The sequence below is a fragment of the Giraffa tippelskirchi genome, chromosome 3, assembly GCF_054371585.1.
Source record: "Giraffa tippelskirchi isolate mGirTip1 chromosome 3, T2T-mGirTip1v1.2.pri, whole genome shotgun sequence".
Taxonomy (NCBI): Eukaryota; Metazoa; Chordata; class Mammalia; order Artiodactyla; family Giraffidae; genus Giraffa; species Giraffa tippelskirchi.
In genome coordinates, this window is record NC_137277.1 from 165,806,444 (window position 1) to 165,878,532 (window position 72,089).

Consider the following 72,089-nt stretch of genomic DNA (forward strand, 5'->3'; position numbering starts at 1 on the left):
GCTCAGAAAGGTGCTTGACTCACAGTAAGTTCTTTGTAAATGTTTGTCAAGGAAAAGATGAGGTGTAGGAGAAAGGGTGATACAGAACTGAACATGAGAGGAGCCTTGCCTGGATGTGGGAGCACAGGAAGGTAAGTGATTTTACTGATTTGTGTCATTAAACATAGGTGGGGTCCCCTAAACCAATCTTCAGGTCCCATGCTTAGTTTATCTGACTTAAGGCAGGGTTGGCTATTGTAAATCTTAGGTAAATTTTCCAGAAGTTTGTTTTGTTGATTTAAGCTTTTGCTGGCAGTTTGTGCTGTGTCATTCAGCTGTGTCTGACTCTTTGTGACGCCATGGACTGTAGCCCTCCAGGCTCCTCTGTCCATGGGGATTCCCCAGGCAAGAATACTGGAGTGGGTGGCCTTGCCCTCCTCCAGGGAATCTTCCAACCCAGGGATCGAACCAAGGTCTCCTGCATTGCAGGAGGATTCTTTACTGTCTGAGCCACCAGGGAAGCCAAGAATACTGGAGTGGGTAGCCTCTCCCTTTTCCAGGGGATCTTCCCGACCCAGGAATAGAACTGGGGTCTCCTGCATTGCAGGCGGATTCTTTACCAGCCGAGTTACCTTTAGCCAGATGCTTTAATTAAGCTAGAATTTAAAAGAGTAGAGGATTGTGGTAATTTATGGGCTTGGGAGGCCAATAGGAAGTGGTAGGAATGATAAAGGATACTGACTGGTGGTTTACTTAAAATGGTCTTAGGTGCTATCTTTAAATTTATGTGGATTTTGCATTTTATTGATTTAAAGTGGCTTACTTAAAGTGGTCTATGTTCTATCTTTAAATTTATGAGAATTTTGCATTTTATTCTGTAATACATATGAATTTATTTTGGTATGTAAACATGTTTTAAATTACCCATTATTAAGGAAAAAGATGCTTCAGAAAGAGGCTCCATGTTTATTGAGTACCCCTAGCACACTGCTACATACCCCCAGTGGTACACTGATTTGAGCAGCTCTGATTTAACCCAATTATACAGCCCAGTAGGGAAAAAAGAATCAACTCTGTATATGCTTTAGTTCTTTGCAGGAAAAACAATGAATCATAAAGATTAATTGTGTCTTTTCTTGTGAGTTTAATAAATAATATCGGTTTACAGGAAGGATGAAAAGTTGATATATGTAATTAATGCTGAGTGAAAAATGCTACAGTCAAAGATTTGTACAAAATGCTGTCTTTTAAAATATATGGAGGGGGTGCTTTTATTTTAAAATTCATGAAGAGTTGATTTTAAGCTAAGCAACATTTTTTGCAAAGGTAATTGAGACACCCCCTTCCCCAATGCAGTCATTCTCCTTCCAAAAGGAAAGGAATAAAGTTTTACAAATAAATCAGCTTTCTGAATAATGTTCAGTCCCAGGGAAAGGAATTTAAATTGGATTTCAATTATAAATAAATTTTCAAAAATTTGTTTAAATGAGTTTCTGCTAATACAAGGGGGAAAATGCATCAATATATAACAGATCAAGTGGTCAGTCTTGATTATGTGGTTAATAGTGGCACTCCAAATTGTGAAGGTAACGACCTGTGTGCCTTCTGATAGAATGCAGTCAGAGAACACATTTAACCTTAATCTAATCAAACTTTTAAGCCTAACTTCTAGTTTCCAGATATTTGGGAACTAGAGGAACAAGTCAAATGATACCATAAGGAAATAAGCACACAAATCCAGAATATAGAACCTTCTAGAAAACAATTGAATTGGTTCTTCAAAACCTCAATGCAGAAAATTCTAATTGTCTATGTGTGTGTCTGTGTGTACTGGGAAGTGTTTTGAGAATCTTGATTAGATATTAGTTAATAAAAATAAAAGAACTTGAAATGCCGATTGGGGAAACTTGAAGGTGGTCTAGATATTGAAGAAGAGTAGGGAATTATCTGGAGAAGGAAATGGCAACCCACTCCAGTACTCTTGCCTGGAAAATCCCATGGATGGAGGAGCCTGGTAGGCTACAGTCCATGGGGTCGCAAAGGGTCGGACACAACTGAGAGACTTCACTTTCACTTTTCACTTTCATGCATTGGAGAAGGAAATGGCAATCCACTCCAGTGTTCTTGCCTGGAGAATCCCAGGGACAGAGGAGCCTGGTGGGCTGCCGTCTATGGGGTCGCACAGAGTCAGACACGACTGAAGTGACTCAGCAGCAGCAGCAGCAGCAGGGAATTATTGCTCATTTTCTTAGGCTGGCTAATGGTATTAAGATTATACAGGACATATACCTTATTTTTAGGATATGTGTGCTGCAATATTTAAGCAATAAAGTATCGTGAGGTCAACCACTCACTTTCAAATGATTTAGCAATAGAACTAGAGAGATAAATGAAAAAGAAAGAGAGTGAGAGAGAGATCTTTCCAAAAACTGGTAGTAAAAAATAAAAATTGAATTTAGGTAGTATTTATATGGTTGTTTCTAGCACAATTTTTAATTCTTTTGTGTGTTTGGGTTTACCCATCCAATATGTGTTAATCACTGTGTTAAATGTGGGGGGATAATGGTGACAAGAACAAACAGGACCTCCTTGCTCTCATGGAATTTTCAAATTGGTTGAGAACAGTTCAGTAGTGAGATAGGCATGTAAACAACTAATCATGTGTTGCAATATGTTATGAAGAAAAAAAAAAAAGAGTGAAATGTCATGAGAGGGAGTGATAGAGGGACACGAATTGGATAAGGGTGGGGTAAGTGACCAGAAAGGACTTTCTGGGGAATGAGGTTGCTAACAACTTCTCTGACCCACAGGCAACTCTTGTTTCACACTGTCCCTTCACTTCCCTGGGAAGCCTAGTAGCATTTCACTGGCGCTTGCATTAATTTTGGCATCTGAATTAGATGGTAAGCAATTTGAGGGCAAGCATTTGATTTATTCATCTCTAGATTCCTCAAAACCTCATGTGACAGAGAAGTTCAGTATTTATTAAAAAAAAAAAAATAATACTATTTGTGCAGCTCTTTATATATTTGAAACCCCTTTCCTGTGGATGACTTCATTTGATGTGAACTTTAAAGTAGCTCTATGATGGTTAATTTTGGTTACTTATGGTGCCCAATTGTTTAGTCAAACACTAACCCAGATGTTTCTGTGAAAGTATTCATGGATAGGATTGATATATAATCAGTTAGAGCAGATTATTTTCCACAATCTGGGTGGCCCTCATCCAATCAGTTGAAGGGAGCATGTTGGCCTGAGGTTTTCCAAAGAAGTAATTCTGCCTTAAGACTGAAGCATAGACATTCAGCCTGAGTTTCCAGCTTGTTGCACTATGGAATTTGGACTCAATACTGAAACATCAATTCTTACTTGAATTTCTAAATTGCTGACTTGCCGTGCAGACTTGACTTGCCAAGCCCCACAAATGTCAATTCCTTAATCTCTTTCTTTCTCTCTCTCTATAGGTAGATGATAGATCGATAGATAGGTATTATCCTACCAGTTTTATTTTTCTGGAGAACTCTTGCAAACATAAACCTTGAGAAATAAGGACAGCCACTATTCTCACTTTACAGACAGCTAAAGAGAGGCACAGAGAGGTTTGCCTATGATTTCAAGCCCCATAAAGAGTATGTAAGACTAGAAAGAAGCCAAGTCCCAGGGCTTTTAGCTCAAGACTTTTAAAATGGAAGCAGTTTCCTGGTAAACGTCCATTCAACAGTCAAGAGCTCAAACATCCAAGAGTGACATTTTAACATTTCCTCTCTGTGGCACTCTATCAGGTCTGGACGCTAAGCCGGGTGACCCTGAAGCACTGCAGAGATCCACACACATATCTAACAAGCAATGTTTCGATGGACTTGCTTTGGAGGTGATATAAACCTTCACCTGAGCAAAGCAGTCACCTCACTGTAAATGTGTGTGGGCATACCAAGCCATCAGCAAACTGAAAGATTTTTATTGTTTGCAATCAGTAGTGAAAACCTGGAAAGGATTTCTCCTGAGATATTCCATTTTTGATGGATTTTCTTTGTTTACGATGAGCTTAAATTTTGCAGCCTAGCCTTCCTCAACTGAAATAACTGACCCACAGTATCTGTAACAGTAACTTGAGTGTTATTTGAAGTATGTTGGTCTAAACCTTGACTCTGTTCACATGAGGTGAAAAATTAAAGGAGAAACAATTACAGGCTGGTGGCTCCCTTTATGGGAAGGGAGTTGGTATCTAACAGAGACTGGAGGGGTTTTGTTCCACCAAACCCTTGGGTGGGAAAGCCCACTGTTGGTGGTTTGGGGAAAGACTTAGTCTTCTCCTATTTCTCTTTGATGCCTGGGCTGAGCTGTCCCCTCCTGCCAAGGGTAGAGTTAGATCCCATAGGCCAAGAGTAGATTTAGATGTAACTGAATCACTTTTCTGCTCATTTATCCAAAAAATCACAGGAGTCTGAGATTCACTGGAGAAGCTGCTACCTATAAGGGAGATAGTGTGCCAGAAATAGCAAAGCTTATGTGGTCTTGCACAGGCTTCCTTTCAGTCTGTGCTTCATTTTGCCCATCTGTGAAATGATAATAATGCTCTCTTCCCAGGATTATTAAGAAAACTAAAGGACACAATACTATTCATTGACATATACTGAGCATGAAACTTGAGTCAGCACTGGGTCAATCACTTGACATTCCTTATCTTGCTTGTATGTCCCAACAATTCCATACAAGGAAGTGCAGTTTTTGGTCCTGTTTTAAAGATGAGGACTTTAGTGTTCAGCTCAGCTGGTTAAGCCTCTTTCCTTGGTCACTGAATGAGTTGTCATCAGATAGTACCCTACACTCAATCACTGGAGAAGCTTGCCAGCCATTGGGTGCTCAGGACAGGATGGTTTTCTCCTCCTTGCCTTTGGTCCCCACCTTCCTTTTCTTTTTCTTTTTCTTTTGGCTCTTCTTAGTGTCTCTAAAGTGGAATTCCAATCAGGAATAGCTGAAGGGGTGCAGTGATTTGCTCCAGCTAATGGGTCCTTCCTGAGGTTGGATTAAAAGCAACTGAGGACCTTACCATGCCAGATATGGGATGGTGGAAGCTATGTCTAATGCAAAGAGAAATAAAATCTTTGAGTTCTGCAAGTGCCATCCTTGTTCTGTGCTCCTGAGAAACTGTATGTTCTTAAGAAATTATGTATATGCTGGAGGTAAGGAAGCAGGTCTGTTAGCTTGCAGTAGACTCGAAGGTTTCAATGATTTTTGATGAGGAAGTTGCCATTTCCTCTGACAATAATCTGCTCTGTTCATTGCTTGTCTCATTGTCCAACTCAGTTTGTAGAGCTTTGTCAGTCCTCATGACAAGCTTTCTTTCCAGGCAGTGAGAAAGTTGAAGGTCAGAAGGAGGACACAGTGCTGAGAATGTAGAAGCTCACGGGATTTGTTGAGTGATGAGGCCCTCTCTAGCCCAGAGAAAAATGAAAAGCCCTTTCTTGCCATCAAATTTAAAATATTGAGGCAAGTGGAAACAAACACAGGAAAAGTTATTCAGAAAGCATTATGCTTTCAGCCTTCCAATTCCTTTGAAAAAACCTCCATCAGAAGGGGCAGGGGAAGATGAATTCTGCAGCAAATGGGATAGGAAAGAAGGAACCACCCAGCATACATAGGAGAGGATTGAACCAGAATGTAAACTGAAGGCTCTAGGTATTGCTGTTGTCTTTATAAACCCACTGGGTTGAAGAGGTGGTGCTCAAGCTTTCAACCAATGACTAGCGAGTGTCTACATAATGAGCAGCAACCCCTACTCTGTATCTAGAAATCACATATGTGGAGTAACAGCCTCTGCAGGGCATGGCTGGATAATTGCCTGAAGCCTGGATGAAGAGAGAGGATTATATTACATGCTCCAGCATATTACATTAAGCTGAGTCCTGATTCAGAGCCAATATTTTTGTTCAGTGATGCTTGGTGCTTTAGATCTCTCCCTGGTGGAGTTTATTTCCCTGAGGAAAAACAGTGATAGCTGTAAAGAGCAGTCCATAAACTATTTTTTTTTCTTTTTTTTTATTGGAAGATAATTGCTTTACAATATTGTGTTGGCCTATGCCATACATCAACATGCATCAGCCACAGGTGTACATATGTTCCCTCCCTCCGGAACACCCCTCCCCATCTCCCACCTCATCCTACCTCTCTAGGTTGTCATAGAGCAGTGGGTTGAGCTCCCTGTGTCACAGAGAAAATTCCCACTTGCTGTCTATTTTACATATGGTAATGTGTATGTTTCCATGCTATTCTCTCAATTCATTCCCCCTTCTCCTTCCCCCACCTACTGAAATAGGTTAATCAGTACCCTCTCTCTAAATTTCATACTCATGTGTTAATATACAATATTTGTCTTTCTCTTTCTGACTTATTTCACTCTGTATAATAGGCTCTAGGTTCATCCACCTCATTAGGACTGACTTGAATGCATTCTTTTTTTTTTTTTTTTACAGCTGAGTAATATTCCATTGTATATATGTGCCATAATTTCTATATCCATTCATGTATTGATGGACTAGTTGCTTCCATATCTGTTGTAAAAAGTGCTGCAATAAACACTGAGGTACATGCATCTCTTTCAATTACAGTTTTCTCAGGGTATATGCCCTGTAGTGAGACTGTTGGGTCAACCAAAACACTGGAGCACTTTTCTATCTCAGGATAGACACATCTTCTAGAAAAAGGGGTACTGGACTGAGAGTCATTTGTGCTAGGCTGGGATACTCTAGAGCTGGCACTGCCATTAGGCAGGTATTTGACTCAGGGTAAACCAGTTGTTTGGAGAAGGCAATGGCACCCCACTCCAGTACTCTTGCCTGGAAAATCCCATGGACGGAGGAGCCTGGTAGGCTACAGTCCACAGGATCGCTAAGAGTCGGACACGACTGAGTGACTTCACTTTCACTTTTCCCTTTCATGCACTGGAGAAGGAAATGGCAATCCACTCCAGTATTCTTGCCTGGAGAATCCCAGGGACGGCAGAGCCTGATGGGCTGCCGTCTATGGGGTCGCACAGAGTCGGACACGACTGAAGCGACTTAGCAGCAGCAGCAGCAGCAGCAGCAAACCAGTTGTTATCACAGAATTGCCACTTTCTAATCCATAAACTGAGAGAGATTGAGAACTTTCTTCAAATTACAACCAGTCAGAAAACCCAATGTGTACAACAGATAAACTCAGAGAAGCTCTGGTTGGTTAACAGATGAGGAATGAAGAACCTATTGTTTACCTTTCCCCTGCTCCTTCCCACTTTGCCTTCAAGTGGCTTCACCAAACCTTTAGACATCCAGAATTCCCAAAATAGCCTCCCATGCTAATCCCCCTAGAGATCACATAGTAGAAATGTTAGTTTTTTATTACCATGGTTTTAGACTTGTGTGTGTTCTAAAATTTCAGTAGGAGAATCACCCTGAAGGTGATTTTACAAGGAAAACAGAAACATGCAAGAGGATGTCTATGTCCTGCAATTCCCAAGTTTTTTTGTTGTTGTTGTTATTATTTTTTAAGTTCAGTCCTTTTTTACTATGTAGACATCTGTAGGGATTTTGGCTCAAATTAAACTACACTGATACTATGCTACTGTGTGGGTTATGGTTGTATATTGTTGGTTAAAGAAAAATTCTCCATGTTGGTCAGTCTCAAAAGGAACAGTGTGACAACAAAGAGATTCCCAGGTGGCTCAGTGGTAAAAGAATCCTGCCAATGCAGGATATGCAGGAGATGCCAGTTGGATCCCTAGGTCAGGAGGATCCCCTGGAGGAGGAAATGGCAACCCACTCCCATATTCTTGCCTGGAAAATCCTATGGACAGAGGAGCCTGATGGGCTAGTCCATGGAGTTACAAAGGGTCAGACACAACTGAGTGACTAAGTACGCATGCGTGTGAGACAAAAGCTTATCCGTTAGGTGTTTTATCCTGACTAGGAGAAGGAAAGAGGCAGTGGAAACAAACAAACAAACAAACAAACAAATAAACAAATAAAGCAGAGGCTTATGGAAAGAGTTGTGTGATATCTGGCTTTTGAGTTAAAGTTCTCACTAGACCAAACTGTCAGGTTAAAAAAAGAAAAAAACAAAAACAAAAACAGGAAGCAGAGGTAGGCACATTTGAACTGTTGGTTTTTGGTTTAAAGAATGTGTCTAAGGAAGAGATTTTATAGAATCATAAAGCATTGAAAATTTAAAGCTAGAAGAGATCAAAATGATTTTATCCCAAGAGTGGCTTTAGTTTTTGAGAGGAGCTTTTCTTTTTCTTAAAACGAATGTTCATATATAAGCAAAGGATTTTGATCTTTTAACTAGCCACTTAGGGAATGTTCTTCTTTACAATGTGCATGGGCTTTTGGAATGACTGGTAAAGCCTTTCTGGGAAAGAAAATGTAATAATATGTTGGGTAAATTGAGAAACTGAAATAATTACCCTAAGTTTATCAAGGTAATTTCATTAACACTAATATTATCAAATATTGTTGCTGAGATCACTAAAACAGTCATCAGTTGAAATGGAATAACTTATGTGCTTTAGTGATGGTATTTTTATTACACTTTTTAAATTTGAAAAACAGAATGCAATCAATTAAACCACGTCTGCAAAAAAAATATCACATTTTCGCAATTATTTTAACATAAAGAAGTGTTACATATAGAGTCACTGTCAATTACTAGAAATAATTATGTATTTTCTTGGGTAATTTCTTGGTAATTAAAGTGTCAGTGAAGCATAAGATACTTTGTTAATGAAAAGATTAAAAAACCTCACAAGAGTTTATCATATTTTGTTGAAATGTGGTTCAGTGTTTATTATCATAATTTCTGATTGTTATTGCATAACCTTGAATCATATTAATGCACAAATCATGAATGTAAGCCAAATAATAGCTCATGAAGTAAAAAATACATCATATGAGGTGGTGCAATAGCAATCAGAATTATGATAATAAACATTAAACTGTGTTTCAACAAAGAAACAACAACACCCTAAAAATATTTTTTCTTTTGACTTTGAAAGAATCCATGACACTAATTACAAAAAGAATTACTGAAGAGGAAAAAAAGAAAAAACAAATATTGCCCTATTTGTTTCCAAGTATTCTATACTGAATAGTATAAACATACAAAACTGCAAACAGAATTTTTATGAATAAAATAATTTCTAAAATGTTGAAAAAGACATTTTGAGTGAATTTTTCACATTGCATGTTGTATGTTTTTTGAAACTAATAATGCTAACCTATCCTTAGCTAGGCAAGACTTTATTTGTTACTTTAGAAGAAGGAGGTGGATTTAAATTGATTCATTCTTTTATTCCTATCCTTTTTGTGGCCATTAAAGATGTGACATGAGAGAGTACATAGGTCAATGTGCCCTTCTTGTTTCCAGATGTTTCCTGGGAGGAGCAAGAGAACCACAGGAAATCTCATAGAGACATAGGCAAGATTGGGATGCTCCTGGATTCTGAACCTAAGAAGATGGGACATAAAATAGATACATTTCAAAGATGGAAAATTAGGAGCTGTTGTAATGGTGTGCTAGATCTGGCTCTTAGAGTAAATTTTTCGAGAGTAGATTTTGTGCTATTAATGCGTACATGCTCTAGGTGCTCAGTTGGTAAGTCGTTGTCTGACTCCATGCAACCCCACAGACTATAGCTCACCAGGGCCCTTTGTCCATGGGAATTTCCAGGAAAGAACACTGGAGTGGTTTGCCATTTCCTCCTCCAGGGAATCTTCCTGACCCACAGATCAGACCCACATCCGTATCTCCTGCAGCGGGAGGATTCTTTACCACTGTACCACTGGGGAAGCCCAGAAAGGAGAGTTGAAATGAGATTTTGGGCATCTCTTTTCAACTCTCCTTTCAGTGACTTTCCATTTGGAAGATTGCAATCAGTCTTGGTAGGGGTATTTACACAATGGAAATTGGCAAATGCTACCAATCAGAGCATTTTCTTTTCAGAAAGCCAATTTTTTAGCAAACTAGAAATGATGGGAAGAGAAATGGGCTGTGGATTTGAAAGTTACATTGATCAAAGTAGTGACCACTATAGAGCTCAATTAGATCCTCTTCAAATAGAGACAAAGATTTACATTTACTCACCTTGTTAAAAATGACCCCTTGTCTGATCTATAAGCCTGAATAAATTTGGAAAATCTGGTCCAATGCTTTTGGTCTGACTCTTTACCATTCACATAAAGCTTCTAATACTGACATGACCTTTGTTCCCTTCTTCCCCAACAGACTCCCATTAATCTTTTCTTCAAAGAACAAATGAAATGGAGGCTCTACTAAGGGACTTTTGTAGGACAAGACCTGTGCTCCTTGAGACCTGACAGTCCTCTGACTTTCCAAGGAGCTTTCATTTAGTGAAAGCTGAAGCACCTTGTAACATATCAGACATCCCATATCTGGACCCCTAGGTTCTCTTTGCATTCCTATTCCCAAGTATTCATCACACTACTCTCTCATTCTCTTGTGCATTTTGGATGTGTGCCTTTGCCAAGAGTTCTCTTCCTCTTCCTCACCATCTGTCTAATCCCCCAACTCAACTAGAATTATAGAAAAACTGTTGCCTACAAAACCTCATCTTATCCCCAACAGTCATTGCCTGTCATATCTCCAAGAACAGGGGCTCTTTATTTTGCAAATATTTTTGAACAATTTGGAAAGTGCAATTCCAAGCACCTGTACACACTGTAGCCAAGGGTTTCTGTTAACCTTAGAACAGGTCTGGGAGCTACTGTTTGCATAATTGCAGGGATGGGAGCGGGGAGTGAAAAGGAAAAGGTCTCTTTTCAGGATGAGGTTGTACTCGAAGATCCTAGAACTCAAAATTTTGGGATTAATATTTGTGCCTAGAGCTTTGTACTATAGAGATGCGGGTCTAAGGTCATTAACAGATTTTCTGGTTTATGGACAAGAATTGAAACTTGGGGAGCCAGATTAACTTTTTTGTCTAATTGTCATGGGATGGAAGGCTGAAAGGACCAGCTGGGGGAATGCATCAAAAGCGTATAGATATATCCTAGTTCTTTAGTTTCAAGCCTTCCCGTTTTTCACCTTCCTATGACCACATTATGATTTATTAATGAACATTTACATTTTTCAAATGGGGATATTTAAATAAAACTTTCATTGACATGTCATTTTTATAAAATGTTGGACCGAACCCAGGTATCCCACATTGCAGGTGGATTCTTTACCGGCTGAGCCACCAGGGAAGCCCAAGAATACTGGAGTGGGTAGCCTATCCCTTCTACAGAGCATCTTCCCAACCCAGGAATCCAACTGGGGTCTCCTGCATTGCAGGCAGATTTTTTTTACCAGCTGAGCTACTAGGGAAGCCCTTTTCAAATGGTAATATTTAAATAAAACTTTCATTGAAATGTCATTTTTATGAAGCTGTTTTGTTAATTTTTTTTTCTTGAGAAGTTTAAAGTGATTTTTTTTTTATTGTTACTTCAAATTTTAAAATAAAATTATCTAATTCCAGACAGAAGGTTTTAGAGAGATTTACATGGGGTTTTGAAGTTGCTAGGCCCACATCTGAACACCTAATCACTTCCCTCTCATCTCCTTGTGTTGTCAAAAGCCGATTTGTATTCCTAGATAAAGTCTTCTTTTCATTTTGCTGGGGGATGGGTTTGGGGGTAGCATGATTTTAAACATTTCTGTCTCCTCTTTTTGCAAAAGGTGTTTCTCTTGGCAGGAATCCTAACTTGGCTGGATTCACTTTGGTGTGGGTGTGACCCCAGTTTTCCTCCAGCCAATATTTTGTGTGGCCATGCCAGTTGCGAGAGCCAAACTCTCTCTCCTGACCGAAGATCATAAAAAGGCAAAGACAAGCGCTCAAGGCACTTTTCTGAGATGATGATTTAAATTATCATGCTCTCCTGGGGTCCTTGAGAAATAGGCCACTCTCTGATCATTTTTGAGCACTTGCCAGCATGCCTGAAATATGAGGAGAGGGAGAAGATGTGTCTGCTTTTCTAATTAGTTTTTTCCTCCACTAAGTCATATCCCCTTCCTTTTAAGTGACGGAAAACATTAGAGTTCTTAAGAGATGTCTATTTTCCACTGGGGTTTACATCATCGTTTTATCTAATTATTTCCCAATTACGAATAATAATTAAACCAAATGGTGATGCAAACTGGCGTGGTAACAATCTATCTTTTTAGAAGAGCTCCCCAAAGGAGTTATAGAACACCAGGGTTGATCATTCTTTGTTCAGTCTCAAAAGTCAGCCTTGAAGAAAGCAAAAGTTACAAATCTTGATTTTTAAATCATGTCTGATGCCCGTTGTCCCTAATCTGAGACAGAAGACTGATGAATTCAGTCTTCAACTCTTTTTGACACCTCAAGAGTGTTTTAATAGTTGCAATAAACATAGGCGTGCTACAGAAGGAGAATTTGTTGACTGAGTAACTATTAATTAACCTGGAGTCAGGAGACCTGGATCTAGAGTGGCTGCGTGTCTGAGTTTGCCAGAAAGAACCTTGGTGAATGCCTCTTGTTTTGGTATTATTGTGGCTGGTGGCTCCTTCCACTGTCAGAGTGTCCTACTTCAAATTCTTCTATAACTTAATAGATGAACAAGCAAAATGTCGACTTAGACATTATTGATATCTGATTGCAAGACTCTAAGACTTAAATTGTCCAAGTGGTATTTCTCGACCTCAAACACCCTATTTAAGATCAAATAAGAAACTAATAGATGAAAATATACACTTTTCATGACAGCCCTACATATGCAAGCTAAATTTACAAAATTTCTAGAAGAAAATATCTTTAAGATCTTGTATAGACAAAGATTTTTTAAATGAGACTTCATAAAAATTAAAAACTTCCTGCTCTTCAAAGACACAAAAAACTGAAAAGCCACAGATAGGGAGAAAATATTCACAATATATCTAGCTAAGAAAGGACTCTTATTTGAAATATATAAAACCAATGAAACAAAGACAAATCATCATTTTTTTTAAAAAGTGAGCAAAAACTTGAACAAATACTCAAAAATATATTAGAATGGTAATTATGTACATGAAAAGATGTTTAACATCAAAGAAATGAAAATTAAAACCACAAGATGTTTTGAGCCCATTAAAATTTTTAAAATTTAAAACTGACAGCACTAAATGCTAGTGAATGACTGAAAGTTTCAAACTTGGCTAAGTGGGAATATAAAAGGGTAAATTGGTTGACAGTATATTGTAAAGTTAGACATGGGCTTACACTCTAACCTATCTCTTCTACTCAAAGTATTTACCTAGGAGAAAAGAAAACAGATGGCCACAAAGGGACTTGAACAGGAATATTGATAGCATGTTTATTCATAGTAGCTCCAAACTGGAAACAGCTCCTTAGATCGTCAACATGTGAATAGACAAACAAAATGTGACCTGTTTATAATGGAAACCTATGCAACAATGAAAAAAATAATTTTAGTTACATCTAACAACATGGGTGAATCTCATAGATAATATGTTGTGAGGAAGAATCTGGGCACAAAAGAGTATATGCTGGGTGATTCCATTCATATAAAGCTCTAGAATAGGTGAAAGTGATCAATGGTGATAGAAATCCAATCAGCGGTTATCAGAGTGTCTCTATGTGTGTGAAGGGGTAATGCTGAGTGGAAAGTGGACTGAAGGAACTTTCTGAATGATGCTAATTCTCTTTATCTAATTGATATATGCATGAGTGTTTACGCATATTAAAATCATCACTGAATGAACACTTGAGGTATGTCCATGTCCTTTGTGCAAATTATACTCAATATAATACTATAAAATAAGTCATACTATTTCTCAGTTTATCAAGTGCATTCTCACACAATAACGTTTTCCAAATATTTCTAAGCATCACAATTCTTTCTTTAGACAAAATGTTACATGGAATTTCAGTATATAAAATAGCAAAAGCCGAATTTCTGGAGTTGAGATGAGGAAGGGGTTCTGATCAATGGAAAGTATTAATAACTACAAGTGAGAAACCACTACTCATTAGCACACAGGTGACCTTTCTGGTCATTTTAATAGCTCGGGCAACCAGGTGGGTGCTGTCTTTTGCTCTTCTGATGGTTGATTTTTGTATATTCTTAGTAGTGGACGCAAATAGGAGAGAGCTGATCAAGATTATCCTACATTTCTTTTCACTGTCAGGTTTTAGGGAATCATCTACATGAAATTGTAAGTTTTCATTTTGATATGACCATCACTCTCACTGTTGCTTAAAAAAAAATTCCCTTTTCCCCAGAGGGAAAAGATGAGGGCCACATCAAAAACTTGGATGTTTTCAGCTTTTCCAGTTATCACAGCATGAGGAACCATGAGCAGCAAAGTCTCCTGTGACACATGCTATGAAGCGGTGGGGGAAGTCCTGCCTGGGAACCAGCACAAGTGCCTGCAGTGTTTGGAGATGGTGGCACTTCAGGTCAGCCTGAAGGCCTATGATCCTCAGAAGGACAAACACTTCTTGGGCACCATCAGGCTTAAGTCCACTCCCCTCCCCAAATTCTCCTTGTGTGTCCTGTGGGACCAGCTGCATTGTGAAGAAGCCAAGGCTGTGGCTATCCCCCACATGGGTATTGAGGCGTTGAGGAAACTCAACAAGAATAAGGAACTGATCAAGAAGCTGGCCAAGAAGTATGATGCCTTTTTGGCTTCAGAGTCTCTGATCAAGCAGATCCCATGAATCCTGGGCCCAGGTCTGAACAAGGCTGGCAAGTTCCCCTCCTTGCTGACCCACAGTGAGAACATGGTGGCCAAAGTTGATGAAGTGAAATCCACCATCAAGTTCCAGATGAAAAAGGTGCTGTGTCTGGCAGTGGCTGTTGGCCACCTGAGGATGACAGATGATGAGCTTGTGTACAACATCGCCTTAGCTCTCAACTTCTGGTGTCCTTGCTCAGGAAAAATTGGCAGAATGTCAGGGCCTTGTGCCTGAAGAGCACCTGTACTAAAGCACAGCTTAATAAACCATACTCCACTATCAAAAAAAAGGAAAACTTGTATGTTTTTGGATCAGTTGATGCTGAGGGTTTCATTCTCATCAGTGTCCTACTCACACATTTTTGGGTTTCCCATCCTATAGCAGCTAGTTTGATTCATTTATTTATTTTAAAGTTCAATTTGTGATACAGTTAGAAGAGACTGTCAGCAAGGGAGAGTCAAATGAAAAGTTTATTTGTTTTTCTCCAGAGGGTAAAAGGTGGACAAGTAGGGGACGGCTGGCAGGGGGCTTATTGGATTTATTTGGTTTATTTTTTTCTAAAATCCTTCCCTCTAAGACGACAAAGTTCTTCTTTTCTCTTTAAGTGCAAAGCCCAAAGTGGGAAAAATTTGAAATTTGATTTAAATTTTTTTTGATGTGGAACAGACTAAAGAAAACACTGAGGCTGACTGAATTTTCTTTAATTTAAATAGGAGAGAGATTGGAATTCCCACGAGAGGACTGATTGTTGAAATTCATATTTATTTTTTTAAATCTGTCATTGGGGATATGCTGATTTTGAAGGATAAAACAGAGAGTTAGGAGCTCCACAAATATGTGTGAGACTGGGCCATGAAATGATGAGAAGGAGCTGAAGCCAGTGATAGCCGATAGCTCCACTAGTAGAGTGAGACTGGCTTGTGAAGCCACCTGCAAATCCCCTGTCTCAACTATTGCCCTGTCAGGCTTTACAGTTCCTCCATTAGAAATATTTCATGATTTGAGTATGAGTTATACAAAAACAAAAAAGAAACAATAAGACCCCCAAACCAAAAAAACAATTAAGGAAACTTCTTGAGGTCGAAAATGCTTAGCAAACTGGAATAAACAAAGGAAACTGATATGTTTATTGCAGGATTTCCCTAGACCTATAATATTCTCATGTGCATTTTGAATTTCCAAGAACAGCTATAGGATTAGCCATGTAAGAAGTCTTAATTTCAAATGAGAGGAAAATTTTATTCATTTACCTCCCATCAACATCTTAGGAAGCTGACCTCAAAATTAAAAAAAAAAAAAAAGCTTTGATGAAAGCATTGAAAAATCACTGTTAAAATGCAAATCATAACAGAGACATGATAATATTTGAAAGTATTATTAACCAACTTAACTCCTCAGTTTAGTTTATCAAATTAACTGCAAGTACCTTGTGAAACTCTTGTGGGAAGGAGGTTGGACTGAATTAGAGCATGACAGGGGACAGATGATATCAATAATCTAACCAGAAGGCCAGGAAGACATAGTAGATTGACCAAAGTGACAACGTTTCTGAATTTTAAATAATTATCAGCTTCAATATGTGTAGCATGCATCAGTCAAGAACCATATAAGAGAAACGAGACGTTCAATTTATTTAAACACAAGAATCATACAAATCAGATTCTAGCATTTCTATATTAATTTAAAACATAAAACAAACAAATGATTGCCAGCAACAAATGGAAATGTTTATAAAGTTTTCTCTGGATGCAAATTTGTTTTTTGGTGTATAGAGAACTGACATTGAAACTCAAGGTTTAGCTGGTTTGTATTGACACTACCAGTGACACCAAACCTATTTCCTTTCATTTACTTTTCATTTTTTTTTTTTTTTAATTTTTTGTTTTTTGGCTGCATCTTAGTCTCACGCCTCTTGAAGTGGAAGGGTGGAGTCCTAACCACCGGACCATCAGGGAATTGTCTCCTTTCCTTTCTTTGTGCTCAATTAAGTGAGATTTCCCTGCCTCTCCTCCAAGTGAATCTACCTGATTGGGTTCTGGCCAGTGCAATGTGGGCAGAAGTGATAAATTCCGCCTCTAGTCTTGGTGTACATAGAAAGTCTTGCATGCTCCTCATTTTCTGAACCCTCCTATCTGCTAGATATGTGTTACCAAGGCAACAGGAAGGCAGAGTCATGTGATTATAGCAACCTGGGTTCCTGAATCACCATCTGGAGGACAGTCACACAAGCATTCATACTTGATTTTGTATAGGTTAGAATTAAAGTTTTATTTTGTTAGGTCACACAGTTTGCTAGAGTCGGACATGATTGAGCATGCATGTACCCACTGAGATTTTGATTTTGTTTTGGTTAGCACATTTCACCCTAATTTCCCTGGCCAACACAAATTCAGGGAATAAGAGCATATTTACTTGTGAAAGCTGAATCTAGAGTAAGTTACTGGTCATAACTTATTCTTTTCATAGTGACTGTACCAACAGGTACTTTGTATTACTCCTGCCTCATCCTATGGAAATTGCTTTAAAATCAGATTATGTAAGATTAGCTTTAAAGTGTTCCAGTTTTTTAATATCTCCCACTGGTATCCCATTCTTCTCTCCCATCTGCTGCATTGACAGTGACCACCCTGAACTGAAGTGCTCCAATTCCACTGTGGTGTGTTTTGGGTCATATACAGCATATGTGGCTGTAGAAGTCACTTTCCCCAGCCATGAAGTGTGGAACCGCACCTCAGAGGGTGCAGACCAAGCCCAGGCAGAGGACCCAACCAGGATCTGCTGACCTGGTGACCTTCCTTGTATTTACACACATTGGCCCTTAGCCCAGCGCAGCACAGCTGGCTGAAACAGTCCTCAAGACTTTAGGAACTCCTCCCAAGAGAATTACATGAAAGTATGAACTAGTCAGAAAACAAAGATGAATTTAATGTAAACCTTGCTTAGGAATTAAATAAATTTTCTGGAACAGGAACTGCAACAAGCATGATAGGAATCAATCTCTAAACAGTCAGAGTAAAGAGGTTAAGGAATATTTGTAATGCAGAAAAGTCTCATCTGATAAAAATATATGTATTTGTTCGAGTCTAAGTGTGAATGACTCCTTTTGTGGAGCAAATACTATGGCTCTTACCCAGAGGAACTCATAAATCCATGTCCCTTTTTATAGCCAAAGACGAATTTCAATTGACAAGTCAGCTATTTTGAAGTCTGTAAGATGTAACCCTATAAACAGGAATAGATCTAGGTTTTGTGAGTCTGGAAGGTTATACAGTTTTTAAGACCTTCTTTTAAAAGTGAACACAATTTAGATATGGAGGTAAATATTTATTTAGAGTGGGAAATGAAATCACAGTGAGTTACAAATTTTGAAGTTGATGCCATAAAAGTCACAGTGTGATTCGCGTGTGCTTAGTCGTGTCTGACTCTTTGTGACCCCATGGGCTTCTCTGTCCTTGGAATTTTCCAAGCAAGAATACTGGAGCAGGTTACTATTTCCTTCTCCAGGGGATCTTCCTTACCCAGGTATCCAACTCTCATATCTGGTGTCTCCGGCAGCGGTAGGCAGGTTCTTACCTAATGAGCCACCAGATAAGCCCAGAGAAGTCAGAAAATCCAGCAACGTTATAGGTCTATTAGTAGATTTGCTAACATACTTCTATAGCACTTTTTCTTACGTTTTTAGTTTCATACTCTGGTCATCTTGTTTTGTGATAATGTATGTAATATTATCTGTATAGAAAATAAAACGATAACTCGGTCTCTTTTTTAGCAGTTTTAGTATTAATGGTTTAGAAGCTCCTTTGGTCTCGCACTTTTTTTTGTTAGCAATTTTATGTGAATTGTTAAGATCATTAAATTTAGGAGAAATTCTCTATCAATACTCCTTTCATACATGAGCTATTATGATTGAAAAAACTTTTTCATAGACTAAGTTCTGGCCACCTGATTTTGAACCCTGCTTCTTGACCTGCACACTGCCCACATTTTTCGGGTGCAAGTGTCATATCATGACATGACCTCTGGCCCTACATCTTTGTTTCATGTGCTGGGTAAGTTAACACAGCAGATATTAGGAATATTCTTGAAAGCTGTTTCTGCATTTGGATGACTGGAATAATTTGATTACACGTGGAAGTGATGGCAAACCAAATAAATATATTTCAATAAACCCTAACTACATGTATCTTGTAAGTCAACATCCTTTGAACTACATATTAAAAATGCCATGACTAGGATTACCTTTTGACTCTAGTGAGCCAAGCTGCCACACTCGATGATGCGCCTCAGGGTACCCTGTGCTTTCGAGGGCCTTCCTGCAAATTGCCCAATTTCTCTGAGGACTGGCTGGGACTGGCAGTGTCAAGTGGATGGTCTCCATGGGTCATATGGGCCATCTGTATGGACCTTGGCCCTCCTTTCAACTATTGGGATGTTCTCTGACCTTCTACCTCATGTATGGGGTTGACCAGATGCCCTAATGATCTATGTGCCTCACATTTAGAGTGTCTTTGTGGGTGAATGACACACATTAGTAAGTGCAGCATTTCCTTCATGAAAACTTATGATACTGGGCCACCAAAATAGTGCTAACAGACTGATTTGAGGTGACTTTCACTCATGTCTGAAGAGTTTGGCACTCTGAGCTGCTGACAGTCCACTCTCAACCCTTAACTTCAACTGTGGAGGTAGATCTATATATTGGCTCTCACCAGACCTTGTTATAACTGTCCTAAATATATCTCACATAGGCCCTTGACTTTTCTAATATTTTAATAAAATTGTTTATATAAATAGAGGCCCAACAGAAATGTTTTGTCCGGGTCCCTGCATATCCAGTAAGAAGGCATGCTTGTGGCCACTCCTGCACAACGTAACAAAAAAAAGCAAAATGTTAAAGAGGCGAAGTTTGACGGAAAGAGATGACAGTCTAAGCTGATTGAGGAAATAATCTTTTTTGTTTATTTAATAAAAACATATGGCCATTGAATATCATGCGGTGTGTGGAGCCCATGTAAGTGAGGGGCTTGCAGTAGTAAATAAATCTACTTCTGCTAATGGACTTGATTTTGCAAAATGGTGGTATTCTCCTAGAATATTAATGATACCTCATAAAGACAATGAGTTTAGAGTTTATTTAAAGCTTAAATAATTTAAAGAACTGTTGCTTTTGCATAACCCTCTCTGCTGCATCCTATTCCAAACCCTGCAGAAAGTGGCTTTTTTTCCCCCCACACAACTGACCCTAATAGCAAATACAGTGGAATTTGATTAATTCATCTTATATGTCCATAATTAATGTAAAAGGGCCTACACTCTCTCAACTCATTTCTCAGAAAATATCTAATAATGAAGTTCAAATGCAGTTTAATATGACCTAAATTTAAGAAATATAATGGCTGGAGAATTACTTTGAAAAGTTAGAAGTGCTATGCAAATGTAAAGTATCCTCATTAGTACTACTATTATTAGTGAAGTATCTATAAGCTGACATTCAGTTATTTGCTGCATTACAACATTTAAAAGTAAAATAGTCTCTTGACATCTATCTCTCTGCGTTCCTTGTGAGACCATATTGGTTTTATTATCTTTAGTGTCTCTTGCACCTAACTGTGTTCTAGTACTTAGTGGGCACTTATAAGTATTTGTTGAATAAATGAATAAATAATTTCCAGTTGTATGTTTAGGTTACTTTCTTTTTTTTCAGATTTTATGTTATAAATAAGCAGTTCTTTAATACTAAATTTTACTCATACAAAGTATCTTTAAGGATAAATTTCCAGAGGTTAAATTTCTAGATCATAGACTTCACACATTTTTTAAAGCTTTCGATACACGTTGCCAAATGGCCTTCCAGGAATGTTTGTTCATTTAACAAGTATTTATTAAGAGCTAATTAAGGTCCAGGAACTGTTATAAGTGTTGGGGATACAATAATAAATAAGACATCCAGTCATAATTGAGCTTGTAGATTAATCAAGAAGACAGATGATAAAAGGTAACTGAATAAATAAATAAATATATGATATAATTTCAAGTAGTGATGAGAGCTATGAAAAATAGAGACACGAGGGTTTGGGAAATTTTTGTTACTGTTTTCAAACACTCACCTAATTCTTCAGTTTACTGGAGTGATTATGAGAAAGGAGATGAGAAGAGGGAAATGCTAGAGAAAGGGAAAATACTTATAAAGTAAGGGGTTGACATATACTATCTTTAAATTGAGGGCTAATTCCTAGGGGACCCAAAACAATTCTAAGGCCAGCCCGTCAACTGGAGGCCTGTGGTCTCAAGCAATAAATGAAATTTTGCCCAAGTATTTTTCACAGTTGGGTGCTATAGGTCAATGACACCTCATGTGGTTATTTTTCAGCTGCCTAAAATATAACTGGACTAGATATACTCAGTCATGTGGGCATAGTCACCTGTGAAGTAAGGACTATCATGGTAAGTAGTGAGATTGATAATAGCTTCAACATCAAATATATCACATACTCCAGTACTCAGAAGCAAATGATCTGCTAGAATGGTATAATGACCAACTGAAAATTAAATTAATTTTTCAGTGAGGAGACAACACTCTGGGGTTCTATCTCATAGGGTAAAATCAGTGATGAGTTTATGGTGCTGTTTGTCCCCAAGCCAAAATGCATGGGTCATAGAATCAAGGATAGAAGCAGGAATGGTTCTTCAAATCTTTTTGATAAACTTCTTGCAGAATTTTTACTTTTTGTTTCCAGAATATTGAGGTCTGCAGTCTTGATGGCCTTGGTCCTCAAGGGAGACTTCCACATGAGGATATGTTGGTTTCGCTGAATTGGAAGGTGAGATTGGTCATTTTGGTGAAAAATGGGGTATCCTATTTGCCTGGGTAAATTGATCCCAACTACCAAGGGAAATTGAGTTTCTTCTATATGATGGAGGCAGGGAGAAATAGACTAGAATCCAAAGTCTTGGGCACTTTTAGTCTTTCAATGTCCTCTAGTAAAAGTCAAGGGAAAACCATAGCAACCAAAACAAAAGTGAGACCACTGAGAATCAGGCCCTCTTTAGGAAGGAGGGAATGGGTCACTCTACCAACTAAAGAACCCCAACCACCTGTGGTGCTGGCTAAGGGCAGAGGAATGAGAAAGGGGTAGTAAAAGGAGGAAGTAAGAGTAAAGTGAGTGTTTGAAAACAATAACACAAACTTACCAAACTCTCCTTTATTTTTCTTCATAGCTTTCATCACTACCTGAAATTACATATGTATTTGTTTATTTGGTTACCTTTTATCATCTATCTTCTTGATTAATTTATAAGCTCCACGAGGACTAGATGTCTTATTTTATTACTGTATTGCCAATACCTGTATAATCTTGTGATCAATTTCAGAGGACTGTAGTATATCTTCCAGATTCTTGGGGTGCACACATCATTTGGGAAGTGTCCTGTCTTCTCTGAGAGAGCCTCTCCTCTTTCAAGTTTTTAACTCCTTCTAATCAACCTCTTCCCTCTTTTCCCAAACCTGGGGGTGGTAGCTTCTCTCTCTCTGGTTTCTTAGTCTTCAAGAATTATTTTAACATCATAATTCATTATGTTAAATCGTCTTTTGTGAAAAACCTAATGTGGTTTCTGTTTTCCACATGGGATCCTGACTGTTATATAAGCTGTACATCTCATCCATGGCCATGTGGTTTGCTTGGCCTCCCACGGGCAGGTATATTTCTCTGTCTGTCTATATGATTTGTGTTGGCCAATAGAGTGTAATTAGATGTGATATGTGCCACATCTGATAAGGCAGATACTTTTAAAATACTACACTTTTAATTTTGAGATGGGTGTAGGTTTATATGCAGTTGTAAGAAATAAAGCAGAGTGACCCCATGGCCTTTTCATCGTTTTCCCCCCAATAGTAACATCTTGCAAAATATAATATAATACACAACCAAGACATTGACATTGATAAAATCCAGCATTCTTACTCAGATTTCCCTAGTTTGGGATAGAAACTTTTACAACGATCATGAGTTTTAGCTATTCTCCCCCTCTGTCATGTGAATAAGACGGTGGACCAGATCCACAGATCTGAGCAGAGGCACAGCTACTCTGTAGCCAGCCAAGAACATACTTCCATATGAGCAAGAGAAATCTTTAGTTGTAAGAACTGAGAATTTGAGGTTTGTGTTATCTTAGCCTGACTGCTTAGTAAAGAGAGAAATGAAAGAGGGGGATTTATTCTAGATAGAAGGGTTAGAAATACCTTCATAGCAGAAGGGACATATGAGCAGGGACCTGCCTGGAGTGACGATGGCACTCAGGGAAATGGCTGAGGATGATCATTCACACTGAGGTGGCAGCGGGTATGAAACCCCTCCGTGGAATAAGTATACATATCAGAGAAAGAACAGAGCTAGCATGATGGGTGGAGGATGCAATGAGTGAGGATAAGGATGGCAGAGAGACAGAGAGGCTGATATCATCTAGTCCATGGTCAAATAATGGATTTTATTCTGAATGCCCTTTTGATAATAATTTTCAGAGCTTCATATTAATATCATGGATAGTTCTATTTAGGACGTCTTCCTCACATGAAGTTGAAATCTGCCTCTTAGCCACATCTTCCCTTTTACACTGTTTCTGTCTTCTGTTTTTTATAGAAAGTACCTTCTCCTGTGACCAGCCTCACATATTTGAAAATGGCAATGATGCCTTCCCAAGTCTCTTTACTTGAGTTAAACAGTTCTGTTTAGTTAAATTAGGTAACTTTGTGTTTCACATAGTTTTTTTTTAAGAGAACATTTTAGACTTAATTCTGTTAATTGGTTATTCAGACAATAATTATTTCAGTGATTCATAAGGTGAGAATATCTAGAATCTTAGAGATACCACATGTACTTGTGGGAGTATATAATTTATGTATGTCTGGCTCATTCACTACATTATTCTGCAGATATGTTTCCAAGACTGGTATTTGTCAGTGGTTGTTTGACTGACTCAATATGGACTTCCTATTTAATGAAGGAATGTAAGGGAGAAAAGTGTTACAAGCCAAAGTAGGCAGTCCTCTAAAACAGTGATAGCTACCCACACATTAAGGTTGGTATGCAGGTCAGGAAGCAACAGTTAGAACTGGACATGGAACAACAGATTTGTTCCAAATAGGAAAAGGAGTACGTCAAGGCTGTATACTGTCACCCCATTTAATTAATATGCAGAGTACATCATGAGAAACGCTGGGCTGGAAGAAGCACAAGCTGGAATCAAGATTGCTGGGAGAAATATCAATAACCTCAGATATGCAGACGACACTACCTGTATGGCAGAAAGTGAAGAACTAAAGAGGTTCTTGATGAAAGTGAAAGAGAAGAGTGAAGAAGTTGGCTTAAAGCTCAACATTCAGAAAACTAAGATCATGGTATCCGGTCCCATGACTTCATGGCAAATAGATGGGTAAACAGTAGAAACAGTGGCTGACTTTATTTTTTGGGCTCCAAAATCACTGCAGATTGTGATTGCAGCCATGAAATTAAAGGATGCTTACTCCTTGGAAGAAAAGTTATGACCATCCTAGAGAGCATATTAAAAAGCAGAGACATTACTTTGCCAACAAAGGTCCGTCTAGTCAAGGCTATGGTTTTTCCAGTGGTCATGTATGGATGTGAGAGTTGGACAGTGAAGACAGCTGAGTGCCAAAGAATTGATGCTTTTGAACTGTGTTGTTGGAGAAGACTCTTGAGAGTCCCTTGGACTGCAAGGAGATCCAACTAGTCCATCCTAAAGGAGATCAGTCCTGGATGTTCATAGGAAGGACTGATGTTGAAGCTGAAACTCCAATACTTTGGCCACCTCATGTGAAGAGTTGACTCATTGGAAAAGACCATGATGCTGGGAAGGATTGGGGGCAAGAGGAGAAGGGGACGACAGAGGATGAGATGGTTGGATGACATCACCAACTCAATGGACATGGGTTTGGGTAGACTCCGGGAGTTGGTGATGGACAGGGAGGCCTGGTGTGCTGCGATACATGGGGTCGCAAAGAGTCGGACACAACTGAGTGACTGAACTGAACTGAACTGATGCTGGGAAAGATTGAGAGCAGGAGGAGAAGGGGATGACAGAGGATGAGATGGTTGGATGGCCTCACTGACTCAATGGACATAGATTTGGGTAGACTCTGGCAGTTGGTGATGGACAGGGAGCCCTGGAGTGCTGCAGTTCATGGGGTCGCAAAGAGTTGGACACAACTGAATGACTGAACTGAACTAAACTGAAGCCAACATACTGTAGTGGACTAAATGATTAACTCTTGAAATATTTTTCCATGCCAGATGACTCTCAGTTTATGTCACTATTCAGTGGTTGTTTCTGGTCTAGAATTGGATATGAGTCCTAAGTTGGCGTGGTTAGCCTTTAAGGAAGGATCATATTATAATGAATGTTGAGAGCCAGGTTTTCTGCCTCTTCTCTTTTTTCCAATACAAGCAAGGACAACCTGTATCCACAAAGGAACCTGTCTTATAGTGAAACCAACAGTGCTAATGGCAGAACAGATAGATCAAAAGAACTTAGGCCCTTTTGAATTAAAAACATTGATCACTGATTATAGTACCCTTAGCAATCATTCTGCTTCTGAACTTCCAATGTTTTTCTTCATTATTTAAGCCAAGTTGTAGTTAAGTTTTCAGAAACTATAGGGGTTATAGTAAGGCCTCTGGAACTAGACTCTGTTTAGTCTAGTTGCTCACGTGTATCCAACTCTTTGTGACCCCATGGACTGCAGCACACCAGGCTTCCCTGTCCATCACCAACTACTGGAGCTTGCTCAGATTCATGTCCATTGAGTTGGTGATGCCATCCAACCATCTTTCGTCCTCTGTCATCCCCTTCTCCTCCTGCCTTCATTCTTTCCCAGCATCAGGGTCTTTACCAATGAGTCAGTTCTTTGCATCAGGTGGCCAAAGTATTGGAGTTTCAGCTTCAGCATCAGTCCTTCCAAAGAATATTCAGGACTGATTTCCTTTAGGATTGACTGGTTGAATCTTCTTCCAGTCCAAGGGATTCTCAAGAGTTTCCTTCAACACTACAGCTCAAAAGCATCAATTCTTCAGTGCTCAGCTTTCTTTATGGTCAAACACTCACATCCATACATGACTACTGGAAAAACCATAGCTTTGACTAGACAGACCTTTGTCAGTAAAGTGATGTCACTGCTTTTTCATATGCTGTCTACTTTTGTCATAGCTTTTCTTCCAAGGAGTAAACATCTTTTAATTTCACGGCTGCAGTCTCCATCTGCAGTGATTTTGGAGCCCAAGGAAATAAAGTCTGTCACTGTTTCCATTGTTTCCCCATCTATTTGCCGTAAAGTGATGGAACCAGATGCCATGATTTTAGTGTTTTGAATGTTGAGTTTCAAGCCAGCTTTTTCACTCTCCTTTTTCATTTTCATCAAGAGGCTCTTCAGTTTCTCTTCTCTTTCTGCCATAAGGGTGGTGTCATTTGCATATCTGAGGTTATTGATGTTCCTCCCAGCAATCTTGATTCCAGCTTGTGCTTCATCCAGTCTGGCATTTCTCATGATGTACTCTGCATATAAGTTAAAAAAGCAAGATGACAATATACAGCCTGACATACTCCTTTCCCAAGTTGGAACCAGTCTGTCCATGTCCGGTTCTAACTGTTGCTTATTGACCTGGATATGGGTTTCTCAGGAAGCACTTAAGGTGGCCTGGTATTCCCATCTCTTGAAGAATTTTCCACACTTTGTTGTGGTCCACACAGTCGAAGGCTTTAGCATAGCAAATGAAGCAGAAGTAGATGTTTCTAGATGGAACTAGGCTGCCTGGGTCTGAATCCTGACTCTGTAACCATATAGTCATGTAGTCTTGGGGAAGTTACTTAGAAACCTCATGTCTCAGTTTTCTTGTTTATAAAATGGAGATGTAAACATTACCCAATATCCTAGGGTTACTCTGAAATTAACAGAGTTAATGCATGTCAAGTGATTGGAACAGGGCCTGGCTAATGCATAAACTAAAAAAGTGTTCGTTATTAACACTATTACTGCTATTACTACTAATATTTGCTGATAACAATCTAAAACTTTTCATCTATTTACTCATTCATTGGTTAAATATATATTGACTGACCACAGTATACACAGTTTTGGATTGAGTTGAGATTTGGATACACGTTTATGCCCAAAATGTCAGCTTTTAAACTTCCTTACTTCCCTTCTTCCTCCCTCCCTTCCATCCTTCTATCCTTCCTTTCTTCTCCTCCTTCTCATTTTCTTCCTCTTCCTCTTCTCCTTCTTCCTATTCCTCTTCCCCTTACTCTTTCTCCTTGTCTTCTTTTCTCTTTTCTCTCTCTCATTCTCTGTTCCTTCACTTTGGGATTATGAGGTTGAAATAATTTTTTGGCAATCAATATATGAAGACATTGTAGGAAACTTATTGTTTTGTTAGGAAACTTAGCTTTTGTTTATTTTCCGGAAGTATGTTTTTTGTTTTTCTGGGCCAAATAGTGTTTTTCTAGTCTGGATTAATAAAGACTTAGCTAATGTGTGTGTGCTGTTCTGTGTGCTAAATTACTTCAGTCGTGTCCTACTCTTTGTGACCCTATGCACCGTAACCCACCAGGCTCCTCTGTTCACAGGATTCTTCAGGCAAGAATACTGGAGTGGGTTGCTGTGCCCTCCTCCAGGGCTATTCCCAACCCAGGGATCAAACTGTAGTCTCCTCCATCTCCTGCATTGGCAGATGGGTTCTTTACCACTAGCGCCAGCTGGGAAGCCCTTAGCTAATGAGATTCACTCCCAAATTGATCATTTGAAAATGCATTACTTACCCTCTAGAACACTTTGGATGTAAAATTAGTAGGTAAAACTTCAAGAATGAAAATGCAGATAGCCTGGGTCCAGAGAACTTTAAAAGGAACAGCACAGGGAATTTTGGTTAATGAAATACCTTTTGTGCTGATTTAATGTGTTATAAATGAAGATAAGTTCACTGTCTTTTCTTCTCAGTCTATTGGTAGGTGTTCTTACTTCAAAATGTATTAGTACATCCTAGTAGAGTCCTACAAGCCTGGCGGTTTTGTGAATCTGTGGCATCATCAAAGTATTTACTCTGGAGTTCTAGTGACTGACTCTTTTATATGAAGCAGAGAAACTCCATGAAGTGGGGCTCTGAGAATTTTGGACATAAGACTCATTTCTCCAGGAAATTAAAGCATTTTAACAAAAGTGGTGCTAGGTAGCTTACCTTCAGTTCCTATCAGATGACATGCCAAATTTCCCTAGATTTAGAGAAAATAATATGAGTTTGTAGAGAAACTTCCTCTGGATTCCCATAGGAAATGTGGAAAGTCATTTTTGGACTGAGATCTTTTAGCTGTAGGTGTGTTTCTTTTTAAGGACTGTGGCAAAGCCTTATGAGTCTGGGATACATGGCTAATACACCCTCTGCTTTCGTGAATAAGCTGTTTGAACTAAATTTTCTCATACTGTAGCAGTAAGAAAATATTATTTTGAGTGTGGGAAAGTATTGAGTTGGAATCTGGAAGCCACCTTCTCCTAAATTCAGTATTGTTCATTATTCCTAGTTGCTTGCTTATAGGTATTAAAGTAGATGTGGCAAAGGTAGGTGCTGCAGTGTTTGAATTTCTCCTTTATTTCTTGTGGTGATGAAGCAATGGGAACAACTATTGGGAGTCTAAATGAGATACCATATGTCACAGTGGCTGGTACTGTGGAACGGGGACTCAATAGTAAGAATCAACAAATCCTCACTTTTTAATTTTCATTTATCATGGAATTTCCTGTCTTGGAATATAAAAATCTCAGATGTAATTTTCTTGCATTTCATGCCAGAGAAATCGTCTCAATGAAAATTCCTTTTTCTTTTTTGTCCTTGCCGGGGAACACATGTTATTGTTGTTCAGTCGCTGAGTTATGCCTGACTCTGTGAACCTGTGGACTATAGCGTACCAGCTTCTTCTGTCCATGGGTTTCTCCCAGAAAGAACACTGGAGTGGGTTGCCATTTTCTTCAGCAGGGGATCTTCCCGGACCAGGGATCAGATCTGTGTCTCCTGCATTGGCAGGTGGATTCTTTACCACTGAGCCACCATGGAAGCCCATAAATTCTCCATTTCTCACCTTACATAAAAATGATTGAAGTTGACCTCTGGGCTTCACAGGTGGCACTAGTAGTAAAGAACCTGCCTACCAAGAGACATGAGCTCGATACCTGGGTTGGGAAGATCCCCTGGGTAAGGAAATGGCCACCCACTTCAGTATTCTTGCTTGGAGAATCCCAAGGACAGAAGAAACTGGCAGGAAACAGTCCATAGGGGTCTCACAGAGTTGGACATGGCTGAAGTGACTTAGCATGCTTGCAAATTTGACCTAGAGGTCAAATGAAGTTGACCTCTAGGAAAACATGTAACTGTTGTGGTTCTTTACTCTCTGATATTTTTTGGAAGCACAGATAATGTTTAGTACTACTAATAATTTTTGCTGCTGATGTTTCTTTGCCTGTGAATAACTTGAAGACTTTAAAAATGGCTTGGAGGAATCAGGGAACAATGCTGCAACTGATTAAATAATACAGTTGAGAGGAGACCAAGTTTAGTATCTTTTATTCACATTCTTGAGATGAAAGAAAATATAAAATAATATTTTATGTGACTATTTAGTACTTTGTATTTCTCCTTCATTGTGCTAAGCTTATAATATATAATATTTCATTCATGCTTCAAATGACTATATGAGTTTTACTATTATTAACTCTCATTACTACCATTATTATTAACATTTTAGAGATGAGGGAATTGAGATCTTGTGAGACTATGTGACTCACCCAACTCTCACAGCTAATAAATGCTAGAGCCAGAATTTCCAAAACCTATGATGTTCTTAAGCAGTATGACATACTGCTCCCCATTGCAGACGCAATTGGAATTTCTCTACTCAGTGTAAAAATCACTAAGGAAATTCACACATATAACTCTTTTCTTTTGTTATACTACTTGAGGCTTGTTATTATTATTATTTTTTAGTAACTTAAACAAAAAAGAAAGGAATCTTTAGAACCTGTCTCCAATGAGGATGTGAAAAATTAATAACGTTTACATTACTAGGCCTATCTGCTTTGAAATTTTCAGTCTGCCTGATAAATGTTTTGGAGATATACTTGGTCTCATTCTGTTAAATGTAACTTTAAGTCAAGCCAGTGTTTCAATCATATAATCAGCACATTTTATCTGCAGATAAAACAAATGGTTAAAACATAGCTGAAGCTGAAGCTCTAAAACTTTGGCCACCTGATGCAAAGAGCCGACTCATTGGAAAAGACTCTGATGGTGGGAAAGATTGAAGGTAAGAGGAGAAGGGGAAGACGGAGGGTGAGATGGCTGGATGGCATCACTGATTCAATGGACATGAGTTTGAGTAAACTCCAGGAGATAGTGAAGGACAGGGAAGCTGGGAATGCTGCAGTTCATGGGTTTACAAAGAGTCAGACACATCTTAGAGACTGAACAACAACAAAGCATGGCAGAGAAGAGTTGAAATGGGGTTGAGGAGAGTAATTATAGTTTTGAATTTGTTAGAGGAGTGTATATGTGTGTAGAGGGGTGTAAGAAAGTATTAAGCAATGATGGAAAAGAAAAAAAAATTTAAATCAGAGTTTAAATCATGACTACTACTGACTCACAAGGATGTGGGCATATGCCCTAACTTCCCTAAGTCTTCATGTCTCTGTCTAGAAAGACAATAACTAGTAATAACTAGATTGGATTATTCTGAGTGCTAGAGAAGATGCCAAAGGCATGATGGCTTAGACTGGGCAATTGGGCTAAATTAATAGTATTGAAATCTGTACTTTGGCATTTTTATAATATCATGAGAACATAAATGATAGCTCTTCTTCTTGAAAGACCATTTCTAGTCATTGGATTAACTTTGTTTATTTCTGTACTGAAATAGATGAAATATGAAATAGGTAAAAGAAGGTCTTGGTTGTTATTGTTGTTCAGTCACTTAGTCATGCCCGACTCTTTGTGACCCCACGGATTGCAGCATGCCTGGCTTCCCTGTCTTTTATTATCTCCCAGAGATTGCTCAAACTCATGTTCATTGAGTCAGTGATGCCATCCAACCATCTTGTCCTCTGTCTACTCTCCTTCTGCCATCAGTCTTTCCCAGCATCAGGGTGTTTTCCAATCAGTCAGCTCTTTGCATCAGGTGGCCAAAGTATTGGAGCATCGACTTCAGCATTAGTCCTTCCAAAGAATATTCGGGGTTGATTTCTTTTAGGATTGACTGGTTTGATCTCCTTGCAGTCCAAGGTACTCTCAAGAGTTATCTCCAACAGCACAGTTTGAAAGAATCAATTCTTTGGGGCTCAGCCTTCTTTATGGTCCAACTCTCACATCCATACATGACTGGTGGAAAAACCATAGATTTGACTAGATGGACCTTTGTTGGCAAAGTAATGTTTCTGCTTTATAATGAACTATCTAGGTTTTTCATAACTTTTCTTCCAAGGAGCAAGCATTTTTTATTTCATGGCTGCAATCACCATCTGCAGTGATTTTGGACCTTAAGAAAACGCAGTCTGCTACCGTTTCTATTTATTTCCCATTTATTTGCCATGAAGAGATGGGACTGGATGGCATGATCTTCAGTTCAATTCAGTTGCTCAGTCATGTCCAACTCTTTGAAACATCATGGACTGCAGCATACTGGGCTACCCTGTCCATCACCAACTACTGGAGCTTGCTCAAATTCATGTCCATCGAGTCGGTGATGCCATCCAATCATCTTTCGTCTTCTGTCATCCCCTTCTCCTCCTGCCTTCATTCTTTCCCAGCATCAGGGTCTTTTCCAATGAGTCAACTCTTCACATAAGGTGGCCAAAGTATTGGAGTTTCAGCTTCATCAGTCCTTCCAAAGAATATTCAGGACTGATTTCTTTTAGGATGGACTGGTTGGATCTCCTTGCAGTCCAGGGGACTCTCAAGAGTCTTATCCAATGCCACAGTTCAAAAGCATCAATTCTCCAGTGCTCAGCTTTCTTTATAGTCCAACTCTCACATCCATACATGACTACTGGAAAAATCATAGCTTTGACTAGATGGACCTTTGTTGGCAAAGTAATGTCTCCGCTTTTTAATATGCTCTCTAGGTTGGTCATAGCTTTTCTTCCAAGGAGCAAGTGTCTTTTAATTTCATGGCTGCAGTCTCCATCTGCAGTGATTTTTGAGCCTTCCAAAATAAAGTCTGTCACTGTTTACTTTGTTTCCCTATCTATTTGCCATGAAGTGATGGAGCCGGATGCCATGATTTTAGTTTTCTGAATATTGAATTTCAAGCCAAATTTTTCACTCTCCTCTTTCACTTTCACCAGGAGGCTCTTTAGTTCTTCACTTTCTGCCATAAGGGTGGTGCCATCTGCATATCTGAGCTTATTGATATTTCTCCTGGCAATCTTGATTCCAGCTTGTGCTTCATCCAGCCTGGCATTTTGCATGATGTACTCTGCATATAAGTTAAATAAGCAGGGTAACAATATACAGCCTTGACATATTCCTTTCCTGATTTGGAACCAGTCTGTTGTTCCATGTCCGGTTCTAACTTTTGTGTCTTGACCTGGATACAGGTTTCTCAGGAGGCAGGTCAGGTGGTCTGGTATTCACAGCTCTTAAAGAATTTTCCACAGTTTATTGTGATCCACACAGTCAAAGGCTTTAGTGTAGTCAATAAGGCATAAATAGATGTTTTTCTGGAACTCTCTTCGTTTTTCAATGATCCATCAGATGTTGGCATTTGATTTCTGGTTCCTCTGCCTTTTCTAAATCCAGCTTGAACATCTGGATATTCACAGTTCACGTACTAATGAAGCCTGGCTTGGAGGATTGTGAGCATTACTTTGCCAGCGTGTGAGATGAGTGCAATTGTGCAGTAGTTTAAACATTCTTTGGCATTGCCTTTCTTTGGGATTGGAATGAAAACTGAACTGACCTTTTCCATTCCTGGGGCCACTGCTGAGTTTTCCAAATTTGCTGGCAATTTGAGTGCAGCACTTTCAGAGCATCATCTTTTGGGATTTGAAACTGGTCAACTGGAATTCCATTACCTCTACTATGTTTGTACTGATGCTTCTTAAGGCCCATTTGACTTCACAATCCAGGTTGTCTGGCTCTAGGTGAGTGATCACACCATCATGATTATCTGGGTCATCAAGATCTGTTTTGTATAGTTCTTCTGTGTATTCTTGCCACCTCTTCTTAATACCTTGTGCTTCTCTTAGGTCAATACCATTTCTGTCCTTTATTGTGCCCATCTTTGTATGAAAAGTTCCCTTGGTATCTTTAATTCTCTTGAAGATATCTCTAGTCTTTCTATTCTATTGTTTTCCTCTATTTCTTTGCACTGATCACTGAAGAAGGCTTTCTTATCTCTCCTTGCTATTCTTTGGAACTCTGCATTCAAATGGGTTTATCTTTCCTTTTCTCCTTTGTCTTTAGTTTCTCTCCTCTTCTCAGCTATTTGTAAGGCCTCCTTAGACAACCATTTTGCCTCTTTGCATTTCTTTTTCTTGGGAATGGTCTCGATCCCTGCCTCCTTACAATGTCACAAACCTCCACCCATAGTTCTTCAGGAACTCTGTCAGATCTAAACCCTTGAATCTATATGTCACTTCCACTGCATAATCATAAGTGATTTGATTTAGGTCATACCTGAATGATCTAGTGGTTTTCCCTACTTTCTTCAATTTAAGCCTGAATTTGGCAATAAGCAGTTCTTGATCTGAGTCATAGGCAGCTTCTGGTCTTGTTTTTGCTGACTGTATAGAGCTTCCCCATCTTTGGCTGCAAAGAATATAATCAATCTGGTTTTGGTATTGACCATCTGGTGATGTCCATGTGTAGAGTCTTCTCTTGTGTTGTTGGAAGAGGGTGTTTGCTATGACCAATGGGTCCTCTTGGCAAAACTCTGTCAGCCTTTGACCTGCTTTGTTTTGTATTCCAAGGCCAAATATGCCTGTTACTCCAGGTGTTTCTTGACTTCCTACTTTTGCATTCCAGCCCCCTATAATGAAAAGGACATCTTTTTTGGGTGTTAGTTCTAGAAGGTCTTGTAGGTCTTCATAGCACCCTTCAACTTCAGCTTCTTCAGCATTACTGGTTGGGGCATAGACTTGCATTACTGTGATACTGAATGGTTTTACTTAGCCATAATCAGTTTTATGAATTTCGAGTTTTAAGTCAGCCTTTTTTCTTCTTTCACCAGCCAGCCAAATCTTCTTTCACCATCATCAAGAGGCACTTTAGTTCCTCTTTGCTTTCTACCTTTAGTGTGATATCATCTGTATATCTGAGCTTGTTGTTATTTCTTCCAGGAATCTTGATTCTAGCTTGTGCTTCATCCAGCTCAGCATTTTGCATTATGTATTCTGCATATAAGTCAAATAAGCAGGGTGACAATATACAGCCTTGGCATACTGCTTTCCCAGTTTTGAACCAGCCTGTTTTTCCATGCCCAGTTCTAACTGTTGCTTCTTGACCTGCATACAGGTTTTTCTGGAGGCAGTTAATGTAGTCTGGTATTCCCATCTCTTTAAAACTTTCCACAGTTTGTTGTGATCCACACAGTCTAAGGCTTTGGCATGGTCAGTGAAACAGAGGTACATTGTAGTTGGTTGTATTAAGTTCATATTCCAGAAAATAATACTTGGCTGTGCAGAATGCTTAACAACAACAAAAACAACAATAATAATAAAGGCTAGGGTGATAAATTTTGGAAAGTGATAGTTCCTTCTTAAGATTTTGACTGAACACAATTTCTCTGAGTAAGAAAGAGAGCTAGCTTTGCATGAGTTAAGAAGATGAGGAGGTCAGAGAACTCTGTCTATGAAATTCTGTTTGCATAATTCTCCATTCTGTTAGATGCTTACTGGGTGCTTGGTGATGATGGTAGACAACTTGTCCCTTTGTATGTGAGACATCAACGGTGAGAAAGGAACCATATATGCCACTTTCAAAATGTACCATGTGTCAGCACTGATCAGGACTTGTCTGTTTCCTTTTCAAAAGTGGGAGTTAATGTTATTTTTTAAGCTTTTTTTCCCTTAAAAATTAAACTAGAAGGGTTACGCCTCAGGAAATTGAGTTTGATTCATTCCAGAATAAAGAAAATTAGAAAACAAATCCTGCTGGGCTAAAAATATTTCGTTAATTCAACAAGAGGTGAATTCCCTTAACTCAGAGAACTTACGTCTGTATTCCAGCATTGAGAGACCAGTTCGTTGTCAGTGCACTCATATCCTTCACTCACAGCCCAGTGGATTACTTCTGAGTCCGTAAATTGAAACTTCAAATTTTTTTAATTAAATGAGATGCATGCGAAAGCACTCAGCATGATCTTGGGATAGAGCAGTGCAAATGAACTCTTAGTCTCTTTTATTTTTATTTCCCCTCTTCTTTGCTTCTAATTATGATTTAAAACTTTTATGTTAATATATAACTGTTTTCCAAGATGATGTTTTACAGCAATACTTTGAACAAACATGGAAGTAAAAATGACAGTCTCTCACTCTATGAGCTATTTTTGTAAACCCACAAGATGCCTTGGGTCATTTATAGCTTCCTGTTGAGTTCTTCTTAATTGGATCACAATGAGGCTTCATTTTTTTCAATCAACACCTTAGAGAGAAAATTATTTATATCACTTTGTGGCTTATTTTTCCTGTTTGTTTTGATAATCATGAGCTATTTACAATTTGAAAATGTGTCATTGATTGATGATGAACATTCATAAAAAGCTAAAAATTAATTATACAACACAGCAAAACATACTTTTATTTCTCTTGGGAAGAACTTTATAAGATGTTTTTCTTTCATGTTCATATTGCAGGATATTTTAGAATGATATAATAGAAAATACTACTTAAAGTTGACAAATTTATTCAAATCTCTTTCTTTCTTTCCCTTTCTCCCTTCCTTCATTTTTCCTTTCTTCCTTCCCTTCACCTGGCTCACTGTATGCTCAGAACCTAATATAAAAAAATTAAAAAAAAACACACATTACTCAATATATTGGCAAAGACAAGTCAAGTTCCTAACATAGCAATTGATTAAAGAATGAATGTGTTAAAGGCCATAATGAAGGAATAGAGGGACTAATTGTTAAAGATTTAATGAGTGCTATTTTGTGCCAGACACATTATCTTGGGCATTAAATACATACAAATTGTAATTTATTTCTTCCAACAACCCTGTGATGTAAGCATCTTTCCCTATATTTTATAGATAAGAAAACTGAGGTACAAAATATAACCAAAACCAAAAACATGTTCAATATCACATTGTTGGCCAGTGGCAGACCTGGGATATAAATTCAGGTAATATTTACTACAAATACGCTCTTTCTATCACAGTATGATGCCTCCTGTATTAGTTTCTTATTGCTGCTATAACAAATTGCCATGCACTTAATGTTATAGGACAACACAGATTTATTTTCTTTTTTATTGAAGTATAGTTGATTTATAATATTATATGTTTAAGGTGTATAGCATAGTGAGTCATAATTTTTAAGGTTATACTCTGTTTATAGTTGCTATAAACTATTGGTTATATTCCCCGTGCTATATGATATATCCCTATAGCTTATTTATTTTATACATAATGGTCTGTATCTCTTAATCCTCTACAAATTTATTATCTTACACTTCTAAAAATTTGAAGTCTGAAAGGGGTCTCATTGGGCTAAAATCAAGGTGTCAGCAAAGCAGGTCACCTCCATTAGGTTACCCTTAAGGCTGAAACACTACAGTTAATTTTTCAATGAGGTCTTACCTTTTAACCTTGTTTGTTTTGTGCCCCTCCCTCAACAGTCTTCTGAAACTTTACATTTCCTCCAAAACTAAGAAAAAAAATTACTGAACTTTACTCTCTAGTAAAATATATTCCATTATTTAAAATGATCTGTTGGAAAGGCAGGATAGTGATGTCTATATTTACATATCTCAGCAACACATGGACTGGCCCAGAGTAGGTGCTTGATAAATATCATCAAATCAATATACAAATGATTTCTTTTAAAAACAAGCACAACTTTTGGACCAAGGTCATTATACATTCAAATCTGATTCTTATAGCACCTTTTGGGTGTTGTGCTGTTTTAAGAGAGGTAAGTCCTCTGTCCTTTGTGTTTTTTCAATTGGTTGCTCACGTTGTTTCTCCCCAGTGACACTCTCCTTCATTTATCCTTTTCATGTTCAATTCTCTTTATTTCTGAACACTCTTCAAATATAAAAAGGCATTTAATCTTCCAATGCGAAATGCCAGCCACTCTAGGTTTGTGTCACCTGCAAAGTTTAATGTTGTACTAACTATTCCATCATGCAGATCACTGGCAGAAACATGGAATACCAATATTCTCAAGTCAAAGTCAAGAAGAAATCCACTAGTGATGTTCCCCCCGCTCCTCTGGTTGACACCGATCTATTGATTATCCTTCTGAGAACAGCCTCTGTAATAACACAGTGGATTACTCCTGCTATCTATCAAGACTTGTGGTCTCCCAAAGAGTCACAGATGATGTATTAAAATAGTTTATTGGCATAGAACATCTTTAGCGAAGGAGAACAAGACATTTTACACAGTAAGTGGGTGGTAAATCACATTTTTGAAAATGGAATTATTGTTAAATGCTCTCAGATACTGTTTAGAGGAGGTCTATAATAAAGCCCATTGTCAAATGAAAAATCCCTAGGAAAAGTTAATAATTATCCCCTAAATGTATTTCTTTGAGATTGACTATTTTATAGCAGATTTTCTCAGAGGAGATCACCTGCCCTCATTCCCCTCCCCCCTCAATAAGCTTTATAAAATCTGTAAGGCCTAATCGCCCTCGGACTGTATGTGACTTATCTGAGGATTAATGAGTCAACCTCCTTTGCCGGTGTCCTGGGCTCCCCTCTCAGACCTCACAGCCTTTAAATGCCTCGAAGAAAAATGGCTCATCTACCCAAGTCATCCATTACCAGACCTGGAGCTTTCCAGTTGGCTTACCTTTTTCATGTTGAGACTTTGTTTAAGTGTTAGCACGGCTGGAGAAGTTGCTAGTAGAATCAGTTCTAATTCTGTGCACAGCTACTGGAAAACAGAAACTGACTGGATATGTTCCAGTGAAGTAGGGTGGAAGCATGATGAATCGGCAATTTCTCATTTAACACTAATTTAAAGCAGACACCTCTGTGGACGTTATGAAGCCCACATATAAACTTTAGGAGACGTAGGAAACTATATGCAACATTTTGTGTGTCTGTGCTCCACCCAGCAGTTCTCATCAAACCCAAGGATTCACAACCCAAATAACATTTAAGAAGGACTACATGACAAGTAGCTTTAGTCTTCAACTCCTTACTCCCAGACGCTATTTAATAGACCTTTTAAAAAAATAAAATATCTTTTAAAAGTTTAAACTTTAATATAATCAAAGAAATATGAATATATTTATGAGATACTACATTTTAAGTTACCTCACTGTGGAAAGTCACAAGAATGAAACTTGGTATTGAAAAAGACGTAAGAAAACACACACCCTCGATTTCTGCTAGTGGGAGTTTATGCTCTGGGTGGAAATTTGGTAAAAATCTTAAAACATATATGCGATTGGATCAGCAATTCTTGTTTTAAGGAATCTGTCCTAAGGGAAAGAGTTGGACAAGTATACAAAGATATTTATCTCAATGTTTATTACAGCATTGTTTACAATAGTGAAAAGTTTATAACTGTGCATTAAGGGGGTTGATTTAAGCCAGTTATGGTACACTCATTAAATGGATTTCCACAAAATAATATAGTTGTACATTTATCAGTATGGAGCCATACTTGTATTATGTTAACTAAAAATGCTGGTTACAAAATAATATGTATAGTATTGAATGGAAACTATATTTCTTAGGTACAAATGGAAAATATGTCTGACTATATAGTGAAAAGATAGTCACAAAAATAATATTTGTGTTTACACTTAATTAGATTGTAGATGGTTTTTCTTCTGCATTGTGTCAACAAAGATAAGTAATATAAATTTTAAACCTGTATGCAGTAAAATAATAGAAGTTTATAGAGTCGTCAGGGGAAAAAATGCTTTGGTAGCTGACAAGAGTTTTCTACAATGATACAATGGGTAAAATTTCATCATCTCATTATAGACGCTAATCATCTGCTTATTTAGCTACTGATTTGTAGAAAGAAGAACACTGCTTTCTGAAGAAATTCTAAATATTTTGCGTTTGAGTGTAGAAATATCATCTGTTATGTGCTCTGTATAGGGTCACTAAATTCTTCACTAAAGGAGAGAAAGATGACATGAGTTTCTTATCATTTCTTATAAAAAAATCCTTTTTTCTTCCTTATAACCGCCAGCACAGGGAGGCTAACTGAATTGGTGTTTGGTTGATCTGTGCAAATAATAACTGAAAATTTACTTATTTCTTCATCAAAACTTTTATGTTATTTAATAGGTTCCAGGCACTATTATAAGAACTTTTCAAATATGAGCTTAACCCTCTAAGCCACTCTAAGAGTGAAAGGTTATTATTACTCCCATTTTATAGTTGGAGGAGCAGGTGACTTTAAAGATAGTTAAACATCCCTTACATACAGAATCTAAAAAGAAATGACACAAATGGACTTATTTACAAAAAAGAAACATACTCAGAGACTTAGAGAATGTGCTTATAGATACCAGCAGGAAAGATGGGGGAAAGGGATAGTTAGGGAGTTTGGGATTGACATGTATATACTGCTGCTGCTGCTGCTGCTAAGTCGCTTCAGTCGTGTCCGACTCTGTGCGGCCCCATAGACGGCAGCCCATGCCTTCCCTGGGATTCTCCAGGCAAGAACACTGGAGTGGGTTGCCATTGCCTTCTCCAGTGCATGAAAGGGAAGAGTGGAAGTGAAGTCGCTCAGTCGTGTCCGACTCTTCGCTTCGTGACCCCGTGGACTGCAACCTATCAGGCTCCTCCATCCATGGGATTTTCCAGGCAAGAATACTGGAGTGCAGTGCCATTGCCTTCTCCCCATGTATATACTGCTCTATGTTAAATGGATAAAAAACAAGTTTCTACTGTATTAGCACAGGTAACTCTGCTCAATGTTATGTGGCAGCCTGGATGGGAGGGGAGTTTGGGGGAGAGTGGATACATGTGTATGTATGGCAGAGTCCCTTTGCTGTCCTCCTGAAACTAACACGACTTTGTTAATCGGCTGTGAAAGTGAAAGTCGCTCCATTGTGTCCGAATCTTGGTGACCCCATGGACTGTAGTCCATGGAATTCTCCAGGCCAGAATACTGGAGTGGGTAGCCTTTCCGTTCTCCAGGGGATCTTCCCAACCCAGGGATCAAACCCAGGTCTCCCGCATTGCAGGCGGCTTCTTTACCATCTGAACCATGAGAGAAGCCCAAGAATACTGGAGTGGGTAGCCTATCCCTTCTCCAGCAACTCTTCCCGACCCATGCATTGGAGGTAGATTTTTACCAACTGATCTATCAGGGAATACACTATAAAATAAAAAGTTAAAAGAATAAAGACAGTTCAACTATCTTGTCTGAGATCAAGCAGCTGATTGATGTGAGTGATCATTTATCCTCAAGTTAGTAATTACTTGAGGATGTATACAATGTAGGAATGGAAATAACTTGAGTGTCTTATGGTAGGGAAGGGTTATATTAATACAAATGATGACAAAGTTTTATGTTGAAATCTAATGTAGCCACCAAAATAATTTTGATAATTTTTATTAGAGTGGGAAAGTTTCTAATAAAATATATATTAAATAATTCAGATAAATAATTGAAACAAAGCAATATCAAAAGTTTGTGCAAAAATGGCCAAATATATAAAATAGGGGGAACAAAAAGAGAAGTAATTATAACCAGATGTTGATGACAACTACATCAGGAGGAGTGAGACTATGGGTGATTTTAATATTCTTAAATCACTTTCTCATTTTCCAAAATGAGTAGAGTGAATATTGTTACTCTAAAATAAAAGTTAATTCATTTCCTTTAAGTTACTAGCTAGCAAGAAAAGTAACACATGTAAGGAGAAATGGCAATAAGATTTAATACCTGCAAACATGATGCTTGATTTAATGGAGGCACCAATATGTGTGACTCTGAGCAGATATCTTAGGAACACGGACTGTCAATGAATTTATGGATGGTCACTGAGTCCTGCCAAAACTCTGCTCTCTGGGGAACATGGGTCATTTCTTTCCTCCAGTGCTGAAATTCTCTGTTAGTCTTCTCACTTAGTAGAAGTGCAAAAATTGAAAAGTGCAAAGTAAGAATGAAAAGGGCTGGAGTAAATAGCACATGCTCAGCTAAAAGTTGAGAGCTTTAAGATTTGCTAGGAAAATATCTATGAAAAATAGAATGTATGATTCAACTATTAAATAGTCATTGGTTTGGTTGCTATTTCTGATTGAGCTAAAGTTCGGATGCATGCAAGCAAACCACAGCAGTATTTTGGTGGGAAAAATTCAACCTATTCCCAGTAAGGAACTGAATCTGTTTTTCTCTAGTCAGAAGGATAGAGAGCTGAAAATAGAAAACTGAGAGTGGGTCATTTGCCTGAAAGAAAAAATCCCTCTTTCCCAGATAGGAATGGAAGTCACCTTAGGGACTAACATGCAGGGGACTCTCTGCTCTAGGGCTGGGTTGAAGAGATTGGGAGAGGTCTTTTAGACATATAGTATATCTGGAAGACCCAGCTAAGAGTGTGGGTGTGTATGTATGAACATATGATTAAAACATAGTAACACCAGGAATACTGGGCCCAGGGGAAGAATGGAACTTTAACAGTTAATTGTTACTCTGCAGAGAAGCTGGGTTACTTTTACTTTCCTGGGTGAAGAAAACACTAACTGTAGGACTGTGGTAGTGATCCTTGGACTTTAAACACATCTCTTTTCTAGAGAGGGCTGGACCACCTTGGTGGGTTAGCTAGAAGGCTTCACTGACAGTATATAAACACGCTAATATTTCTTCAATCAGAGAGCCCAATGCCACATTCAATGGCAGCGCTGTTAGGCACCTATCTCTGTCTGGCACGAGTCTCTTTTCAACCCCATCTACGTTAATTTGTCTTGCCTTCCTTCCTTCACTGTCAGGCAAACTGAAGTAATCTTCACGCATGAACCCTTTAATTCTGTCCTTTTGAAGTTCAGAGATAATTGGGCTTCTTGGAGAGCTTAGCTGTTGTTTTGGGTTTTGTTTTGTTTTACATTCTCTTCCCAAAACATGAATACCCACAACTGACCCCTTGGATTGAATAGACATTCCTCAAAGTCTTGAAGTCATCATATAAGGAAGACTCCAGAGAAGAAGGAACAAGGACATTTCTAAAATCACTTGACGTTAGAACTGTTAAAAGGAAGTGGTTTCATTTTGTACTTTAGGTTCTTGAAAGGGTGCCAGCTGCCAAGGCAGTAAAGTTGTGGACCACCCTTATAGACCCCTAATTCATACTTGATGACACTTTGTAACAATTCTGCTGTTGTTTCAAAAATCTGTTCTCTCTTTTCCCCTCTTTTTCCTTGGCGAATTTACCCAAATTTATAGCCTCAGCTAGGCTCTCTGGCCTTCACTTTGGTCTCAAAATTCAACACTCAGTCCCAATGCCCTGATATTTACTCATAGATGTTCTGCTAACTTCAAATTAATAATGCTCATTACGTAGTCTGACAATTCCACCCCACCTCCATCAAATGCTCTCAGCCTCATTTTGTGGTTTATTCTCCTAGACACCAGACATGAAAACTCAGAATTGCTTTTGTCTCCTCTCTTTTCTTCTTCCTATGATTAGACAGTTCCTAAGCCTCTTATGTTCTTTCTTTGATCTACTTCTTTGCTGAATTAGTGGAACACTTTCTATCTAAACCAATAGTTAGCGTACTTAAAAGAGCCCTTGTTTTATTAATTTTCATTTAGAAGTAGCAGAATTTTGATATTGTGTGCCACTTAGATATGCCACATAATATCATATCTGATAGCATAATAGCATATTAACATTAGATATAGCCGAAGCTGCACTAACTAAGCCCCATTTATTCAACTTACTGGGCTAACTAATGCTTTTTTGTTCCTTCTTACAAACATTAGCAATGATTCTTGTGGTCTGCCAAAAGTTCAATACTTATTTCTGTTTTCCAAGAGTCAGTTGTTTTTCTTCAAAAAACCTATTTATACACCTTAAACTTACTATTATAATTATGTGGATCAATGCGGTATAAGCCTCCATCAAAAAAATGACTTGGTGTTTGGAAGGCTAAGTGGAATGGTTTTGAAAGACTTGAAAAAAGTAAATTGCTAAAAAAATGCTCTTTTAACTTTAAATTCATAGAATAAATGTTGGTATGTATTTCCCTTTTTAATGACTGCTGGCTTTACCTGATTTTTTTCAGTTAATTATATATAAGTACTGAAGCTGACCCTATAGCTCTGAAGCTTTTGCTGTGTGTCTTGAGGGATTATAGCACAGTGATCCCTGGCATGGACTCTGGAACTTGTCTGGGTTTAAATCCTGTCTCTATTTCTAACTAGTTGTACTTCATTTTCCTCATTTGTAAATAAAGGTAATACCAATTTTTACCTCCTATGAGGATCAAATGAGTTAATTCACTCTAAATAGTGCATAGCATGTAACAAGTTCCCAATAAATAGCATTTATAGGTAAAAGTGGGGAATGAGAAAAGTCAAGGTGAAGAAATGATCTAAGATAAATGCCAAGCAATGCCCCTGGTAGCAACATGATTCACGAAGTAAGGAGCTATTTCAGCCACTTATCTGAGAAAATATGATCCAGAAGATAATTCTACCTGCTGTAACTAGTAATGACAGTAACAAAATTAATAAAAATAATAACAGCATTTTCATGGCACATTAGTAACTCTTGAGTGTTTGTATTATTTTGATCTTTCAGGATAAATATGGAAATTAGAATCAGGTCCCCAGTTCTAATCCTAGTTTTGCCACAAACTACTTAAGTGGCTTCTGGTCAGCTACATTTTCTTTCTGGACTAAAGGGCACTATTTGGGTAGTTGCAGGTATCTGCCTGCCAACTTCGTTAAGTATAGAGTAGCAGGGGTAAGGAGAGGCAGGTAGGAAAGAATGAATTAGAGAGTGGCTGGGGGCTTAGAGTAAGAATTAAGTTATGACATGACAGCTGTAAAAGGGAGTGTTTCATCTGAGGGCTTTTGAGTGGCTGAAATTTAAAATTTGTTGTTCAGTTGCTAAGCTGTTTCTGACTCTTTGTGACCCCATGGGCTGCAGCACGCCAGGCTTCCCTGTCCTTTACTAGCTCTCAGAGTTTGCTCACATATTCATTGTATTTTGTAGGCCATAAACCTGTTCATGACTTTAAGTCTGTGTTCTGTGATTCACATTTATTGTATGAAAGAGAATGATTTGGGGTTTAAGTGACAGGATACAAAGCAGAAGGAAAACATAGAGAGGAGTGATCCGCATGGGATCTGGATTCATTCTGCATCTCTCTGTGGAAAAGTCTAAGCAGAGAAGGGCTCTTCTGCCATCTTGGGTTGGAATTGCTTCAGATTTAAAGGTGTTGAGAAGCTTGGCTGCCCCTGTTGTTCAAATAAGGTATATGTCAGTGATGTCAACACAACGTGTTGAGGAAATGTTACATCTGTCTGCAATTGGCTACCTCTTGATAGGAGAAACACTGCTGGAAGCCTGGAGACCAGATGTTGCTTTCAATCACACAGAGGTCAAACAGCTTTAGATGAAGAATGTCTGCACCTCCCCATCCCTGGCCCTAACAGAAATATGCAAGGTGATTTTGGTGGAATCATAATTGTTTTAGCTCATGTTCCCATTTTTCTTAGTGTATTTTTTCTTAGTCTTAGTTCCCATTTTTCTTAGTCTTGCAGCCACAAGAACAGAGCAGTCAAATTGGTGGCCCTTGGTTCAAGGGCTATGAAGAAGACATCGGAGATGAGAGATTTCTGTTCACAGAGTTGCATGACCTACATCCCAGCCTGGGTTTTGCCATTACAGATGTTGAAGGAGTCTGAAAATATCACTTGTTTTCTCTAGTTTCTTAAACTGAGCAAAAATGAGAGCATTATTGTAAATGGCCTGTGTTATCCTTTCCAGTTTAATATTTTGCAATTATGCAGATATGAAGGTCTTGGCTAAGCCTTGGGACAACCACCTGGAAAATCAGTACAGTGGTGTTTCCAGAATGAAAACCTCCTCTGGTATTTCCTACTAGTCCATGTGGGAAAAAACAGCTAAAACAGCTGGTTGGAAACATGTCCTGAGCCAGAGTGAGAAATGACTGATTGTGAACTTAATTTTAAAGAACTCTCTAATTAAACCTCTTATAGTCAATAAAATATCTCATCCTTTGACTAAACCTGTGTGCTAGGGGGAGTTAGGAATGAATATCTGTTTCAGGAGAGTTTGCTTCTTTCACATTTGTGAAGGTTTTCTGTTCAGCCACAGTAAAAAAAGGAAAACATCCAGGCTTCTTTCCAATTCAGTTTCATGCCAATAACTGCTTATATATGGAACATCCATTAAATGGGAAATTTCTTGCTCGGTGCTGCCAGTGATGTATAGGACATTGTGAAGTAAGAAATGGTTTGTCCCCACTCCTGAGGTTTTCTTCCATGACTAAGTATATCTCCTGGCTTCTTTCCACCCGATACGTCACTCTCCATCAGTGAATGTGGGAGATTTATGGACTAGTAAATTTGGGAAGAATTCGAGCCTTGACTCTGCCCTTATTCCTAGAAGTCCATCCCCTTGCATAAAGCGTTTTCTTTGGGTTGCACTGTCCTACACATGTCTTTTGCTACTAAGTGACAAATAGAATGAGTGATACTGCAGTTTTCAGGTAATAATTTAAAAATCCTCCAATTTTTTTCCATTGATGAGTGGCACTAAGAAATTAAAATCAGAGTGGAATTTGGGGAAACGATTTACACTTATGGCAAGCTTTTGGTGGGTCAGGATGTATGGTTTCTGGCCATAGACTTAATGTAAGGGCAGGGTCTTTTGACATTGGTGATTGGAGGGTCATATTAGACTAGATGAGTTTTTATAGTTATATAGTTGGCATTTAACGGCTCTGATCTGAATGAGAGTCTTAAAGACAGGTACATGGTACTTTGACCTTGGTGAGTGATCGAAACTTTTGGAGGTTTTGTCCACAGGCAAAAAGTTATTTTTATATAGAGAATTATATGTATGAGTTACTTCAACTAGCCCATGTGGGTACTAGAAAATTGCACCTTGGGCCCATGCATGGTGTGGCTGAAGGGGACAAAGCTGAAACAATTAAAGACAAAAGAGACTGTCTACCAGTCTTGGCATTGATGGGCAGAACAATACAAACTGCATTTAAAGGACATGACAACTAAATTCCATGCATGCTATGAAGCACTGATGTGGTTCTAGCTTCAAATTTTTAATACCAGGCCAGAGAAACAGTGTTGAATTGGCTATTATGGATCCCTTTCTGCATTCAGAATTCAGGAGGAAACTGTGGAGACATAAACTCTGAATTCATGTGAGTAACCCATGGGTTCAAGAGTGGAAAATATTCAAAGAACACCTGGGGGAATTTCAAGGTGATTTGGATTTTTATAGGGGGACAGGCACCTTGAAAAATCATGCCAGAGCATGTATGGAGTTCAGGTTAGAGGGAACCATTGTTTTGAGGAACACTTGGGAAAAAGAATCTTGATTCCACTAGGTGCCTGAATGATTCCACTAGGTGCCTGAATGAGCACAGTGGTAAAGAATCCACCTGCCAATGCAGGGGATACAGGACATGCAGGTTCAGTCCCTGGGTCAGGAAGATCCCCTGGAGTAGGAAATGGCAATCCACTCCAGTATACTTGCGTGGAAAATTCCATGGACAGAGGAGCCTGGTGGGCTGTGGTCCATGGGATCACACAGAGTTGGACATGACTGAGCACACATTCAGACAGGTGCCTGAATACACAGGCATATAAGCGGCAACAGAGCTTTAGGAGTAAAGACAAAGATAGATGCAATGTATCAGAGGAAGGAGTGGTGGTGAAATTAAGGAAGAGAATGATCAGAGCCATTTAAGGTTGAGGAATCAAGGCAAACTTCATGGAACATTGGTGTTTAAGATGGATCTTGACAAAATAGCAGAGAATTTTAGGCTTATTGTTCCAGAAGGGCCATAGCTAAGTCTAGTGCAGAAGGAGATTTGGAAGTCCTAGCACCATCTCTGGTTCCCAGCTTCCTTCTCAGCTAGTGTGGATTCATTTAAATGATACATTTGTGTCAGGTGGGCTTCTAAAACAATCTCATTAAGGGTAAATAGAAGCCAGAAAAGGAAATATGGACATGTATATTCTTCTATAGTTAAAATGGATAACCAACAAGACCTACTGTATAGCACGTGGGACTCTGTTCAGTTGTTATGTAGCAGCCTGGATGGGAGAGGAGTTTGGGGAAGAATGCACACATACATATGTATGGCTGAGTCCCTTCGCTATTCACCTGAAACTATCACAGCATTGTTAACTGGCTATACCTCAATACAAAATAAAAAGTTTAAACAAACAAAAAAGGAAATGCAGTAGAACTATTCTCTGTTCTTTTTTGGACTTGTTCTTTCTCTATCCTCCTGCTATAACCCTTAGGAATTTGGAAGTTTTCAGGTGTGAGTTCCACTAAAATCAGAGATAAAATGCAATTACAGTGAACTCTTCTTGGTACAGTGTCAGACTTTATTTTTGGGGGCTCCAAAATCACTGCAGATGGTGATTGCAGCCATGAAATTAAAAGATGCTTACTCCTTGGAAGGAAGGTTATGACCAACCTAGGGAGCATATTAAAAAGCAGAGACATTACCTTGCCAACAAAGGTCCATCCAGTCAAGGCTATTTTTCCAGTAGTCACGTATGGATGTGAGAGTTGGACGTTGAAGAAAGCTGAACGCCGAAGAATTGATGCTTTTGAACTGTGATGTTGGAGAAGACTCTTGAGAGTCCCTTGGACCGCATGGAGATTCAACCAGTCCATCCTAAAGGAGATCAGTCCTAGGTGTTCATTGAAAGGACTGATGTTGAAGCTGAAACTCCAATACTTTGGCCACCTCATATGAAGAGTTGACTCATTGAAAAAGACCCTAATGCTGGGAAGGATGAAGGGCAGGAGGAGAAGGGGACGACAGAGGATGAGATGGCTGGATGGCCTCACCGACTCGATGGACATGGGTTTGGGTAGACTCTGGGAGTTGGTGATAGACAGGGAGGCCTGGCATGCTGCGATTCATGGGGTTGCAAAGAATCAGACACGACTGAGCGACTGAATTGAACTGAGCTGAACTTCTTGGTTAAATTGAGATTCTTGGATTATCTCCCTCGTTATTTGTCAAAATAATTATTAGGTCTCGGCATATGTGTCTGAAATCAACAGAGAAACCCCCTTTTCCATGGCCCAATCATCTGGCATGGACAAATGATTTATATCCTCCATGTTCTGATTTCTTATGCCAGATATGGGGACAGTGTAAATTTTGTGATGTTTTAAACCCTGGAATAACTTTGTTCTTGTCAGGATTATCTGAGAAATTGCCCTATTGCAATTTACCCCTAATATAGACCACTGAGCTTTTGCTATGCTTGCCTATAATGGGACTGGGACTTTGAACACATTGTTAAAATTTAGTTTACAGACATGCTACCTTGGTGTGCTTAAATGTGAAATATCTTAAATCCCATGAAAAATACATGCTGCTGCTGCTGCTGCTAAGGCGCTTCAGTCGTGTCCGACTCTGTGCGACCCCATAGACGGCAGCCCACCAGGCTCCTCCATCCCTGGGACTTTCCAGGCAAGAATACTGGAGTGGGTTGCCATTTCCTTCTCCAATGCACGAAAGTGAAAAGTGAAAGTAAAATCGCTCAGTCGTGTCCGACTCTTCGCGACCCCGTGGACTGCAGCCTACCAGGCTCCTCCGTCCATGGGCTTTTCCAGGCAAGAGTACTGGAGTGGGGTGCCATTGCCTTCTCAAAATACATGCTAGTGGATATCTATCAATAGTAAGGGATAAAAGGGAAGTTCATCCTGTTCAATTGCATAGAGATTTAACAGATGATAGGAGGAAAAAGGGCTCCATCAGCAAAGGAAAGCATGTTTGGGAAACAATGGAAAATCAACTTTGGCTAAAGAGTTGATTCTGAGTAGATGAGAAATAGAGATAAAGCCATAAAGCTAGCAAGAATAGAATTTTTGAATTAGAAGAGTCCTTTGTGGTCATCTGCTGGGTCTTACGGAGAAAGAAATGGCAACCCACTCCAGCATTCTTGCTTGGAGAATCCCAGGGACGGCGGAGCCTGGTGGGCTGCCGTCTATGGGGTCGCACAGAGTCGGACACGACTGAAGTGACTTAGCAGCAGCAGCAGTAGCAGCAGCTGGGTCTTAAAGTGGAATCAGGATAACTTTATTCAGACCAAATCTATGGAATTAGTAGGTATGTAACTTTATTCAAGTCAATATCATTTGCCTAGAGTTTGCTCATTTTAAAATGAGGCTTAAATAAAGTGAATATTGTAATATGGGAAAATGCCAGGTGAAATTCAAATATATATTAGGTGTTCAATGAGTAAGCTTTAAATATTCTGAATCCAAATGTATTCCCTCTTCTAATTTAATACATGAGGTACCTGGGGCTCAAAGAAATTAACTTATCTATTTAAGTTTCCAGAGTTAATAGTGGCAGAGATGAGATTCAAATCTACTTTTCTCTTCCCTCCTTGTCTAGTGGGCTTTTGACTGCATCATGTTTAAAGTGGCATGATTATTTTATTAATAGCCTTAGAGATAGCTAGTTAGATGATGATCACACCAGGGCCCTTGAAAGATAAGGAAAAGAATTGTGCTGCTTTTGTCAAATCACTGATGATTTTGGAGCTGAGGGACAACATGAGTCTGGTGATCTGCAGGATGGATTAGGAAGAGGAAATTTTCTGGAAGACATTAATTTCTGTTCCATTTGTAAGCTCCAAGAATATGGGGGAGGAGAGAGAGGCTCTCCCGTTACCCAGAATGTGATCAGCTTCAAGCAATGTCTAGTTCATAGATGTAAAGTTAATAAATGTGTATAATGAAAAATTTTGAAAGAATTAATTAAAAAAGTCAATTGAATAAATAAATAAATGAAATACCTGCATGAATGAATGAAATGGTATTTTGATTACAAACTGGCCTTTCACTTTCTTCTCCTAGTTGAACAGTAGAGTGTTCAATTTGGGGCCTGAAAGCTCATAAGGATATGGTCAATGTCTTCTAGGTTATTATTGTTAGAAATGAACTAATTTGACCAAGACCCACTCTTTCTTGAGAGTAGATTATGATCCAGTAGATCCAGTCTAGTTAGGAATATTAGGTTCATAGTCAGATATAACTGGATTTGAGTCATGGCTTGGTTGTAATACTTGCTGGGTGTTCCCTGGTGGCTCAGACGGTAGAGAATCTGCCTGCAAAACAGGAGATCCAGGTTTGATCCCTGGATCCCTGGATCCCTGGAAGATCCCCTGGAGAAGAGAATGGCTACCTACTCTGGTATTCTCGTCTGGACAATTCCATGGACAAAACAGTCAGATAGAATTGGATTTGAATCATAGATTTGTTGTAATACTTATTAGCTCTATGATTTTGAGTGATGACTCAAGGGGAGGAAGCAGAGCAGAAGAGGGAAAAAATAGTCTACATAAGATGATTGACAGGGATTTAAAAAAAGAAAACGTGCATTTCTAACCCATGGGGATTCCCAGAAATGCTTATGATCAGAGTTCTTTCCTCTGGGCTGGGCTCTATTTTAGCTGGTGAGAGAAGAACCAGTAAAATATGAATTGTTCATCAATATAAAACTATTATCATGGGAATGTGAAAATCTATTTATGTGTCCACATACACTGAGAAGCAGGAATATGGTCAGTTTGTCACTTATTCATTTACCTTGCTTTACCTTTGTACCTTCCATATTTGGACATGAAGCAGAAACCATATCCAAATAGAGCTCAGTTGTCTATTTATTACAAAGTTCTGGGGAGAAAATGTTCAGCAAAGGGAGATGTTCTCTCATTCATCTACATTATCAGAGTGCATTCCACCTCCCTTCATGCTCAACTTTCTACCTGGTGGTTCAACTGTTTGTTTGTGTTTTATCATTATTTTAACCTCAGTTTTCCTTCCCTCTTGGGCTTCCCCGATGGCTCAGATGGTGAAGAATCTGCCTGCAATGTGGGAGACCTGGGTTCAGTCTCTGAGTTTGGAAGATCCCTTAGAGAAGGGAATGGCTACCTACTCCAGTATTCTTGCCTAGAGAATTCCATGGACAGAGGAGCGTGGTGGCTACAGTCCATGGTGTGACAAAGAGTTGGACACAGCTGAGTGACTAATGCTTTCACTTTCCTTCCTTCTTACTGCCCATATCAGAGGCATTTATGTCATTTCATCACTGATTTAAAGGAGAGCCTTGAAAAGGCTCGATTTAGCTAAAAGTTATTTTTATTTATGCCCTTTTAATTTATTGTTATAAACTAAGAAGAATACAAGGTATTTGCTTGGTGTACCTAAATTTCTCCTATTGCTGGAGAATTTGAACATCTAGATATGTGACTAGGGGCCAGAGCCAACCGCAAGCATTCCACAATGGCAATTAATTAGCTAAGCAAGGAGAGAGCAGGAAAGGACCTGGGCAGAGGCACCCATCTCTTCTCTATGTCATAAATATTATGGGAAAAGAAAGGAAAAATTATTCAAGTATTCTGTGCTACTGAATGCATTTACTTCAAACTCTAGATGAGACTGTTCCTGATATGGTCCTTGTCTCATTTTCTTGACTTTTTCCCATATGATTTCTCCCCTATTGCATCATAAGCACATTTAACTACTTATCACTTCTCTAATTTTTCTTGCTTTTTCATACATGGTGCCTTGCATGTGTTTTCCCTCTCTGACATCTCTTTGAGCAACTTAGTTTTCTGAGCCCATTTCATCAGTTGTTAGATAAAGAAAAAATTATTTACCTCATTGAGACTGTCATGTGGATTAAATAAGATTATCCACATGATCCATGTTAAGGGCTCAGCACAATTTCTGGCACATATAAGTGTGGCAATTTTTCATTTATTTGTTTCTTCCTTTGTCTGTCTGATGAATTTCTACTCATACCCCCAAGAACCATCTCAAATATATTTTTTGCTTTGACACCTTCCCTGTTTCTGTTCAGGCAAATCATTGTTTTTATTTTATGCTTCCATATGATTTTGTCCATATTTACATTACACTCAGCTGGAATTCGGGGCTTTCCCCAGTGACTCAGCGGTAAAGAATCTGCCTGCCAATGCAGGAGACACAAAAGACATGGGTTCAATCTCTGGGTTGGGAAGATCCATTGGAGGAGGCAATGTCAACCCACTCCAATATCCTTGCCTGGAAAATTCCATGGCCAGAGGAGCCTAGTGGACTATAGTCCGTAGGATCTCAAAGAGTCCGACACGACTTTGGAACTAAACAACAACTGTCTTCCCCAAAGGACTGTGATCTTCTGAAATGGGCACTATACCTTGGTCATTTTATTTTTTCAACAGCTAACACAGTTTCTTTGCAAATAAAAACTTAATATTTGACAAATAATTTTTTGAGCAGGTGAACAAGTGAGTCAGTGAGTGAATGAATAAATGAAAAGAAGATTGTAAAACAATGGACCATGATGGAGTAATTGTTCCTAAAAGTGTAACTGAGAGATTAGGTTAGGTTTTGCCTAACTAACTGGTACTTCATTCTTTTGAGAAAAGTCAGGCTGTTGTTTTTATGAGAATGTGAATAGAGCAAGTTAAGAGAGCTTACTGAGTTAAGCTCACTTTTCTAGATAAGAGATGGAAGAGATGCACTGGGAGAACCTAATCACCTTTGATGGTGGGGACAAGAAGAGTAGAGAAAGTAAACAGAAAAAAAGAAGTTAATAAAGGGAGAGCTGGCGGAGTCTGGACAGAGAGAGAATTGTGACAGCTGCTGGAAAGAGAAGAGATTTGGGAGAAGGTGAGGGAAAATTCAAAAGGCATTTTGGAAACTTTAAGCCAGCTCTCTTACCTATCTTTTGAAAGGATAAGACAGGGAATTGCTAGTGGCTCAGCGGTAAAGAATTTGCCTGCAATGCAGGAGACAGAGTTTGATCCCTGGGTCTGGAAGATCCCATGAAGAAGGAAATGGCAACCCACTCCAGTATTCTTGCCTGGAGAATTCCCTGAACAGAGGAGCCTGGCAGGCTATAGTCCTCCATGGGGTCACAAGAATTGACCATGACTTAGTGACTAAATTACCACCACCATACTGAAGACAAACCCCAATTTACCTATTCCTGAGACTAATAATATTTTTCTGTCATTTTCTCTAGAAACCCCCAGCTCAGAGACTGGGAATTCCTGAGAGCTGGCTCTTTTCTAACACTTGGAAATGAATTATCTGAGGATACACGCATGCTAACAAAGCAAAAGACTTTATTGGGAAGGGACACCTGGATGGAGAACAGGAGGGTAAGGGAACCCAGGAGGACTGCTCTGCTACTTGGCTTGCAGTCTCAGGTATCAGGGTAAAGGGGTTAATTTCTGGATTTTCTCTGGCTAATCATTCTGACTCAAAGTACTTCCTGGTGGCCTGTGCATCAGTCAGCCAAAACGAATTCTGGTGTGAGAGTTTCTGGGAGGATGACAGGACATATTGTATCCTCTCTCCTCCTTTTGACCCTTTTCAAATTCTTCTGGATTGGTTTTACATAATATGGGCTGGCATGTACTCCCTCCTTTCAGTTCAGTTCAGTTCAGTCCCTCAGTCGTGTCCGACTCTTTGGAACCAATGGACTGCAGCACACTAGGCTTCCCTGTCCCTCACCAATTTCTGGAGCTTGCTCAAACTCATGTCCATAGAGTTGGTGATGCCATCTAACCATCTCATACTCTATTGTCTACTTATCCTCCTGCCTTCAATCTTTCCCAACATCAGCATCTTTTACAATGAGTCTGCTCTTCACATGAGTTGGCCAAAATATTGGAGTTTCAGCTTCAACATCAGTCCTTCCAATGAACACCCACAACTAATTTCTTTTAGGATGGACTGGTTCGATCTCCTTGCAGTCCAAGGGACTCTCAAGAGTCTTCTCCAACGCCACAGTTCAAAAGCATCAATTCTTCAGCTCTCAGCTTTCTTTATAGTCCAACTCTGACTTCCATACATGACTACTGGAAAAACATAGCCTTGACTAGATGGACCTTTGTTGACAAATTAATGTCTCTGTTTTTTAATATGCTGTCTAGGTTAGTCATAACTTTCTCTCCAAGGAGTAAGCGTCTTTTAATTTCATGGCTGCAGTCACCATCTGCAGTGATTTTGGAGTCCCCCAAAATAAAGTCAGCCACTGTTTCCCCATCTATTTGCCATGAAGTGGTGGGATTGGATGCCATGATCTTAGTTTTGTGAATGTTGAGCTTTAAGTCAACTCTTTCACTCTCTTCTTTCCCTTTCATCAAGAAGCTCTTTAGTTCTTCTTCACTTTCTGCCATAAGGGTGGTGTTATCCGAATATCTGAGGTTACTGATATTTTCCCCAGCAATCTTGATTCCAACTTGTGCTTCATCTAGCCCAGCATTTCTCATGATGTACTCTGCATATAAGTTAAATAAGCAGGGTGGCAATATACAGCCTTGATGTACTCCTTTTCCTATTTGGAACCAGTCTGTTGTTCCATGTCCAGTTCTAACTGTTGCTTCCTGACCTGCATACAGGTTTCTCAAGAGGCAGGTCAGGTGGTCTGGTATTACCATCTCTTTCAGAATTTTCCACAGTTTATTGTGATCCACACAGTCAAAGGCTTTGGTATAGTCAATAAAGTAGAAATAGATGTTTTTCTCTCTTGCTTTTTCGATGATCCAGCGGATGTTGGCAATTTGATCTCTGGTTCCTCTGCCTTTTCTAAAACCAGCTTGAACATCTGGAAGTTCACGGTTCACGTATTGCTGAAGCCTGGCTTGGGGAATTTTGAGCATTACTTTACTAGCGTGTGAGATGAATGCAATTGTGTGGTAGTTTGAGCATTCTTTGGCATTGCCTTTCTTTGGGATTGGAAGGAAAACTGACCTTTTCCAGTCTTGTGGCCACTGCTGAGTTTTCCAAATTTGCTGACATATTGATTGCAGCAGTTTCACAACATCATCTTTTAGGATTTGAAGTAGCTCAACTGCATTATCTTTGCATCAGGTAGCCAAATATTGGAGCTTTAGCATCAGTCCTTCCAGTGAATATTCAGGATTGATTTCCTTTAGGATGGACTGGCTGGATCTCCTTGCAGTCCAAGGGACTCTCAAGAGTCTTCTCCAACACCACAGTTCAAAATCATCAATTCTTTGGTGCTCTGCTTTTTTTATGGTCCAAATTTACATCCATATCTGACTACCCGGAAAACCATAGCTTTGACTAGATGTACCTTTTTTGGCAAAGTAAAAATGTACCTTTTTTGTCTCTGCTTTTTAATATGAGGTCTACATTTGTCATAGCTTTTCTTCTAAGGAGCAAGCATCTTTTAATTTCATGGCTGCAGTCACGATCTGCAGTGATTTTGGAGCCCAAGAAAATAAAGTCTGTCACTGTTTCCATTGTTTCCCAGTCTATTTGCCATGAAGTGATGGGACTGGATGCCATGATCTTTGTTTTTTGAATACTGAGTTTCAAGTCAGCTTTTTCGCTCTCCTCTTTCACTTTTCATCAAGAGGCTCTTCAGTTCCTTTTCTCTTTCTGCCATAAGGGTGGTGTCATCTGCTTATCTGAGGTTATTGATATTTCTCCTGGCAATCTTGATTCCAGCTTGTGCTTCACAATGGGCTTCCCTCCCTTCAGCCCCTCCCAAATTCTCCTGGTTAGTTTTCAGCAGCATGGAGTTCTTTATAGGGTCCTCCTGTTGTGAGACCACTCAGGCAAGCTGTAATCATCCTGCCTGGCCAAGATGGGCAGTTTCGCTTCCATAACACTTTTAGCCCTCTGCCTGGACTTCCCTGTTCACAGCTAAGGTTTCATCTGACCCTCCTAGATATCTCTGGCCATGGCTTCTGAGGATGTGTCCTTCCCAAATACTGCCTGAGAGGACTTGCTCACTGATGCGGGTCTGTATTGAACTTTAGCTTAACCATGTGCCTTCAGAACTGATTCCTTCTTGAGAAGAGGAACTATCTCTGCTACTCTTCCTTTGCTATACTCCATATGATCCATCTCTAACCCCGGGTAATGCTAGTGATAAAGAACCTGCCTGCCACTGCAGGAGACATAAGAGAGTCAGGTTCCATCCCTGGGTCAGAAAGACCCCCTGGACGAGGGCATGGCAACCCACTTCTGTATTCTTGCCTGAAGAATCCCATGCACAGAGAAGCCTTAGGGCGCAGTCCTTAGGGTGACAAAGAGTCGTACACGACTGAAGCACTTAGCACGCAGACACATACGATCCATCTCTAATCTGAGATGGGTATTCACTGAGTGTGTGGGGTAGTTAGGAGCACGGTGCATGACATTTGCCTTCTTGGAAAAATTTCAAAGCATTAACATCAGCCAGTCCCTCTCATAAGGCAATAATGTAAATATCTTTTTATTACTAGCCTATTTCTGTTTTGTGACAGAGGAAGTAAAACTAGTGGAAAAAAAGTTATTTTCTCCTACGTACCATCCTATTATGTTGAAAATAAGTGAGCTCTGAAGAAAATAACTAAAATGTGATGTACTTGGTTAGTAACTGATTCTTTAAATTGATCATGAGGCAGTCAGCACAATAACATGGGTGATTTTCCCATCAGTAGAAGGAGAATCACTACAGAAATATCAAAGGGCAAAGAGAGACACAAGATTAACAGCCATAGCTCTTCTGAGTTTATTAGAGAATGGATTTTTACAGGGCTTTAGGACAGAATCACTGATTTAGTGAATTGTGAAATTACAAAATCAGACTGGTAACATGCTGAGCTGTTTACAAGCTAATGTTTATGAATGAAAAGTAGACAACACGGATGAAAATGAATTTATATTGTTTCTGTACCCTATTGTATGATTTCCCAAAGGCTATCTTAACACATGACATGTATCTTCACTAGAGGAATAATTGGGTGTGCTGGTGGATTTGTCTTAGGCCCAGCTCCTGGTGGCCAGTAAATAGGGGTTTCCTGTCCTACCTGGTATGATTCCAGAGCAGTAAGATCCTTCTTGTGACACTTGAAACACTAGTGATTTACCCCTTTGGAGTGCATTGATCTCTTTATGTGACCATCTCAAAAAAGGCAATAATTTCTTCCTTGGTTAAGTAAGAGATTTTTGTTTCTAATACTAGAGCTCGAAGGTTTTATGTGTGTGGTAGTAATGATGAAAAGGACAGAACATTGAATAAATAAACTGTAATTTTATCCTAATACGAAGTTATTTGGTAAACTGATTCCTAAAACTGACATTTGAACTGTCAGCCCCAATCATTCAGGATATGTTTGATGAACTGATCTCATGAAACTGCTGGAGACAATACAAAATCAAAGATGCTTTCGAACCCAAAACAAATGATGGACCCCACAATAAGACAGGACAGAGGAACAAGGACCTTATTGCATGATTTTAATAACTTTTTGCCCTTGGGCAAGACATTTTTCTCCAAATGAAACTCTGAACTTTACCTGGAAATTGAAGTTGAGTAGAGAAAAGAAAGGGGGTTGGCTTAGAGGATCTTAGGTCGTGTAAAATGACAGCTATTCCCACATGGCTGTCTCCAAGAGGCCTGACTTTGACGCTCAGCTGAAACATCTGCAGAAAATATGAAGAAAACACACCCACATACAACTCAAAAGAGGACCCTTCACATGTGGCTGTTGGAATTGTTAACCAAAGAGTCAAAGCAAGTCATAGGCCAAAAGTTCACTGTAAACATAAGATCACAGAACTAACCCATTGCAATCCATGATTTGTGTCAGTGCTAAATAATCCCCATAAATAATAAAAATAGAAACTTATTCTTTCTGGTACTTTAGACCTTACAAAGACTCTTCCTTTCAGAGGACTAAGGCTTTGAATTACTCTCCTCATTTTACACATGTGGAAGCTGAGGCTTCATGAAGCTGAGTCCTTTTATAAAGTCATGCAGGAGAGCCCAGACTTATATGCAAATGTTCTGATCACAAACCCTAGATAATTACACCAATTTTTAGAGCCCAATTAAACATTGCCATGATATATTACCTTTAGAAAATTATATCCTGGAGTTATCTTCCCAAAGTTTTATTAGAGGAAATCAAAACTAATTAACTAATCTAAGGACTACTGAATCAGTTGATAAAATAAACCAGACTTGCCCTCTCTATTTGTCAGTTCTAAACAAAGAAACTGGAATGAATGGGGCTGGGGCTTTAGTGTCCATCTGGAAGATATCTTCTTTGCAACATTGCTGTACATCACCATATGGGTCAGAGAACCAGACTCATCATCTATATAAATATTGTTGTTAAATTACTTCTCATTGTGAAGGTTTGAGCCTCATTAGATCTAGAATAGAGAGAACACATTAGCTCAGTGTTTACAGCTAACTACTGTTTCCCATTTTAGATTTAGTTCAATAAATTTAGCAAATGACACTGAAAACAGCCCTTACTTGCTTGAAAGATATAATTGAAATGTATTATAGCATTAAAATATTACAACCGGATACAAACTTTATCTATTAGCAGTTCATTTTCATTAAAAGCTTCTAGTTTGGAGGACCCAATGGATACCACTTGGAAAGTAGAAAGAGTGAAATCATTAAGAATGCCAGTGACAGTGATTTTTTTTTTTTTGTAGTTGTTTGTTTCTGCTTTGTAAAAGAGAATTGTAAAGGGTTGAAGAATTTGAGAAAATTGCAAGTGAATTTGTGAAGTCAGTTTTAAAAGGCTAGGCTCTACCACTTGTAATATTTATGCTGTGACTGGGCACCAAGTTTAATATGCTGGAGGTCTGCGGATTGCACAAGCAATGGACCGCTCACATTTGCAATTAGCCACTCACACCCTTGTTTTTCCTCACAACCCAAGACGTTGATTATGTGATTATTGGTATAACAATTAGTACACGTGAAGAGCAAAACTCCCCAGAAGCTTCCTAAGAGTGTTTTTTCATTGAAAGCCTCAAACATGAACTAATTAGGTTAGAAAGCACAGGAGATGGTCCACAACATATACGCTTATTGTGCAATAGAAATTGTCCCCCCCCAACCAGACCTACATAGGGATGGTTCTCTGCTCCAGCACAGACAGAGTGGAGGTGGTGGTGGTGATGGTGGGGGTGGTGTGATATAAAGGGAGTGGGAAGCCATCCTATTCTCAGATACATCTTCCTCACTATAAGCTGACGCTGAAATTTTAAAAATAACTAGACAAAGGATAACCCAGAGGAATATACAGAAACTTAACCATCTTTCAGAATGACTTTTTCTCTTCCTCCCTTCCTTCCTTCTTTCCTTCCTCCCCTTCTCCCCTCCTTCCTTCCCTTCAATTACATTCTGCTTCTAGAAATATGGCAAATTGAGCAAATAAATAAACAAATAAACCTTGAAAAACCTTTCAGTACAACCACTTAGAAAAGTAGATAAAATATCTTAAAATATTACAAATATATGGTTGAGGTCACAAGAAAGAAAGGGCAATTTTCATATACTTACTGGCAGTAATAAATTGTTAACTATATGAACCAATTTAGATGCTTGAGGTTGGTATATTGACAGAAAGTCAGCAGAATTACAAGTAGAATTTGACAAATGTTTTAACACATAAGATTTTAATCCATTTCAAAAATCTAGGACTAATATGTTTAGGAAGCACCATTTAGGAAAAATATATAGAGTTTTCAAACAGTGCAATTAAAAGTTTGATGTAATGGGCAATGGGCAATGCATATGGAACTTGCCATTCTGTATTTAAGAATCTGCATTCTTCATACCTCGGGGAATCACATCATTCTGACTCTTCCATATGGTGCCTCAGCCACTTCTCTTTGTCCCTAGCCACAAGCCTAATAAAGGAATTAACAAAGGGAGGAAAAAAAAAAGAATCTGCATTCCTCAGAAGTGTATATGGAACTTTTATGAAAAATGACCACATTCTAGGCTACGAATATATAAAAAAATAATTTTATAGACTATTTTCTCTGAAAACATGAAATAAAAATATAGCTAAAGAGAGGGAAAATCTATCCTCTTTCCTCTATATTTGGAAACAAAAGAAAAACAGTAGAGTTCTAAATTATTTGTGAGCAAAAATTAAGCTTAGGTGTGAGAAAAATGAAAATATTGAGAACTGAATGGTAGTGAAACACTCACTTAAAAGCTAGTGGGATGCAGCTAAAGCAGCACTCAGAGGTAAATGTACAACATTCAATGCCCTTATGAGAGAAGAAGAAAGACAAAAAACTAATGATCCTATTACAAATAAAAGAGTTAGAAGAAAAGCAAAGCAAGAATAAACACAAAGTAGAATGAAGCGAACTTAATGTAAGAATAAGAAATAATGCATTAGAGCAAAGTTTTGTGAAAGAATGCCAATAGAACCAAAAGTTGATTCTGTGAATGATGAAGAATAATAGGAATAACAATAAACAAAACTAATGAGAAATATAACATACATATCATATTAATAAATAATATTAACAATAAATATAAACACATAATTAGAGATTAAAGAAATCATAAGAATATAATATAGTATGACTTTAGAAAATATAGACCAAATGGAGAATTTCTTAGGCGAATACAATTTTCCATAACTAACTAAAGAAAAAAAAAACAGGAAGCTTAAATAAATTAAAGATATCAAACTGGTACTAAAATTTCTAGGCCCAAATTTCATTAGGTTCAGATGGTTTTAGGTGATTTTTACCAAAATGTCAAGAAAAGTAATAATTACATACTCTTTCAGAAAACAGAAAAATTTCACAACTAATGTAAGAGGCTAATATTGTTAATACTTTATTACAAACCAATCAAAAACAACACAAGAAAAAATATAGACCAAATCTTAATTAAAAATATAAATTCAAAAATATCAGATAAAGTCTGGTGAATTAAATTCAGCAGTGTATGTCAACGGAGAAGGAAATGGCAACCCACTCCAGTATTCTTGCCTGGAGAATCCCAGGGACAGAGGAGCCTGGTGGGCTGCTGTCTATGGGGTCGCACAGAGTTGGACATGACTGAAGCAACTTAGCAGCAGCAGCAGTGTATGTCAAAAATTAATCACCATAAAAAGGAAAGTTTTATTCAAGGAATATAAGAAAATTTTAATTTCAAGAAATCTATCATTATAATACAACACATTAGCACTCTAAAGAAGAAAAAGTTTATGAACATTCTAATGAATTAATAAAAAAAGCATTTGATAAAATTCAGCCTATGTTTATCAGGAAATCCTCTTAGCATACCATGAACAGGCATAAAACTTTGTAACTTATAAAAGGCACCTATGGAAAATCTTTAGCAAATATCCTTGTTGATGATGAATCTTTGGTTGTATCTTATTAAAGTCAAGAGAAGAAAAGTATGCTTATTATTATTAGTTTTACTCTGCATTGACCTAGGTATTATGGTAAGATATGAAAAATAAAACATAAATATTGGAAAGGAATAAACACTTACTCTTAAATTATTGTATAGGAGAAAAAATGATTCTACAAACTGTTTGAACTAATAAGAGAGCTTACTAAGGTTGTTGGTAAGATGATCAATACATAAAAAGCAATGGTACTCTATGTATGAACAACAAATATGTATAAAATGTAAATTAAAAAGAAGGTGCCATTAAGAACAGCAACAACAGCACACAAAAATGTGTGCCTATAAATAAATCTAGCAAAAGATGGAGAAACTTAGGAACCTAAAGTCTTAAAGCTGAAAAAAGTAAAAGAAAAACTGAATAAATGAAAAAAAGTACACCTTGTTTTTTAGGGATAGAATCAATACACTGTCTTGGATTTCTCCCACATTGACCTATAATTACAATGAAACTCCAACCAAATTGATAATAGGATTTCACAAACGCATCATAAAATGTTTCATTGGAAAAACATAGAGCCAAAATAGCCATCAGAATCTTAAGAAGAAAAGTAGGGGAAAATTTGACTTGTTTGACAAAAAACTAACACTAAAGTGTAGCTGGTAATGACATAGCAATAGACAAAGAGATTAGAAATAGAAAAAGAAGACCCAGTAGCAGACTTAATTATACATAGGATAAGGTGTACAACACAGGTGGCATTACATATCACTGGAGGAAGGCGAGACTATTAAAAAAAAAAAAAGTTGCCTCCCATCTAGAAAAAGTAAAGTTAGATCTCTTCCTAACATACAGAAATAAATTCCAGATGGAAACAACACCAAAATGTGAGAAGAAAAACTGTTAAGCGTTTAGAAGAAAATACAGGAAAGTATTTTTATAATATTTTGATAGGGAAGGATATCTTAAGATTTGGAAAACATGAACCATAGGAAAAAAGATTACATTCTAACCAATATTTCTAATAAGTGACAATATACACAGAGACCAAGACACTGGTTTGGTAGTGATGGTGGATGCCTAGGAATCTGTTACTTAATGCTCTGTACACTTCAAATATTTGAAAAGACTCAGAGTTAAAAATTAAAAACAATAAGGACTAAAAGATACTTTAGAAAACGTGGAATAAAGTATAGGGCAGTAGAACTGGAAGTGATAGTTTGTTTTTCAACCTTCTTGCTTTTCTCTTTCCTCCACCCTCCACCCTGCTAAAGTATCATTTATACTACTTATAAGCACTTGCCTCTAGTCTCTTTCCAGTTCAGCTCAGGACACAATGCTTTAATGATGCTGAGATTATCTGAGGCTGACTATCGACAGAGTTATGACTAAGAGATTCTGCTCCAAGTCCCTGGAGGCATTTTTTTCTCTGACACATCAAGCAGTGTTTATTGGGTTTATGACAAAATATTTCTTAGGGGGTAGATGTATACTCATTTCCATAAATTGGCACCCAGTCACAGCAGGTCAATCCATTTATGAATGTTGAAAATGCCCATTCGGTGATAATTCAGCTTGTGAATTTGCACAGACAATTCCCAGAAGGGTTTGTTTGCAGTTTACTTGCTGTGATCCTCCCACTTGGCCTCACCTTATGTTGCAATTGCCCCAAGCTGCCAGCCCACGCAGCCCCACGTGGGTGAGGATGGTATGTGGTGAGGATCTCATTCTACCATTTGTTTTTATTATCTGAAGTCCTTTTCCTAGGACATTGGATTTCATAGGGAAGGTTTATTGTTTACACAGTTTGAGGTTGCATTTTACTAGGTTCTTGGGCTCCCTATGCCATGAAAAAGCTGAGTTTATGGTAACATGAAGACTGTTGAAGCCAGTCTGACCTGAGCTGCCCTCTTGACATGTGTGCATCTGTGGAAGGGTGATGGGGCCATTAGTTTACTTCTCTATCACTGGGAAATAGTCCCAAAGTACAAAGACAATGTAACATCAAGGTTAGTTCGGGATATAGTTGGACAAATACTGGCTTGACAAATGAAATCACATGCAGTTATGTGTACTAAAGAGCCAACTAAACTTAACTAAACTATTTAGCTCATGATGATTTTCCAGGAACACTAGATGAGTTCAGTGACCATTTAAAGTTTATTTTCATAGTTGAATTGGGGAGCTTTAGGTAAGTACAGATATTAAAAGAACTCTAAACACTAATTTCTGAAATTCTAAACTGATGCCATCAGCCCGAGGTTTTGATCACTACTGCAACACAGTGATCCATCAACTCGGCCAGGTCTGTGTGATGGACACTGATGGCACTCTGCCCTGACCACCTATGGTTACTTTAACCCTTCAAGTGCTTCCTTCCTCTAGTTTTGATCTGTCTTTGTTGCAATGGCCCAAACCTGCAGAGAGATGGAACTGTTGGGCCTTTAGGACTTCCTCCCGCCATACTGCCAGTGGCCCTTAGTAGATGACAGCTGGGGCTTTGACCTTCAGAGGCCAACCCCCAGCTTCAAATAGGATCACAATGATTCTGAGCAATATCTTACTCTTCAGAATTCCTCCAAAGGATCAGACTTCTTGCTTGTCTGTAGCCTGTATCCCACACTCTTTCAGTGACTTCTCCTGAGCAAAAGACAAGAGATTGGGAATATAAAAAGAAAACCCAGTAGCACACTTACTTATACCTGTCCTTAATGGGACACATACATAGGCTTCCCAGGTGGCTCAGTGATAAAGAATACATCTGCTAATGCAGGAGACTCAGGAGACATTTGATCCCTGGGTTGGGAAAACCCCATGGAGGAGGAAATGGCAACCTACTCCAGTATTTTTATCTGAGCACACAGGCAGGACACATACACGGACATATTTATCTCAGCCTTGGTCACTAGGGAACCTAGTAGAATACACAGATGGTTTATTAGAGCTTTTCAGAGATGGGGAAGAAAACTGAGGGACCCCAAACTGTTGAGGTGGCTGAGACTGAATCTATGAGTTGGGGGGAGCCAGATGGGAGAGTGGGGACGGTCCTCATTAGAGAAACTGAATGTTCAAAGAAAACATTAAGCAACTTCACAGGTTTGCCTGTGGACAATGTTTATCTAAGTTATTGGATGATCACCTCATTTCTTTGGATTTATTTTGCTGGTGAAGACAATTGTAGAGTTCCTTGCTTGATACTATGCCCCTCCATGACTCTGCCCTACTTCAGAATGATCTTCATATGTGAGTTTAAATAAATACAAGCTTGCCGTTTCCTCCAGAGACAGACTTTACAATCCCCAGCTTGGTAGGCTACTTGGAAACGTGTCTCAGAAATCATCTGGTTTGGGGAAACATCCATGTTTTATAAGGGTGTAAATTCTCTTCCATTTAGGGATCTAGTCATCTGAAGGGCACGTTATGGGCTTTGGCCCATTTGAAGAATTCTCTCTTTGTTTATGGATACACATATAGTAAAAGTTAAAAGCATGACTGGAAATGATAAACACCAAGCCAATACGGTGGTTTCTTCTTGGTGGGAAGGAGGGAGAGGAATGTGGCTGGAGGAAGGTTTACAGAGATACAGTTATACATGTATATTTAATTTAAGCTGGCCGACAGGAATATAAAGATTTTAAAAAAAATAGAAGTTTCCTCCAAATATTTTATTTCTTTTTAGAAAAATTTACTGGATTATAATTGATTTATGGTGTTGTATTAGTTCCAGGTATACAGCAAAGTGATTCAGTTATACATATACATATATTCATTATTTTTCAGATTCTTTTCTCATATAAGTTATCACAGAATATTGAGTAGAGTTCCCTGTGCTATATAGTAGGTCCTTGTTGGTTATCTATCTTATATATATTGATGTGTGTATGCTAATCCCATGTTCCTTATGTATTCCTTCCCTTATCATATTCCCTTTAGTAACTCTAAGTTTGTTTTCTATGTCTACAAGTCTGTTTCTGTTCTGTAAATAAGTTCAGTGATTGCTTTTCTGTTTCTGAATGAGAAAGACTCTAGGTGGAAGGGGGTATATCCCCTTTGTCCTTTAGGTACTCTACCTTTCTCCATCCACAGACCCCCTTGTTCTCTGGCTTCTGGTTGGGTTTATGGGGAACCTACTGACAGAATTTGGGTTTAAAGGAGGAGCATAAGAGTCAGGAATGTGTTTTCTCAATTCCTTCTATGAGGGCCTCTGGAGACCTAACTCCTGTAGGTCCAACATCTCCATGTCATCCTCCTTGAAACAGGCAGGGCTCCACAGAAGACACTAAGTACTCTCTAACTAGGTGATTTGAGGACAGTTTAATAAGGAGCTATGTATAAGTGACAGCAGAGATCTTATAGCACCTGGTTCCAGAAGGGAAAGGTAAGAGAGAGGTTTTGCAACAGAGTTAGAATTCTATTTTTCTCTTCTCTGCTTCTAAGATACATATGTGTTTTTTCAGTGACAAGAAAATTCTACTTGGGTCAGAGATTGAGGAGAGAGTTTATACTTTCCTCCAGCCTCCAAATTTGTCTTTCTACATGGGTATCTACTGAGAGCTAAATCAGTTATTACTGGACATCTACAATTGAGGAGGTAGTATGTTAGCCATCTTTGGGATACAGAATAGAATAAGGATTTGTCTCTGTTTTCGTGGCCCTTGCTATCTATCTGAATATGTAAGACACACATGCATGAAACCATCTGACTATAAATGAATCTCAGAAGAAATGTATAACTCATACATATAATATATATTTGCACATTATGTATATATAACAGTCAGTATGGATATGAGAGATGGTCCATAAAGAAGGCTGAGCACAGAATTGATACTTTTGAACTGTGGTGTTGGAGAAGACTCTTGAGAGTCCCTCAGATCAAACCAAGGAGATCAAGCCAGTCAATCCCAAAGGACATCAATTCTGAATATTCATTGATGCAGAAGCTGAAACTCCAATACTTTGGCCACCTGATTCGAAGAGCCGATTCCTTAGAAAAGACCCTGATGTTGGGAAAGATTGAAGGCAGGAGGAGAAGGGGACAACAGAAGACAAGACAGTTGGATGGTATCACCAAATTGATGGACGTGAGTTTGAGCAAGCTCTGGCAGATGGTGAAGGACAGGGAAGCCTGGCATGCTGCAGTCTGTGGGGGCAAAGAGTTGGACATGACTGAGTGACTGAACAACAGATATATAATATCTGACACTTTCTAGCTATATTGTCTTTGCCAGGTTGTTTTATTCTTCTGAGGTTTTGTTCACCTGCAAAAGTAGGGCTACTTTTAGGGTCAATATGATTAAAATGATAATTTTGTAAAGTTTATACTCTTGCCTAGTGTACACGTCTCCTTAGATGAACATCTCTACTAGACAGCTTAACTCTTACATTTAGCATTTTTCAACTGACTTCCTAATTTGCTCTGCACTTCCAAATATCCACTTCCATGATAGAGTTCCCATTTGAGTTAATGATGACTTTATTATGTCAAAAACCTTATCTTCCTATTTTCTTTTACATCTCACATTCCAGCCATTGGAAAATATTCTTGGATTTCCCTTCCAGTATATCTCAAGTCCACTCACTTCTTACCATGTGCACTATGGTCAGTGTGGTCTAAGCAACCATCATCTCTAGTCTGGATCATTGGAAAGTTTCCTAACTAATCTACATGTTTCTATCTAAATCCCTTAGCATGTGACATGGTTGTCTCTTTTCTTAGTTTTGTTTAGATGGCTTAGAACTGTTGAAATTTAGATTCCAGAACTTTAACAATTTTCCTTGTGGTGATCGTTTCTTATTGGGAACCTTTTTTTGACCATTTTTCCTAATTTGTGACTTTTATAGGTTTTGGTAAGGAAAACATACACCCTTGCTGGAAATCATGAAGAACTCATAGAAAGTCAGCCACTGAACTCTAAAACTTTAAAATAACATTGAATGATTATGTTAATCTGGGTGGTTAGATGCTCTATCCCCATTTACTGAGAAATCTCTAAGGAATGTTTCCCAATAAAATTCAGAAATTTGTTTAATAGTCTCTGGCTTGAGGCATTCTTTTTTCTTCCAAATATAAAAGATTCTGAACCAAAACTTAGTCATGATATATTAAATAAACCCTTATTCACCTTTGGACTATGTGTGTATGCAATGTGTTTGATAAGCATTCACAGAGGACAATATTTACTCAAGGTATACAGATGCATGCAGATCTAATTCAGAGAAGAATATATTTGACCTTATCCTTGAAAAACTTACGTTTCAGTGACAGAGACAGAAATGTACACAACTTACCTTAATATACTGCATAAAGATATGATCCATGTGTGTGTAGGTCATATCAGAAGACTAAGCAGCTATTAATAAATATAATTAGCAAAATGATTCTCAATCAGAGTTCATTTACACTTTCATTGTGCAACAGAGTCATTTGCCAGTTTAACTAAAATGTTGTGATTTGATAACAGGTGTTGAAACAGAAAACTGTTAATAGGACCTGAGTCCTTGCCATAAAATATAGAGGTTATGGAAATCCAAACACAGTTTACATTTTCTCCGTGACACTAAAACATTTTTGAAGGCAGGAAAATTCTTTCCCTTAAAACAGCTAGTCATTTGCCTAAAGAAGTGACATGAAAGCAAAATCCTTATTCTAAGCTCATCTTCTCTGTGTGGATGTGAGTGTGGACATACATATCTAAGCTGTGACATGTATATCTCTCTCCTGCAGATCGACATCCCCTTTCCTTTCTTTATTCTTTCTGTTTTAAGATATGAAATTGAAAGTGTTAGTCACTCAGTCTTGTCTGATTCTTTGCAACCCTTGGACTGTAGCCCACCAGGTTCCTCTGTCTATGGAGTTCTCCAGGCAAGAATACTGCAGTGGGTAGCTATTCCCTTCTCCAGGGGATTTTCCAGACCCAGGGATCGAACTTAGGTCTCCAGCATTGCAGACAGTTTCTTTACCATCAGACAATGTTTTAACATTTGCTCTCTCATTAATCCCATGTTTCATTTTTTCTGTTTAAGGAACTTGAGCCCAAGCTAATACCTTCTGTTATACTGGTCCATTTCTTGTGTCCCTTCCATAGGTGCATTTCAGACAGTCACATGCTTTTTCCCTTCACCCCATTTCAGTCTAGAATTCCTCAAGTCTTCCCTGGAGCATAAGTCTTTCCTAAGATCAATATGCAATAAATTTGCCTTTGGGATTTGTTGATCCATTCCCAGCAAACCCAGTGATAAATGCTGCTTTAAAACTTGCTTTCAGCTCTAGATAGAGAATGAATTCAATTAGTTATTTCCAAGGTGAGAGTTTATATTGATGCTTGTAGAATTTCATGTTATGAGATGATTTGTAGTAAACCCTGCATCTTTGGAAGCCATTCACAGGAATTATCACTGCTTTCATTAATTTTATGATTTGTTTCTCTCCACCAAAGAGTTCACTGACCATATATTTAAAAAGAACTTGAAAAAAATATAAACCACAAAATCCAAGAGAAGTATCCATCAAAAAATAATTTTTTATGAATAATATGTAAATTCACATCAGAGTTTCTCATAAATGGCAATAGTTTAATGGTACATTAAAAAGTAGATTTAATAGATGCACAACATTTGGTAATGTTTAAAGAGATGACATGGATTCCCAACACAATACATCCCGTTGGAGGAGATAATGGATTGGAGTATTTTAACCCTCGTATTACAGATGAGAAAAGTTCTACAGTAGTGACAATAATGTTCACCCAATATCTGACTGCTCCCCTTCATTTCCTAGCCTTTCTTGTAGTTGATGTGGCACCATACGGCCAGTTCTGGACAATGTCCTGTGAATAAAGGTGATCCTTGCAGATCTGAGGGATTGAGGGTGGCCCTGAGTTTTCTGTGCTCTCTTCCTCTGATGCGGCGATCTTGAATGTCATGTGTTGGCATCACCATAAATAAGATGGTGGGGTATCATCAAATCAGTGCTCTTGTTGACAGTAGAACAATGCCTTCTGCTGGCTTCTGTTGAATGCAAAGTGTGAGCAACTGTCTTAGCTTGAGCTGCTATAACAAATACCACGGACTGGGGGACTTAAACAACAAACACCTATTTCTGATAGTTCCGGAGGCTGGCATGTTTAAGATTAAGATGCCAGCAGATTCAACGTCTGGTGAAGAATCTATTCTTGGTCCACAGATGATCATCTTCCTGCTGTATCCTCACCTAGTTGAGAGAGAGATTGCCTCTCTTGTGTCTCTTCTTGTAAGGGCAGTAATTCCGTTCATGAGAGCTCCACCTTCATGACCTAATTTCCTCCCAAAGACCTCACACCACATTGGGGACTAAGGGAGCTTCAATGTAGACCTTTTGGAGAAACACAAACATTTATAGCAGCAACATATAAACCTTCACAGTGTGCTGTCACTGAGATTTGGGGTCAGTTTGTTACTAAGCATTACTTGGCCTAATAAAAATACCTCCTGCAGAGAAATAATGCTTCCTGCCTGGATTTTTTTCAACACGGTATGCTGTGCTGGGCTGTGCTTAGTCACTCAGTCGTGTCCGACTCTTTGTGACCCCATAGACTGTAGTCCACCAGGCTCCTCTGTCCATGGGGATTCACCAGGCAAGAATACTAGAGTGGGTTGCCATGCCCTCCCCCAGGGGATCTTCCCAACCCAGGGATTGAACCCAGGTCTCCCACATTGCGGGTGGATTCTTTACCGTCTGAGCCACCAGGGAAGCCCAAGAATGCTAGAGTGGGTAGCCGATCCCTTCTCTAGGGGATCTTCCCAACCCAGGAATTGAACCGAAGTCTCCTGCATTGCAAGCAGATTCTTTACCAGCTCAGCTACCAGGGAAGCCCTTTCAACATACTACCTGAATTTAATGTGGATATTTACCATAGAATCAGGGTGCATGTCCTTTATTTTTTTTCTTTTTTTTTTTATTAATTAGTTTATTTTCTATTTTTTAACTTTATAATATTGTATTTGTTTTACTATACATTGACATGAATACACCATGGGTATACATGTTTTCCCCTTCTAGAACCCCCCTTCCACCTCCCTCCCCATCCCATCCCTCCATGTCCTTTTGTATGGAAAAGGGAGGGAAGCGTGACACCTAAACTTACAAATAACGTCATTGTCAAAAAAGCTGCTTCCATCTACATGGCTTATCATGATAATAAAATTAATAAGAAAAAGCTTAAAATAAGGAATACAAAGAATATAACATATTTTCTGTCTGATTTTTCTTCCTTTCTAAATATACTACACAGATGTAAAGGCACCTGGATGTGCTAGGACTCAAAATTGTGACCGTCTAATGTGGAAATTCAGCATATTAACATGTACAAATGCAATGAGATTCATTTCTCTGCAGCTGTTTCTAATGCACAGTTCATTGTCTATCTCAATTAGAAGCTCATCTTTTGCAATACCATTTCCTTCTCTGTGGTTGATTTGATCAAACATCCTATTGTTTAAGCCAAAAACGTAGCTTTACCAAATCAGCCATAGTATTGTTCAAAACTCATCATTCATTATATTATTCTTCATCAATGCTTATGATACTACTATCTGCAAAAAAGGAACTGAATCTTAAATGAAGCTTTTCAAATCCACTTGAAGTAGTTTGTGAACAGAGAGTTTTCTTTACTTCTTTTTTTTAAAGGAAAGCAAAATGATTCAGTCTTGGATGGATCATGACAATACCAAACAGATGCAAATAAATATTAAAGTAATATATTTTAGAGTTGGATCACAGCCCAAATTCTTTGCCCCAGAAAATTACATAAATGCTCTAGTGTGCATGTGGTTTATATTTAAGGTGTAATGAGCTGTTCAAATAGAGAAGGGCAGGCAGCCATATTAAAAATAAACATCAAATTTTAACAAAGACACATCCACTTAGTTTGCAAATAGTCCAAATGGTTTCAGTGTACTGCAACTAGTCCAGCCTACAACATCTTTAGTTGAAACCCAATTTCCAGTTTCAGAGTCTTCCAGTTAAATTGTGATCACATTGTCAGAGAGAGAACAGTCTGTTATAAGAGGGTAGAAATAAGAGTAAAATAGGGTAGCAGGGGTAGGAGTACTTAAGACTGTCTAACCAAGGCCAGTGGATCAGAAGTCAGCCTCAGTTTACGTGTGATATGCATCGTAGTGGTATCTTCCTGATTGGTGCTGGGCACCTCCCTCTAGGTTTTGACACCAGCTTGTTACACAGTACTATTTACAAAACCTTAGGGGAGACAAAAAGTACACTCCTCTCTGCTTATTTTAGGTTTAAAACACATGCAGGGTAGATTTCAAGTGCTTAAAACACACACACACACACACACACACACACACATCCCTCATATTCATCATCTTCTCTATTTATAATGGCAAACCTGCCCTGATATTTGCCTCAATAAGTGGGTCTTTGTAACCAGGGAACTAACCTTGATTCTCAGCCCACAGAAATTCTGGGATTCTGTCTTTGAAAAGATCAAAAGTGAGATCTATGGTTCCAATAAAACCCTATGTTCTAGTTTATAGTTTATAAACCATAAAATGTTAACTCTCCTTGGAGTCTTCCAAGTTTCAACCGAAAAAATGCCAACTGATCTTGAAATAAAACAGCTAATCTCAGAGCTTTACATTGCTGAGGGTTGACAACTTCATCTTTCTTTTTGCTTGCTAGAGACTAGGAGTTGGAGAGCAGTTGTATCACCCACTTGGACTTGACTTATGAATAAGTAGCCAAAGATATTTTGAGTGGCAGGTTTCCAAGTTTG

General features: G+C 38.6%; 1 pseudogene; it reads left to right on the forward strand.

Moving 5' to 3' along the window:
• The first annotated feature begins 14,323 nt into the window (after positions 1–14,323).
• Positions 14,324–53,243, forward strand: LOC145542518 (large ribosomal subunit protein uL1-like; annotated as a pseudogene).
• Positions 53,244–72,089: the final 18,846 nt, after the last annotated feature.